Here is a 63,965-nt window from a genome sequence, read left to right as displayed (position 1 = left end):
TCTAGACTAAGCACTGGAACAGGGCCGAGAAGGCAGAGGCAAGCACCCCTCACCTATCCTGAGGCACAGCCCAGTGCTGGGAACCACTCCCACCAAATGCACAAGCTGCCACCCAGCAGCCTCAAAACGGGTCAGTATTAAGGGTTTCAACCCACGGGAGGTCGGCAAGCCTGGTAGTGCCATCCCTGCCTCCACCTCAGAAGGACGGACAAAGCGGGACAGTTCTTACCCTGCCTTTCCGGCCCTTAAACCAAAAACAACAAAAACGAAGCTGTGCAGCTATGGACTCTCAAGCGCGCGTTGTGGGAGCTGAGCTGGAAGGGATCTGGGGTCATGTGGGAGGACACTGAACTTGGCAAAGATGCCCCTTCCACAAAGAGCCAGGATGCCAGGATGGACTGAAGGAAAAGCAGGAGCTTGCTGCCTGCGAGCCGGGACAGGAGAGGCAGAATGCTTGGGCGGCCCCAGCCTCTGCCACCTGTGGAGCTGCCACGGAGAGATTTGTAGCCAGCCCTGAACCCTCTATCCTGGGGCAGCACCCCAAAGCTATGCCAGCGGGGGCTGTGCCCACCTTTTCCTGGACTGTAGCTGTGAGGGCAGGGCCCACTTGTACAGGAGCTGTACATATATATGCTGTGTGTCTGATTTCTAAAACTGGAACTTTTTATACACTGTTTGTCTAAAAATAAAGATGTGTGTTTTTTTGGACTTGTTTTTCCGCCCCTCCGTACCAACTTATAACCATTGGGTCCCTGCTATGGAGGATACCAGTAGCAACCGGGCTTGAATTTTTTCCCTCTCTAGAAAGAGTACGTACCCCTCATCGAGGTGGGGTATTTCCTCCTCAGCGTTGTTGGGGACGGGAGTGTTCCCCACACAGCCTCTCGGGTTCTAGGCTGACCCACTCTGGAAGTTCTTCCTGTCAAACCTCTGCCCATCCCCACCTGGCAGTGCGGGCTTTGGGCTGTGGCATGCCGGGCAGGTACTCATGCAGCTGAGTTGAGTGAGTCAGGGCAGCCTCCGGGAACGCCAGCGGAGGCCGGCGCCCCGCCCGCAGCCCCACCGACCGAGACTTGTGGGAACCTGGGAGGGAGAGTTCCCAGCAGCAAGTCAGGGTTGGACCAGGGGGGTCAACATGATACGGGTTTTAGTGGACCGGCCAGGTTGGTGGTCTGGCCGACGGGAGAGGGCACCTGACAGAACCGGGGATTCCTGGCAACCCCTGCTGTTTAGGGCAGAGACTGGGAAGGCTCCAGCAAACGGGAAACCGCCCAAACCCCGGACCGCTGAGGTTCTGATCTGGAGCTCTGGGTGGGAAGCGCGCTGAAGTCTGGTTGCGTCCAGCCAGCTTTTGTTGTGAGGTTACCACGCGGGCCCGTGGGAGAGCGGAGGCTGGGGCCCGGGTGACCAAGGGGTACGCGGAGGGTGGGCAGCGCCGGGGCCGGGACTAGTCCGCGGAGCCGTGAGACGCGGGCCGACCGAGACCGGGAGGGCGACGTCAGGACCGGGAACCTCGCGAGCGGGAGACCGGCCAGGGGGCGGGGCCTGAGTTCCCGCCCTACGTCCGAGGCCGGGTTCCGGTTCAGTTTCCGGGGGACGGGGCGGGGCGGGGCCCCATTCCGAGCCCGGCGCCCAGAGGCCTGCCCTCGGCGCGCGCCGGAGCCGATTCCGAGAGGGATGGAGGCGGGCGCCGCGGACACGCTCCTCTCCGGGGTTTGCGTGGTCTTCACCCTCGGCATGTTCTCCACCGGCCTGTGAGAGCGCGGCCGGGTCGGGCGAGGGCAGGACCAGGAAGCCAGGAAAGGAGCGAGAGGGGACGGAGACGTGGCTGCAGCCGCGGGCTGCGTCCGGAACCTGGGGTCAAAGTGGAAACGGGTCGAGGGGACCGGGGTACCAGGGCGAGGCAGGTCATTTGACTCGAAGGCCAGGGAGCTGAGGGCGGTAGCGGGGGTCTGCCCGTTGTCAGGGGAGGATGGCAGGCTTTGGGATCTCCCTTCCCCTCTCACCCCTGCCTTCGGGGCGCTATTACAGCTCGGACCTCAGGCATATGTGGATGACCCGGAGAGTTGACAATGTCCAGTTCCTGCCCTTTCTCACCACGGATGTCAAGTGAGAGGGGTGACGGCTGCGGCGGGAAAGACTGTCTGAGGGGAGTGGGGTGGGGACCCTGAAGAAGCCCACATTCAACCCCTCGGCGAATGTCCCTCCCCTCCATCCCGCAGCAACCTGAGCTGGCTGAGCTATGGGACCTTGAAGGGAGATGGGACCCTAATCGTCGTCAACGCCGTGGGCGCTGTGCTCCAGACCCTGTACATCTTGGTGTATCTGCACTACTGCCCTCGGAAGGTAGAGGCCCTCCCTGCACCCACCTCCCTGCTGCTGCCCTGCCTCGCTGGCAGGACAGTGCTTCCTGGAAGACTGAACAAGCTGGCACTGCCACCTTTTCCTAGAAGGCCTCTCCAGCATTGCAGTCCTCCTTCCTCCATGAAGCCAGCCTTCCGAGACTCACACATCGCCCCTTATTCTGGCAAGGCTGGTAGCTCAGTCTACCCCGATGGTGCCTTGCTGCTCCACAAACTGAGGGAAAGGGCTTTTGTCTCCCATAGCTCCTTCAGAACCAGGGCCAGTGGCTGAGAATGAGATGATTAGCTGTTTCCCCATTCAGTCACACAAGCATGTATTAAGCTCCTCTTGTGCATACCAAACTCACAAAAAAGATCTTTCCCTCTCCTAGAAATCTCCAGTGTTGTGGGTGGCTCAGGTCACTGGTGGGAAAAAGGCTGTGACAAGTGCAATACTGGAGGCCCAGACAAAGGCTGGCTCCCCCCTGGCGCATGGGAAAGGCAGGAAGAATTAATTCCGGTGGGGGAGTCAGCGAGGCTCCTGGCACATCCAGAAGCCAGGCTGTTCTCTCCCCTGCAGGGTGCCGAGCTCCTGCAGACTGCAGCCCTGCTGGGGGTCCTTCTCTTGGGTTTTGGTTACTTTTGGCTCCTGGTGCCCAACATTGAGGCCAGGCTTCAGCAGCTGGGCCTCTTCTGCAGTGTCTTCACCATCAGTATGTACCTCTCACCACTGACTGACTTGGTGAGTGGGAGTGAGAGTGTCCCTGGAGGTGGGGGAGATAAGAAGGGTCAGGCTCCCATAGCCAGAGACTGTAGCTTACCCTCCAGAGGAAAGGAAGATTCCAGTCCTGGAAGGAGACAGGGCAATAGAGGTGGGTGAATGGGAGGCAAGAGGGGAAGGTTGGGCAGCAGAAGGCCGGGGAGGATATTTGCCCTATTTTCTGAGGAAATTAGTAGGCAAGGTGGGAGCCTTACTGTGTATCTGGACAAGGAGTGTCTCATCCTTTCCCACAGGCCAGAGTTATTCAGACCAAATCAACCCAACGTCTCTCCTTCTCACTGACCATTGCCACCCTCCTCACCTCTGCCTCCTGGACTCTCTATGGGTTCCGACTCAGAGATCCCTACATCATGGTAAGCAGCACAGGGAGGGGGTGACAGGTGTGCACGGTGGGAAATCAACTCCTCTCCTCATCGAAGCCCTTGTGATTTCAGGTGCCCAACATTCCAGGAATCCTCACTAGCTTCATTCGCCTCTGGCTTTTCTGGAAGTACCCTCAGGAGCAAGACAGGAACTACCAACTCCTACAAACCTGAGGCAGCTCACCTGACCACAGGACACCTTCATGCCAACCTGTTACCAAAGAGGTTCAAACCAACCTGTTTCAACTGTTCCTGCTGACCATTACACGGGTGCCAGGGGTTATGGGAAAAAGAGACAACTTTGAGAATCTGGGGACCAAAGAAAGAGCTTTACTTAGAAGAGTGGGTGGGACCTGGGAGATGAAGCACTTATTTTTTAGAGATTATATTTTTTAATTTGGGGGTTGCGGTGAAATCTTTAGAGTGTGCCTTAAAATAAACTGTTCCCTATCCCTGTCCATCGAGGCTCATTCTCTATGCAGTGATTCTCAACCTGCCGGGTTTGGTGAAGGGTAGAGGTGTACTGTCTGATTGAGTTATTCTTGGGCTGGTAGTCTTAGCTCAGAAAAGGTATCTAAAAGAACCAGAGCATGTGTGAGGGAAAATAATAATAATAAATAAAAGAACCAGAACAACCTAGAAAAGACCTAGGAAGGCCTTAAAAAGGACAGAGCTTGGATGTTATGAAGAACGTAAGTTAGACTTCAAGAAGTACTTCCTGACAGGGTTAAAAGGACCAGAAAAGTAAAACATTCCCATCCTGAGAGATCTTGAGAAGGGGTCTTTGCCTCCTTTGGAGCAAAAAGGAGGAACACCAGCAGAATGCAAAGGTAAAAGCTTGGATGACCTCAGTTAAGGTGGCTTGTCTGCCTCTCACTTGGTACACACATAATCCCCCATTCCCATTCTCCATGCTGAACAGAAAGTGAACTTGCTCTTTAATGGGGGATGGGAGGGAGGGCTGTCGGGTTGTAAAAGGAGTTGGAGGAGTGTCAGAAGCGCATCCCCCTGCGGGATAAGTCGGCTCTGGCCTCCTGGATCTGGCTCTGCAGCTCGCGGGCGGCGTCCTCGCAGTCGTGAAAAGTGGCCACGCGATAACCCACAGTGGCCAGGGCAAAGCAGCCGGCGGACACCAGCAAGTAGGCGGGCAGTGGCCACAGAACCTCCCGGCAGGAAGAAGGCAAATCCAGGGCCCCCAAGGTCAGGGCCGCCCAGGCGGAGCCCAAGAGCGCCAGTGCCCAGAGCCACTGTGCTAACTTCGTCATGGTCGCTGCGGGAAGAGCAAGCAGAGCTCGACAGCTTTCCACCTCGCGACCCCGGCTTCATCTGAGTCCCATCTGTCCTTCTCCCTCAGCAGGACCCTCCATCTCACCTCCCCGAGGGCCGCTCCACCCTCGCTCTCACCCTCCTCGCCCTCTCCATTCAGCCCGCAACCCACACGTACCTCTCGGCCGGCTCTTCCGAGTTCCATGCGGGTCTGACGTCAGCCTTCGGAACCCACCCCCCGCACGCGCTCCGCCTTTGCGCTGCCTTCTGGGAGTTGTAGTCCTCGTGGCGGCGCCTGGAAGGCTTATGGCCAATGTCTTTCCCTCCTCTGAGTTAACGGTGGCTGCTCCGGAAACTGTGACCTGGGTCCCGAGGGCTTCGATGCTGCTTCTCTCCCTCAGGGCCCCGCTCCAAGCTGGCGTGGGCCTTGCAGAAAGCCTGAGGCCATTGTACGCCTGAAATCTGTATAATTTTATTAACCAGTGTCACCTCAATAAATTCAATAAAAAGGAAAAAAGAAAGAAAAAAAAAGCCTGAGGCCACCCTTAAACCTTGCAATATCATTCTTAAACTTCACCTATACATAAAAATTCCTAACCGGTTTGGCTCAGTGGATAGAGCGTCGGCCTGCGGACTTAAGGGTCCCAGGTTCGATTCCGGTCAAGGGCATGTACCTTGGTTGCGGGCACATACCCAGTAGGGAGTGTGCAGGAGGCAGCTCAGCTGATCGATGTTTCTCTCTCATCAATGTTTCTAACTCTATCCCTCTCCCTTCCTCTCTGTAAAAAATCAATAAAATGTATTTTTTTTAAAAATTCCATTCGTTCATTCATTTTTTTTAATATATTTTTTATTGATTTTTTTTTTTACAGAGAGGAAGGGAGAGGGATAGAGAGTTAGAAACATCGATGAGAGGAGAGAGAAACATCAATCAGCTGCCTCCTACACGCCCTCTACCGGGGATGTGCCTGCAACCAACGTACATGCCCTTGACCGGAATCGAACCTGGGACCCTTGAGTCCGCAGGCCGACGCTCTATCCACTGAGCCAAACTGGCTAGGGATCGTTCATTCATTTATTCATTCATTCATTCAAACGTTTCTTGAGCGCCATGATAAACTTTGGAGAAATAGAGAAATCAAGACATACGGCCCCTCCAGGGGTGGAAGGGGCGGGCAAGGAGAGTCAGGCAAAATGGATGCATTGACAAGTAATCATGATGCTTTGAGATAGGTGTTAGAACAAAGGTTGTCTTTTTTTTTGAGAGAGAGAGAGATTTTTTCATTCCACTTATTTATGCATTTAGTGGTTGCTTCCTGTATGTGCCCTGACCAGAGATGAACCCACAACCTTGGCATATGGAGATCATGCTCTAACCAACTGAGCTACCAGGCCAGGGCAAGGTTGTCATATTTTTAAAAAGAAACGCAGGGGAGAAACCAGTATAGCTTGGAGCCAGGGGAAGAAGCGGCCAGGAAGGTGTCTTTAAGGGGAAAAGTGTGGGACAGAGGAATTATGAGAGAAGGTGTATACATCTTTCAGAGAGCATGGGGGATGAATTCCTAATAGGTATATTGAAACTCAAGTAAAAGAAAAGGTCAGGCAGTTATCAACTTTAGGGAAAATAAAGAGCTATAAAAGGAAGGAAAGAGAACTGACACAAGGCCTGCTTGATAAAAAGCAGTAGGAACGGAACTGTGTCTTGGACAGAGTTAGATTTATTGCTGCTGCAAGAAAGAACACACATCAGAAGAACTATGTGGACCGACTCATCAAAGGAAAAACAGGGTCATCACACAGGACATGGCAAAGGTGGAGCTTAAGTAATATTTAAGTAAGGCAGTGTTTTGATAGGTTCAAGGTAAGCACAGATATAACTGAGGGAATCAACAGCAAGCCTGGGCTGAGGGTCCACTTGGAAACTACAAAATTAAGACCATTAATATTAGACAATTATGTAATAGATAACTGCATAATTAAGATACATCTACTGTTGTGTCTAAAACCCCATTACCTGAAGCTTTGCATCTAGGTTGGAATTCAAGGCTGCTTCTTTTTTTTCTTCTTTTTTATTGTCTAAAGTTTTACATAAGTCTCCTTTTCGAAATTGACCCCCCCCCCAGCCATTCCCACCCCGGGCAAGCCCCCACCGCCCCAGTGTGTGTGTCCATTGCTTATGCCAGTGGTCGGCAAACTCATTAGTCAACAGAGCCAAATATCAACAGTACAACGATTGAAATTTCTTTTGAGAGCCAAATTTTTTGAACTTAAACTTCTTCTAACGCCACTTCTTCAAAATAGACTCGCCTAGGCCGTGGTATTTTGTGGAAGAGCCACACTCAAGGGGCCAGAGAGCCGCATGTGGCTCATGAGCCGCAGTTTGCCGACCACTGGGTTATGTTAATATGCATGCATACAAGTCCTTTGGTTGCTCTCTAACCCTTCCTCCCCTGCCATTTGTCTCTGGATCTATTCCTGTTCATCAAATTATGTTGATCATTATATCCCACATATGAGTGAGATCATGTGATATTTATCTTTCTCTTACTGGCTTATTTCATTTAGCATAATGCTCTCCAGTTCCATCCATGCTGTTGCAAATGGTAAAAGTTCCTTCTTTTTTATAGCGGCATAGTATTCCATTGTGTAAGGCTGCTTCTTTATATCAAAGTATTCCACATGGCTCAGACCTCCAGGCAAAAGTGCGATGCTCCATTCTCACTGATTGAAGTGGCGAAGCTTGTGACTATGATTTTAGAGAAGGAAGTTTCTCAGCCCCTTGTCCTTCATATCAGTGAATAAAAGCAGGTTTAGTACAAACACTACATTTGTGCAGAATATCTTCACAGCACAATACTGTAAACACTGAGTGAGGACTAATTTAACTAAAAGTTGGAATATATTTTAATTGAGAGGGTGGGAGTAGGGAACATATTAGGAGAGTCAGGATTAGAGAGAACTGTATGCTCATCTTTCAGCACAGACAGTATATTGATTATATCTAAAATATAAAAAAGAAATAATAATATGAGCATGTTATTTAGAAATATAGAGGCAAGTGCCACATGAAGCAGCCAGTGAACTTGAGAGTAGTTTATGAAGGAGTGTGGACAGGGGTGGGAGAGTGGAGCAGGGACGTTATTTTTCATTAAATGCCTTGTAGAACGTGGTGGCTTCTTAAACTATGCACATTTTCTTTGTTAAGGAAGCATTAAGACAGAATAAGAACATGTTTTTAAACTTGCTGTATGAATTTCAAATCTCCACCCCACCCCCAGTCCCTTCCCCATTCCTGCCTCCCCTACCCCAAATCCTACTCCTTCCTCACTCAAGACCTCCCTGATCACAATGACTTTCAGTGCAGGTCAAGGGCTAGGCATCAACATTGCAGATCCAGAAATTCTATTTCGTTCACCCACAGTAGACCTGGCGGAGAATGTTTGCCACTCCCCATAAAATTTTTTGGGGAAACACAATGAGAAGGGGCTACAGCACATAAAGACAGATAATAAATTATAACGTTGTAATAATAATCAGCAGAAGAATAAGCATTCATCGAGGGGTCATGCTTAATGTTCACAACCTGCTGCCGTAGATGCTTTCATATCCCCATTCTGAGTGAGGAAACCAGGACAGAGAGACAGAAAAGGGTAAGTAACTGCCTGAGGTTATGCACACAGTCAGTAGTAGGGTGTTCCATCAGCTCAAAGCTACGCGCTTAGTAATTTCACCTCCGGGTTATGGCCGGGAACAGGCAGATAGGGATCATAGCAGCGGCTGATGTTCACTGATGGATCGCTCTGTGCCAGGCACTGTAATGAGTACTTTGTGTGCATTATCTCCTTCCATCTCCACAGCCATGGCATGAAGTAGGTGTTCGTATCATCTACATTCACAAATGAGGGAACTGAGGCACACCCCAAACAATCTGACTTCAGAGCCTGCAGTTTGCCACCACAATATAGTTCCTTCCTCCCAAGATCAATGGAACAGAATAAAAAGTGACAAAATAGATCAAACATACACCAGTTTATCAGATGATAGATATGGCATCGAGTGTAAGTGAGGAAAGAGGAATTGCTTAAAAACCATTTGCAACTAGCTTACCATTTGAAAAAGTAAATTAAGTTAGAATTCAACCTCACACCTTATACCAAAATTAATTCCCAGTGTTAAAAAAAAATTAATGTGAAAAGTGAAACCCTATATCTGCCACAAGAAAATGTGGAGACACATTTCTCTAAGGTTTAGCTCAAGCATCTGTCTTGTAGGGTGGTCACCATCTTTCTCCTCTGAGCACCCATTACCTCTCTTATAGATGTTGAGCTATAGGGTTTGTGTGTGTGTGTGTGTGTGTTTAAATATATATATATTTTTTAATATATTTTATTGATATTTTACAGAGAGGAAGGGAGAGGGATAGAGAGCTAGAAACATCGATCAGCTGCCTCCTGCACACCCCCCACTGGGGACGTGCCCGCAACCAAGGTACATGCCCTTGACCGGAATCGAACCCGGGACCCTTCAGTCCGCAGGCCGACGCTCTAGCCACTGAGCCAAGCCGGTTTTGGCTAAATATATATTTTTATTGATTTCAGAGAGGAAAGGAGAGGGAGAGAGAGACAGAGAGAGAATCACGGATCAGCTGCCTCTTGCACGCCCCACACTGGGGATCGAGCCCACAACCCGGGCATGTGCCCTGACTGGGAATCAAACTGTGACCTCCTGGTTCATAGGTCGACGCTCAACCACTGAGCCAGGTCAGCCGGGCAAGCTGTAGGTTTTTTGTTTCCCTGCTCGCTCTGCCCAAGACCATTTATCTCCAGGAACAAGCACAGTGCGGGAACCCCAGCAAGCCTGCTATAAATGTAAGACGAGGGACAGAGGGAAGGACAGTTAGCCTCTGATGGTCTCAGTGAGCTTTCCTGGCCACGGGAAAGGTATCTGCTCCGGAAACTACCCTCTACCAGACACTTGGGTAGCACTGCACAAAAGCCAGCAGACCCGATGGCCTAACTCCCTGTCAGTCTTTCGCAGACTATCACCCTTCCGCTGCCACGGCAGACACAGCGCGTGCGGTGGTGACAGTGTGAGAGCTGGTACAGCGTGGGGGTTAAAATTGGGGCTTTTGGAGCCCAGCTGTCCGAGCTTGGGTCGGGGTCTTTCCTTTACTTAGCTTTGTGATCTTGGGCAAGTAACCTAACTTCTCTGAGCCTCAGTTTTCTCAGCTGTACAATGGAATAATTCTCCGTTTTCTCAGCTGTACAATGGAATAATTAATTGATCCTCCCTCATGGGGTTGCTCTAAGATGAAAGGAGATAATGTAGGGAGGGTACCTAAACCAACTTGTGGCATTTGGAAAGCACATAATGGGTGTTAGTTACTTCTTGTTGTGAATAACTGTCAGTAGTTACAGGTCAGGGCTGAGGACCCACCTTAGCCCCCGGCCTGCCTCCCATCATTCCCAAACCATCTTCTGAGCTAAGTTACTTCTGCAGACGGATAAGCTATTTGTTGGGCTTTTCTGTTCTTGCAAGCTTTGGTTTCGGAGGGAGGCAACTTCCGTTCTAAAGTGCATGGAAGAAGGGGAACGTGCAAAATGACACACAAAACAGAGGACGGGCTGCCTGGAGGGAAGGCTTCACAGAGGCCTGACACCGGAGTTGCACGGAAAGATGAGTAAGAGTTGTTCAGGTGGGGGCATGAGGCATGTGACGCCAAGAGAAAGTCTGAACAAAGGTGCAGAGGCTGAGAACCCATGGCCAATCATCCTCTGTGGCTGTTTCTGGGACAAAGACAACTTCCTGGGGGAGTGGCAGGAGAAGAGGCAGGAAAAGCAGGCCAGGCTATGAAAGACCCCTTAAAAGTACTTGTGTGAGCCCAACTGGTGTGGCTCAGTGGTTGAGCATCGACCTATGAACCAGGAGGTCACGGTTCAATTCCCGGTCAGGGAACATGGCTGGGTTATGGGCTCAATCCCCAGTGCAGGGCGTGCAGGAGGCAGCCTACCAGTGATTCTCTCTCATCGTTGATGTTTCTATCTCTCTCTCCCTGTCCATTCCTTTCTGAAATCAATAAAACTATTTTTTTTTTTTTTAAAAAAAGCATTGTGTTGGCGGGTAGGTTGGTCCCTCAGGTCAGCGGCTCACACCTTAGAGGAGTGGGTGACCCCACATGTGCCTGTGTGTATCAATGTCAGGCAGTAGAGCTTTCTGTGTGCCCACAGGTGCCTAGGTTCTTGGCAAAGCTTTCAAGGGCACAGATTGTGTTGACTCCATCCCTGGCCTTAGGGCACCCACAGTTCCACTGGGGAGACAGGAAGAACACACATATGATTAACAAGAACACGTACAAAATTACACCAGGCTTTAGGAGGAAGCGGTAGGTCAGAGGTCCTGCTGCTGATTGGAGAAGCGGCTGGGTGAGTCAGGGTTCCTAGACAAGGTAAGCTAGAGGCCTCGGGGGACAAGAAGATGGCCTAAGGGAAGAGGGAGGAGGAACAGCCAGCAGCTGAGAGGAACATTTGGATGATTCTGGCGAGTCAGCAATTTGGAATTGAGGCAGGATGGAAGTGGACTTTCAGCAAAGAGCTCAGAGTGTGACAGTGGTGTGTTGCTAATGGGGTTCTTGTTGCTTCTTTTAACAAATATGTATTGAGCACCTACCAGACATCAAGCAGTGTTCTAGTGAACAAAGCAGACAAATTCCCTGCTTCCAATGAAGTGGTGGGAGACAGGCAAGAAATAATCAAATAGACCAGCCCGCAGGCCAGCGTGACTCAGTTGTTGAGCTTCGACCTATCAACCAGGAATTCATGGTTTGATTTCCGGTCAGAGCACAGGCCTGGATTGCTTGCTTGATCCCCAGAAGGCAGCTGATCCATGATTCTCTCTCATCATTGATGTTTCTATCTCTCTCTCCCTCTCTCTTCCTCTGTGAAATCAATAAAATATACATTTTTAAAAGAAAAAGAAACGATCAAGTAAATAGTTAATATAAAAAGAAATGAGAAGTATTATGAAGAAAAATATAGCCAGGCAGAGGATTTAATAGGATGACAGAGTATGCTATGTTATATAGCACAGCCCAAAGGCCCCACTGAGAAGGAGACATTTGCAAGAAAATCTGAATGAAGTGAAGGAGGGAGAAGTGGTGCAGTTCAAGTCCAAAGGCTCCCTGCTGCTGAATTTCCTCTTGCTCTGGGGGGTCAGTCTTTTGTTCAATGTAGGCCTTCAATGGATTCAATAAGGCCCAGTTGCGTGGTGGAGGGCAATATGTTTTGCTCACTAAAAAGCGTCCTTACAGAAACAGCCAGAATAATATTTGACCAAATATCTGGGCACCATGGCCCAGCCAAGTTGAGACATAAAATTAACCATCACATGGAATATGAAGAGCAGTAAGATTAATGTGAGTATTGGAATTGAGAATATCTGTAAAGCACTAAGTACATTGACTGACAAGTGGTAAATGTTCAGTTAAAGGTGTCGTTGTTGGAAAAATAACATTTGTCGCCCTGGCTGGTGTGGCTCAGTTGGTTGAGCATTGTCCCATGCACCAAGAGGTTGCAGGTTCAATCCCCGGTCAGGTCACATGCAAGAAACAACCAATGGTCCTGACGGGTTTGGCTCAGTGGATAGAGCATCGGCCTGTGGACTCAAAGGTCCCAGGTTTGATTCCCGTCAAGGGCATGTACCTTGGTTGCGGGCACATCCCCAGTAGGGGGTGTGTAGGAGGCAGCTGATGGATGTTTCTCTCTCATCGATGTTTCTAACTCTCTGTCCCTCTCCCTTCCTCTCTGTAAAAAAATCAATAAAATATATTTAAAAAAACAACCAATGAATGCATAAATAAGGGGAACAACGAATTGATGGTTCTCTCTCTTTCTCGCTCTAAAAATCAATCAATAAAAAATTTAAAAATAAAATAAAGTGTGTCTGGAGCCTCAGTAGTTGAGGGGAGCTGGACCTCTCTGGATCTTTGGGGGCCTGTATCCAGGGAGCAGTTGCTGAGAACTGTGGGCCCAGGTAGGAGAGTTAGAAGAAAGGGTGCCAGCCTCCCCCTTCACCCACATCCCAGGCAGGACCTGGGGTGGGAAAGCGACTCTCTCCTGACCCCGCACAGGGGAAGCTCTCCATTGGGCCACAGGGCAGGCCTGCAGCAGGTGATGGGGTGCCTAATTCCAGGGCCAACTAGGGGCTCTCTCCCTGCCTCTACAGGAACTCAGCTGAACAGCATTACAGTGCAACCTCTGTTTGGCGGCTTGCTGTCTGCTGTCAGCTGTCCGGTGGTATTTGGGACCTTGGCACTGCCCCCTGAGGAACTTCTAGTCTGCCGGGAGGGGGGCAGAGAAATGTATCTGAAGTGGAGCAATTAAAGTGCCACCAACCTCCTGCATAAGGGTTTGGGCCACTGTGTGTTTAGGAGGCAGCTCTGTGGGTGACCCTAAGTCAAGAAGGACTGTGCACAGGGCGGGCCAGTCTGGAGTTCCCCGGGGGCAGGGACTCCAGTTTCCCACAGTGCCCAGGGCCTGCTGGGCTCACAATGAACTTCAGTGCTCGCTTTTGAACGAAACCTTTCCCCTTTGTATCTGTCTCTGTGTCTCTCAGCATCTCTGTCTCTAATAGTCTCTGGCTCGCTTGTTTCCCAACATCCTTCCCAATCTCCCGGGAGCAGAGCTGGGGGGGACGGGAGGAGGGCAGTGGGAACGAGACTGCGTCCTGTTCTCACCAAGGACAATAAGGGCCGGAAAGGGCTGGCCTGAGTCTTAGCGCCACTACTCTGCCCTGACCCTCCAGCATGCCCTACATGCCAGGGGTTCCCTCATGCCAGTGCCAATCCAAGGGGAGCCAGCCTCTGTGGGGTTGGAGCCTTCTTGCCCTGTCTCGCATTCACACTGCCTTCTTGGTGGTGGTATTGCCTCCTGTTGCAAGGAGCGCCCTATTGGGTCAGTCTCCCCTTCACACCCCCTCCCCCTGTATTATTTACTCCTGTTTCCGGGAGCAGGCGCGGGTGTCGGGGCCACATGTGAGGGAGCAGGAGGCAGGAGGAAACATCTGGCTTCCCTCTGCCCTCCAGGGGCAGGACCACCGCCCCTCTCTCCCAGCCTGCAGCCTCAGGGGGGAGCAGAGCCCTGGGAGTCCAGGGGCTAAGAGGTTAGCACCTTTGCCCTTCTCACCTGCAGGCCTCCTGAAGCCGGAGGCCTCCCGCCCCCTTACTTAATGATGGTGATGGGTGGCTAGGATACCCTCGCCAGGGTTAATTGGTAGGTCAGGTACAGGCAGCCTGCAACTAGGACACCCAGAGATAGCTGGGTGGAGGGCTGAGGTTGGCGCCAACCTGCCTTGTAAATGCATTCCCCGAGGAAGGGGTTATTATTTCTGGGCCACCTGCTGTCCCTGGAGCCTACGCAGTGGGTGCCCTGGTACCTGCTCTCCAGCCCCTCCTCCCCTCCCCTAGCCTGGCCCCTCCCAAGCTCTCATCTTGGGAGGCAAAGTGCCCTCAGGCGGCCAGATACTCCCAGCTGTGTCTATGCTCACCTGGCCTGGGACCTGGCCCTCTGCCCACTGCCCCCACCCAGGCAAGACAAAATCAGTGTTTGACTGAGTGAGACTCAGATGCAACCCAGCCTCCTCGTAGGTGCAGGGCCCACACTGCAACCCCCAACCATGAGCAGGTGTTGCAGCCTAGAGACGCCATTCCCTCAGGGAGGCTCCCGTCTCCAGTGAAGTCTCTGCCAGCAAGGACTCATCCAGGCTTCAGCCCTCCTAAGTGAGCTAGCCTTCTGGGTCCTCCACGGGAGGCGCAGCAGCAACCCTCCCAGCCCTCAGGGTGGGCTCGCAAGGGGGATTGTTGCTAGTCTCCAGGAGATGTGAGCTCATGGCGCCCTCTGCAGGCATTCTGGGTAAACTGCATAGCACTCCCTCAGCCGAGGGACTGGAGAAAGGGTTTGGGATTCCAGCCACAAATGGGAATAAGTGGGTTGGGTGGGCCTCTTATTGGAGGAGGGAGGATGGGGGTGGGGGTTGCTCTAATCCTTGACCAGTTCTGACTCACTTCTTCATCTTCACTGCGTCTTCCTCCCCCATGTACAGGATTTTATGTTCTAGAAGGGCAGGTTCTTTCACCAATCCACTAGTTTTTTTAAAAATATATTTTATTGATTTTTTACAGAGAAGAAGGGAGAGGGATAGAGGGTTAGAAACCTTGATGAGAGAGAAACATCGATCAGCTGCATTCTGCACACCTCCTACCGGGGATATGCCCGCAACCAAGGTACATGCCCTTGATCGGAATCGAACCCAGGACCCCTCAGTCCGCAAGTCGACGCTCTATCCACTGAACCAAACTGGTTAGGCTACCCACTAGCTTTTATTGCCCATTATCAGGCACCGCAGAGAACACAATACTGACCAAGGCACTGTGTACACCTAAATCCCACACCAGCCCGGAGGGAGTGTGCCTCCCTGCCCCACGGACAGGCACTCTGGACAAGGCGCTCCTCGTGGCAGAGCGCAGAGAGCGGAGAACCCACACCTTTCATTTCTATCACCGGGGCTGCAAGGTGGATGGCCTTGTCCCTGTCGGTTTACATACTCTGCTAAAAATTAGGAAGTTCCTAATCTCTTGGCTACTAAACAGAGAAAAACGAAGGCACCAGAACAAAGGTTTTTTGTTAATCCCCACCCGAGGATATTTTTCCATTGATTTTTAGAGAGTGGAAGGAAGAGGGAGAGAAAGATCCATGTGAGAGACACGTCGATTGGTTGCCTCCTGCACACCACCCACGCCCCCCCCCCCCCCCGGGCCGGGGAACCTGCAACCAAGGTGCGTGCCCTTGACCAGAATCGAACCCGCGACCCTTTAGTCGGCAGGCCCATGCTCTACCCACTGAGCAAAACCGGCCAGGGCTATTCCAGTTCTGACAGGGCTCCCTGCACTGCAGCCTTTACCTTCTCTCAGAGGTCAAGACTGCAGACCACTGGTGCACTTTCCCTCCATGATGAGACACAAGCATATGCCACTCCAGTGCCTGGCGAAGTACCGGGCCACTGATGGCACTCTATAAACTTGGTAAAAATGCACCTTGGTGGAAGAAAAGCCTCACCATCCTTCAGGTCTGAAACAGCAGGTAGCCATGTGTCCTAACCTTCTGTACACCCACGTAGGCATTGGCAAAAGAGGGCTGAAGCTTACCACAACTCACAGAGCTACAAACAATCAACTTTATTGGAATTCAGGGTCAGTTCCTCTTTTTGCTCTTGCCAGTGACCTTGGCTGGTGTGAGGACTGGAGTTGTTGCCTGATACAGAGTGGAGGAGATCTTGTTGATGTAGTACAGACCAACCATGGAGAAGATGAAGCTACAGGGCGAAGACAAAAAGGTCCGAGCATCAATGGGCCCGCTGCCAGCCTGGTGCCTCCCAGGACAGACACCAGCATCAGGAAAATAACCCAGGCTCAGGTTTAAGGAAATGGGGAAGGGGAAAAAGGGAGGAGAGAGGAGGAGCGGGTATGGGGAAGGATGGAACCCTCAAAGGAGGGTCCAGGCCCAAAGGACAGGATGCTGTACCCCTTACCCAGCGGTCAGGCACTTACCAGGTGGTAACACAGACTCGATGGATGAGGCCAGATGCAAAAAGAGCCAACAGGAGGCAGAAGAGAACTGGGGAGGCAAGAGACACAAGGCGGTAGAGGTCAGAATGGAAATACCAGCATTCATGTGTCTAGGGGAAGTCCGGGGCCTTCTGAATCTGGGGGAACCTGCGTAGAGGGATATGGCATGACCACAGCAGAAAAATGCAGATGGCCCTCCTGATGCCCAGGACATGGAGGCAGATGCATGCTCAGCACCTGCTCTGCCCCAGCTATCACCTAACGCCCCTATCCTGGCTTCCTTCCAGGGAGAAGGAACAGTGATAAGAGTCTGAAGGGCAAGGCTTGCTCCCTCTTTGGGAAGAGGGTCAAGGCCTTTCAACAGAAGCCAGCTAATGGGGATCAATTCATTAAACTAGCCAATGGTGGACGCTGAGGGCCTCACTCCCTGGACATGGGATGGAGGGCGGAGTGTTTGGACACACACCCATGAGGGCAGGGAAGGGTCTGAGGCTATCTAGAGAAGGACTGGAGAGAAAGTGGGGGTTGGGGGGGGCAGAAAGCAAGGGCAAACCCCACCCGCCTGGTGGGAAGAGCAGGGCAGGCAAAGAGGGGCAAGAACCCTGCCCCACAACAAGGTTTCTTTCAAGTAAACGAAGACAATTCACATGGAAACAAAATCTAACAGGGAGAAGTCCTGGGGCTGCTGGCCGGAAGGAGCTCTCACTTGCAACCGGGCTCGGTGGAGCGCAAGACCTGGAGGAGGGCTTCACACAGGATAGCATTTTCAAAAACACTTACAGTATATATTATTTTTCTGACCACAGTACAGTGGTTTTTAAATCTCCTTAAATAAATCTGCTTATCCTTGGCGGGGGGAGCTCAGTTGATAAGAGCATCCTCCAGATTTGCCAAGGTTTCAGGTTTGGGCATGGTCAGGGCACATACCAGAATCAACCAGTGAATGCATAGGTAAGTGGAACAACAAATCAATGTTTCTCTCTCTCCTCCCCTCTCTCTCTAAAATCAATAAAATCAATACATAAATTTAAAGTAAAATTCATCTGCCTTCCCATCTATGGTCTTGTTCCAACTTTGAAGGTTGTCTTGATTTCTTGGAAACCCACCCATCAAGGATTTATTCTTCTGAGCACTGGCAGGCATTGTCCGATCCATTTCCCTTGTTAAAACACTGATGGTTAGCCCGGCCAGGTGTGGCTCAGTGGTTGAGCATCCATCCATGAACCAAGAGGTCCCGGTTCCAGCACAGTGGGGAGCACGCAGGGGGCAGCCCATGGATAATTCTCTCTCATCGTTATTTCTATCTCTCCCTTCCTCTCTCTGAAATCAATAAAAGCATATATATATATATATATATTTTAAAATATATTTTATTGATTTTTTACAGAGAGGAAGGGAGAGGGATAGAGAGTTAGAAACATCGATGAGAGAGAAACATCGATAAGCTGCCTCCTGCACACCTCCTACTGGGGATGTGCCTGCAACCAAGGTACATGCCCTTGACCGGAATCGAACCTGGGACCTTTCAGTCCGCAGGCTGACGCTCTATCCACTGAGCCTAACCGGTTAGGTCCATATATATATTTTTTTAAGTTGAAGTTCCTTTTTTATTTTTTTAAATTAATTTCAGAGAGGAAGGGAGAGGGAGAGATAGAAACATCACTGATGAGAATCATTGATCAGCTGCTTCCTGCACGACCTCTATTGGGGATCAAGCTGGCTACCCGGGCATGTGCCCTGATGGGGTATTGAACCTCAATGCTGAGCCACACTGGCCAGGCAACTTGGAATTCTTTTAAAAAGAACTGGCACAATCTTTTCATCTTTGATGTACTTTTCAAAGAGTTCACCAAACTATGAACCTGGGGTTTCCTTTCATCAAGAAGTTCTCCTGCAAAACCAAAGTTCTCCTGTAGAAAGGTGTGAGCAGCCATATTTCTCCACCACTAGGTCCACCGGGACCACTGAGGACCAACACAACCAGTGGCTTCATGAGGCAGTGAGGGCAGAGGACAAGCAGCCGGCAGCCAGCCCCAGCGAAGGCATCAGGGAGGGGCGGTGAGAGGGGAACCCCCCTTCTCACCCCTACCCCTACCCCAATGTCTTGGCTGCCCCAGCATCTGTGCTGCGACAGGAAGGGGCAAGGCCCTGCGGGCAATTTTTGAGCATGGGGCATTTTTTTTTTTAATATAATTTTTATTGCTCTCCTACAGAGAGGAAGGGAGGGGGATAGAGAGTCAAAAACATCGATGAGAGAGAAACATCAATCAGCTGCCTCCTGCACACCTCCTACTGGGGATGTACCCACAACCAAGGTACATGCCCTTGACCAGAATTGAACCTGGGACCCTTGAGTCCGCAGGCTGACGCTCTATCCACTGGGCCAAACCGGTTAGGGCAGCATGGGGCATTCTTGGTGTGATCTGGCCTTGACCCCTAATTTGCTTTATGAACTTAATTCTCCATAAATAACTAAATCACATCAAATCTCAATTTCATGAGCAGTAACAAGGATCATTTCAAACAGGGAACCATCTAAAAGTTATTCTAATTTGGTCAGGATTCCTGCTCACATAGAAACTTGGTGTGTCTAATACTTAGGCTCTTCACAATCATCTCAAATAGAATTCACTAGCATTGGGTCAGTCTCACACCAGAACCCCTCAATGAACTTGGTCCTTCCCACTGCTGCTTCTGGTGGGAACAAGGAACGCCCCCTCCCTCCCCGCCATGGATGGATGCAAAACGGGTGCAAACTTGCCTGTTCCCCTCAAACATTCCCTGGGAACTAGCCATAAGGCAACTGAGTTTCTTGCTTTCAGAGGCCTTCTTTTCCAGCTCCAATCCCAGGAGCTAAAGTGCTGGATCCAAAGGTGTGACCTCTCTCCACACAGCCTTACTCACCTACTTCCTTCTCCTAAACAACCATTACCTTCTAAGCACCTGAAAATTCAGGTGGGGGGTGGGGTTTGAAGAGAAGGTTCAAATTCTCAACCCCCAATTTTTACTTACTCTCAGGGAAGATCTTTGCTTGGAATCCTTTGCCAAAGACAAGATTCTCCAGATTGTTAAAGGCCTGGGTTGAGGGAATTAAGGAGTAGGGCTGAGCCGTGTGAGAAATGGGGTGGCACAAGCCTGCGTGGCCCGCCACCCTTCCTACCCTCAAACCCCGCGCCCCGCTCCACCGCATGAGGATACAGTGAGAGAGAAGACGAAAAGGCCGGAGCCAAGCAGGCCCCCCTGGATGGTGAGCCACTCGGTGGAGGCCAACTGGCGGCTGTACATCTGCATCCCAGCGAAGAGCAGCAGGGACAAGAGGGAGGACAGCGCCAGCGACGTGCCGGTCCCCACCACTGCAGGGCAGGAGAGAAGAGACGGCGAGTCCGGCCCGCCCCTCCCTCCAGGAGCCGCAGGCCGACGTGGCAGGTCCCGGAGTTCGAGGGCCCGACCACTTCCACGCACTCCCCGGCTTGCAGCCATGCTCCCCAACGCCCCTCACTGCACCACGACCCCCAGAAATATCTCAGCCCCGGACGCCCGGCACCCTCCGGTCCCGTGCAAATTGACCCGCCCCCTGGAACACAGGACACGTCAGCTCTGCGGGGAGAGGACCAGGAGAGCTGGTTCACCCCAACTCCGACCCCAACTAGTTTGTCCGGGGTATCCCGCTGCCCCAATTACCCATCACGCCCTCCGGTGGGTCCAGTAGATGCCTCTGGCCCAGAAAGACGGGAGATGAACGGGCGCTGCTGCCTGTGCGCATGCGTCAGCTCCCAGCGAGAACTAGCTTTCCCCAAGTCTTCCTCCTGGTCCCTCTCGGTGCCTTACGTGGCGCCCTCTCGCGGCAGGGAGGAAATATTGCGTCAAAGAGCATCTGGCCACCGCCCTAGTCCCCCGCCCTCACCCGCAACTCTGCCTCTAAGGCAAGCTGCACTTAACTCTTTAAATCACTGTGACTATGGCCCGTAACCTGCCCACCTCTGTCTTCTTTGCCATTTATGTCACCTCTAATGCCTGTTCCTCCAACCTCCCTCCTCCATGATCATTGCCTCGACATCTCTGTAGACGCTTTTTAAAAAATTTATTGGGGTCACATTGGCTAATATGATCATATGGGTTTCAAGTGTACATTTCTTTTTTTCTCATTTAAAAAATATGTTTTCATTGATTTTTTAAAAGAAAGATAGAGGAAGGGAGAGGGAGCTAAAAGGAGAAGCATCGATTGGTTGCCTGCCGCACGCAGCCGAATGAGAATCGAATCTTCAACCTGGGTGTATGCACTGACCGGGAAAGGAACCAGGGGCCCTTGGGTGCGTGGGAGGACGCTCAGCCAACTGTGCCACACCGGCCAGGGCGAGTACATTTCTGATACAACATCTGTGTATTGCACTGTGTGCCCAGCACCCAGGTCAAACCATCTTCCGCCACCTCCCATAGGCTCTTGGCCAAACCAGAATCTAGTCCTGCCATCCTGGAGCCCAGCTTTCTCTAAACTGATCCTTCCCTTTATATGAGTGAGATTAGGAGCCCATGGAGAATGCGAACCTAAGAAATGGTTCTCTCCTCAAATACCATTCCGTGCTACCCCACCGCCTCCTGAAAACCACGTGGGGAAAACTACTTCCCACCTCCCACCCCGACTGGCGCTGGTTGAGGCTTGTCCCTGGAGCATGCGCAGTGGTATTTTACCCCCCACCCCTCCCCACACCCCCACCGGGCTCCTGCATTAAGCCCGGGGTTCTCAGCCGCTGCCGGGATCGGGCACCCGGGGGCGGACGGGCAAGGTAGGACCATGGCCGAGGCTGAGGATATGCAGACCTTCACTTCCATCATGGATGCACTGGTCCGCATCAGTGTGAGTTAAGGTGGGGCCGAGGGGGACAGGAGGGGGAGTACAGGGGTTCGGGACAGGCCGGGACCTCGAACAGGTGGGATCCGGCAAGATGCTGGGATGCAGGGGTGGGGGCGGAGAGGGCTGGTGATGGCAGAAAGGACTGGCAGGGTGGGGATGCAGGTATGAGGTGGTAATTCGGGGCAGCCCAGAGGTGGGTGCCGTGAAGGTGTCCATCTGCTGGGGTGTGAGGAACCAGGAGCTGCCGGGGGCAGCGGGTGGGCTGGGGTAGCGGCCCACTGTGCACCGGGGCTGGGGCTGCCGGCAATGGGGCTGCACTGTGCGGACGCGGGGAGTGTGAGCTCGGAAAATTTCCAAGAAAACTGAGGGCGGGTAGGGGCGATGAAGGAGCCACCCCAGGGTGTAGTTCCCAATTTGGACAGCTCCACGAGACCCCACCCCACTGCACCCCCACTCCGGGCTGCCACCCAGCCTCCTGCGGTTGTCATGGCAACTCATGCCCGGCTCTCCCAGGGGCGGTGCCAACCTTGCTCCCCCCACCATCACTTCCTTCCCCCTCCCTCCATGTCCCTCCCTCCTTTGTGTCAGCTGCGCCCCTGACCGGGATGGCTGCGAAGAGGGGGACCAAGGTGAGGTGAGGGGGTGGGGCATAGCGAGGACCCCCGACACTAAGAAAGGGAGGGGTACTTCCGGTGGGGAGGGGGCGAGTAGGGAGGCTGTTTCTCCCTTGCTGGGGCAGGGGTTTGCGGGTAGCCCAGTAGCGTTGGGGGAAGGAGCGGGAGGTCCGGATGGTGGGGGGCAAAGGAGAATGCTTAGTATCGGGGGACCGGAGGAGATGACTGGGGAAGTGAGGATGGTGGATGGAGGCTGGGGAGGCCGCAGGCCAGAGCCGCAGCAGGAATACGGCCGTGGTGAGCAGGAGGATGGAGAGAGAGCTGCGCCTGCAGATAGGGAGGAGTCACGCGTGGGAGGGGGCGTGGGGTGTGCCAGAAAAGGGGGCAGGGGTCCGCACCTAGATGTGGTGTCCTTGAGAGACGTGCCGGGGGCCGGAGCAGAGATGGGGGCGGGGAGCAGGGGGCAATGGCCAGGTGCAGGGGCTGCAGATCTGGCTGGGCAGGGGGAGTGAAGGGGGTGGAGCTTGAGGCTGGCGGAGGTCGGATCTCCAAGCATCCCTCCTCCAGCGTAGGCCTTGAGCTCTGCCTCAGAGAAATAGAGGCAGGAGACAGAGCTGGGAAGGTCTGTGGGCCAAGCCTGGGCTGGGACTGGGGGAAAGCCATACGCAGCTTGTCTTGCCCCTGCCTGAGACCCCTTGGGTCTACAGCTGAGGGGCCTGTCAAGATATCCCATGTCCAAGCTCTGACCTAACCTCCTGGTCCCTCCACAGACGAGCATGAAGAACATGGAGAAGGAACTACTGTGTCCAGTGTGCCAGGAGATGTACAAGCAGCCCCTGGTGCTGCCCTGTACCCACAACGTGTGCCAGGCCTGTGCCCGCGAGGTGCTGGGCCAGCAGGGCTATGTAGGCCATGGCGGGGACCCCAGCTCTGAGCCCACGTCTCCTGCCTCCACCCCTTCCACCCGCAGTCCCCGCCTGTCCCGCAGAACTCTCCCTAAGCCAGAACGCTTGGACCGGCTGCTTAAGTCAGGTGGGCTGGAGCCTGTGGGGTGGGGGTGAGGATGCTGGGATGTCCATCAGGAAGATGGAAGGGGTCATCCTTGGTCAGGGGCATCTGTCTGTCTTTCAGGGGGTGGAGATGTTCTCAGTTAGGCTCAGCCGAGCTATGACACAATAACAAATTACTTTTTTAGCTGAACAGACTTCCCCCACCTCCAGCCAGCTGTAATTTTGACCTCCTACTTCCCCGGCCCATCCATAGGCTTCGGGACGTACCCCGGGCGGAAGCGAGGTGCTTTGCACCCCCAGGTGATCATGTTCCCGTGCCCAGCCTGCCAGGGCGATGTGGAGCTGGGGGAGCGGGGCCTGGCAGGCCTGTTCCGGAACCTGACCCTGGAGCGTGTGGTGGAGCGGTACCGGCAGAGTGTGAGTGTGGGTGGCTCCATCCTGTGCCAGCTGTGCAAGCCCCCACCACTGGAGGCCACCAAGGGCTGCACCGAGTGCCGTGCCACCTTCTGCAACGAGTGCTTCAAGCTCTTCCACCCCTGGGGCACCCAGAAAGCCCAGCATGAGCCCACCCTGCCCACCCTCTCCTTCCGCCCCAAGGTGAGCAGCCCTTGCGGAGCCTGGGAGGGGAGGGGCATGGCAGAACTGGATGGGTAGGGGTGCCTGGCATTGTGAGCCTCCAAAAGGAGGTGGGCAGGGGTTTGCCATCGCCAAAGCTCCTTTTTCTGTAACGACGACAAAAAAGGCACTGGACAAATCTTTGAACATCATGGAGCCTCCATCTTATCTGCTGAAGGAGGCTGATATTACGTCCTGCACTATCCACACCCGCAGGGCTGTTCAGAGGATCACATGAGATAATGTTTGTGAAAGTTATCTGTTCACTGAAGGTCTGTATGCATTTATTCATTGAACAAATGTGTATCAAGCATCTATGTGCCTAGCCCTATTCTCGGCATTGGGATATGACAGAGAACAAGATGGACAAGGTTAATTAGTAACTACAAGGCTAAGATTGTCATCGTTATACTGTTATTACCACACCTCTCCTGAGGAGATGAAGGGAGGAGGATGCTGGTGCCTGGAGGGTGCAGGAAAGGCTCTTTTGGATGCTAGTATGTACCACCAGGTGGCACTGTGGAGTACGCCAGCTGAGCTCCTCTTCACCCCCATCTGGCCAATGGAGGTAGGTCACACCCTTACACAGACCATTGGCTGACTATGCCATTGCCCTTTCTGTCTCTAGGGCCTAATGTGCCCAGACCACAAGGAAGAGGTGACCCACTACTGCAAGACATGCCAACGTCTGGTATGCCAACTCTGCCGAGTGAGGCGCACCCACAGCGGGCACAAGATCACACCGGTGCTCAGCGCCTACCAGGCCCTCAAGGTGAGCTAACCCACTCACATCCTCTCACACCTCCTCTTACTGCTGGCGTCTGCCGAGCCGGGTATGACCCCCACCTCGTTCTTCCCTCTTAGGACAAACTGACCAAGAGCCTGACATACATCCTAGGAAACCAGGACACAGTCCAGACCCAGATCTGTGAGCTGGAGGAGACCCTGAGGCACACTGAGGTGAGGGAGGGCGTAGCGGTGGCCCTGGGCCCTACCTGGGCCTGGACACAGCAAGAGGGCTGGAGAGGCACGGCCCAATCATCTGGTTGCAAGCTCAGGAAGTGTGGGGTCCGTGAATGTCCAGGTTCTGAGGAAACCAGGCTAAGCAGGAGCATCAGTGCCCGAGGCCAGGCTGTCGCCGGAACTACAGCGGGGACAGGACAGGGGGAGCTTGGAAAGTCCCAGGAAAGCAGTTCCGATGCCCTTGGGCTCAGAAACCTGCTGAGGATGGCACGTACCCCTGGAGCTAGGCTAAGGCGATGGCTCTGATACTTTCGTCCAGATGGCATACATCAGCTGGCGTGGGGTGGGCAACAAGTATGGCACAGACGCCACTGGGTGTTAGCACAGCCCAAGTAGGGATCGCTTTTGTTCGGGGGAGTCCTTAGGGACTGTGGTGTGGGCACCAGAGAGGTTAGCACAAATGTCAGGAGCGGAGGCCACGTGGGCATGCGGTGCCTTGGGAACCATACGCCTGGCCCCGTTGAAGTGGGCGGGTGGCATTTCTCCAGATTCTCTGTGGTCCTAGCCGAGGTGCGGGGCCCCAGGAGGCTGGCACAGGCACGACCTTCAAGGAGATAGTAAGTGTTGCTCTCTGGGCAGGTGAGTGGTCAGCAGGCCAAGGAAGAGGTGTCCCAGCTGGTGCGGGGGCTGGGGGCTGTGCTGGAGGAGAAGAGGGTGTCGCTGCTCCAGGCCATAGAGGAATGCCAGCAGGAGCGGCTGGCCCGCCTCAGCGCCCAGCTCCAGGAGCACCGGAGCCTCCTCGATGGCTCGGGTCTGGTGGGCTACGCCCAGGAGGTCCTTAAGGAAACAGACCAGCCTTGCTTTGTGCAAGCAGCCAAGCAGTTACATAACAGGTACCTCAGGGCACAGCTCAGGGACACGGGCTCCCGGGGGGGACGGGGGGGCATCACGAGCGTAGACGGTGTCCAAGACAGTGTCTCAAGTGCCGCCCGATGGAGAGCGAGGCCCTGAGGATTTTCACCACGAGGCCAAACCAATACCCAGCTTGCATGAGGGGCGAGGAAGAGACCCAAAGCAGATGCCAGGGCTCAGGGGCAGGCAGGCAGAATCAAGGAGAAGGGTGGCTGCCCAGATGGCAGTGCCTGACCCTTGGGTGCCCCCATCCCAGGATTGCTCGAGCTACAGAGGCCCTCCAGATGTTCCGGCCAGCTGCCAACTCCTCCTTCCGCCACTGCCAGCTGGACGTGGGGCGAGAGATGAAGCTGCTGACAGAGCTTAACTTTCTTCGAGGTAAGGAGATGGCCAGGCCCCATTCCAGTTAGAGCCTTCCTCCCTTCTCCCCCAGCAGCGGGCCCGGGGGGCAGTGCCCACCGGGGACCTCCCAGCTCACTGCCCGGCCGGCCAGCCCCCCGCCCACCTAGCCCACCGGCCACACCGGCCCACCGCGCTCAGCGCCGCTTCCCCCTCTCTTTGTTTGTAGGCTCTGGCCACCGCGGACTCTGCTCCGGAGCACCCCAGGCAAGTCAGCGGCCCGGGCCCCTGCTCCACCCCGCAGCCCCATGCAGCTTGGCCACCCCTCTTTGCTTCCTTCTCTGTCCTGCCTTAAGCACATCCCGTCCGCCCTGCCCAGGGGCCTGTCTCTCTTCTGCCTTCCTTAGGTGCTTGTCCAGTCCTTGCCCTTTGTCCTTGTGACCCTTGCCCTCTGGACTTTTCTTCTCTTTTCCTTGACCTTTGTCTCCTGCCATCGAGCTTTTGCTTGCCCTCTGTGGTCCCCCACGTTCTGTCTTGCTGACTCTTGTCTCCCTCCCTCCCCCTCTGTCCCCTCCCTCCCCCTCTGTCCCCTCCTTCCTGTTCAGGGCCCTCTTGCCTGGGCCCAGTGGCCTTGCCCTGGGGCTCCTCTTTATTCCTAGAATGAAAGGGTCAGAGAAAGAAGGGTCTCCATCGGGTCCGATGCCCTCGTTTGACAGGGAGGAAACTGAGGCCCGAAAGGGGAGGTAGCTGACCTAAGGCCAGTGCGCAGACAAGACTAGCACCCAGGCCTCCCGCCTGCCCAGCGAGCACCTGCCTCTCTCCTTCTCCCTTGGGCTCTGCCTGCCCAATGCTGATGGGTCTCTCCCCGGGTCCCTCTCACCCACACTCACCCCCCGGCTCCCGCTGCTTTCCCTTTTCCTGCCTCCCTCCATGCCCGGCCAGTGGCCAGCCCCTGACTGACCCAGCTGTCTCTTCCGACAGTGCCCGAGGCTCCGGTCATTGACACCCAGCGCACCTTTGCCTATGACCAGATCTTCCTGTGCTGGCGGCTGCCGCCGCACTCGCCTCCTGCCTGGCACTACACCATTGAGTTCCGGCGCACAGACGTGCCTGCCCAGCCGGGCCCCACCCACTGGCAGCGGCGGGAGGAGGTGAGGGGCACCAGTGCCCTGCTGGAGAACCCGGACACGGGCTCCGTGTACGTGCTGCGTGTCCGTGGCTGCAACAAGGCTGGCTACGGCGAGTACAGCGAGGATGTGCACCTGCACACGCCCCCCGCGCCCGGTGAGTGGGCAGAGGGGTGGGCACAGTGTGGTGCAGGCAGGGCACAGGGTATGCTGGGACCCAGGCACTGGCCGGTGGGGCTGGGTGAGCACTGGAGAGACGGTGTGATGCAGTGGGTCCCACTCTCTAACTCTGGAGCTAGATTTGCTGGGTTCAAATCCCAGCTCTGCCTCTTGCCAGCTGTATGGCTTTGGGCAAGTTATTCACCCTCTCTGAACTTCAGGTTCCTCTTCTGTAGGGGTATTTACAGTACTTACCTCAGAGGGTTATTGTGAGAATTAACTGAATTGATACATGTGAAGTCTCAGAGTTTCCACCTCCAGTCAGGGCTCAATAAATGATAGTAAAATGACTGTCCAGACAACAGTGTGGGCCCCGGGACGGAGGCATAGCAGAGGAGCACACCACCCCCTGGGGCAGACGAGGGAGGGGTTGGCTGTCAGGACCAGCTGTGAGCACCAGAGTGTGGGCTGGACGGTGCAGGCAGATGTGGGAATGTCACCACGTGGAACGTACAGCCGGGAAGGGCTTGGAGGCAGCACTGGGAGTCAGCTGGGTCTGGGACTGGTTCTGTGCCCACTAGTTGTCACTGGACTCTTCGGGGGTCCCATGCCCACTTGGCATCTCCACCTCTTTCTCTCCTATGCCCCTCATGCCAGTTCTCCAGGCCCTGTTCCCAAAGCCCTTGGCAGCGCGTTCCATGTTCTGAAACCGCCCAGTGTCTTGTGCTAACGCCTCACAGTCCCAGTTTGTCCCTGAAGTCCTTCCTTTTGTCTCACCCTCCCCCACTCCAGTCCTTCACTTCTTCCTCGACGGCCGCTGGGGCACAAGCCGCGAGCGGCTGGCCATCAGCAAGGACCAGCGCGCCGTGCGGAGTGTCCCGGGGCTGCCGCTGCTCTTGGCTGCCGAGCGGCTGCTCACTGGCTGCCACCTGAGTGTGGATGTGGTCCTGGGCGACGTGGCCGTGACCCAGGGCCGCAGCTACTGGGCCTGCGCTGTCGACCCCGCCTCCTACCTGGTCAAGGTGGGCGTGGGGCTGGAGAGCAAGCTTCAGGAGAGCTTCCAGGGTGCCGCCGATGTGATCAGCCCCAGGTCAGGCCGCTCTGGCAGGGATGGGGTGGGGGGCCCAGGTGGGGAGCTGGGGACAGGATGGGGTGGCAAGAGGAGCACAGACTTGCTGGGGTGGAGCTGGAGGAGACGTAGGAGGGCGCAGTAAAGTAATGGAAGCCAGGACCGGGGCCTGTGGCCGCGGGAAGTTGGGAGGGATCAGCGGAGGGCTCTGAGGACTGGGTTTTGGAGTGTGTGGCTGGGGAAGGAGAGGAAAGAAGAGGGAACCACCTCCACTTCCTTCCATCTGTCACTCAAGACTAAGACCGTCTCTCCACGCCTCCAGGCCATTCTCCCCGATATCCCATTTCCAACACCCTTTCCCCACACACGCCTTGCTCTTGCATACCTTTTTCAACCATATCTTTTAACACCTTCAAACCCTCTCCTTAAACTTTCCATCTCCAAACCCTCTCATCCCCACACCCTACTTAACACCCTCCTACGCGTGCCTTCCTCCCTGAACCCCTCCTCCCTGAACCCCTCCTCCCTGAACCCCTCCTCCTGAACCCTTCCTCCCTAAACCCTTCCTCCCTGAACCCCTCCTCCCTGAACCCCTCCTCCCTGAACCCTTCCTCCCTGAACCCTTCTCCCTGAACCCCTCCTCCCTGAACCCCTCCTCCTGAACCCCTCCTCCCCGAACCCTTCCTCCCCGAACCCCTCCTCCCCGAACCCCTCCTCCCCGAACCCTTCCTCCCCGAACCCCTCCTCCCCGAACCCTTCCTCCCCGAACCCCTCCTCCCCGAACCCTTCCTCCCTGAACCCCTCCCTGAACCCTTCCTCCCTGAACCCCTCCTCCCTGAACCCTTCCTCCCTGAACCCCTCCTCCCCGAACCCTTCCTCCCCGAACCCCTCCTCCCCGAACCCTTCCTCCCCGAACCCTTCCTCCCCGAACCCCTCCTCCCCGAACCCTTCCTCCCCGAACCCCTCCTCCCCGAACCCTTCCTCCCCGAACCCCTCCTCCCTGAACCCCTCCTCCCTGAACCCCTCCTCCCTGAACCCTTCCTCCCTGAACCCTTCCTCCCTGAACCCCTCCTCCCTGAACCCTTCCTCCTGAACCCCTCCTCCATGAATCCCTCCTCCTGAACCCCTCCTCCCCGAACCCCTCCTCCCCGAACCCTTCCTCCCCGAACCCTTCCTCCCCGAACCCCTCCTCCCCGAACCCCTCCTCCCCGAACCCCTCCTCCCTGAACCCTTCCTCCCTGAACCCCTCCTCCCTGAACCCTTCCTCCCTGAACCCTTCCTCCCTGAACCCCTCCTCCCTGAACCCTTCCTCCTGAACCCCTCCTCCATGAATCCCTCCTCCTGAACCCCTCCTCCCTGAACCCTTCCTCCTGAACCCCTCCTCCATGAACCCCTCCTCCTGAACCCCTCCTCCCTGAACCCCTCCTCCCTGAACCCTTCCTCCCTGAACCCTTCCTCCCTGAACCCCTCCTCCCTGAACCCCTCCTCCGTGAACCCCTCCTCCCTGAACCCTTCCTCCCTGAACCCCTCCTCCCTGAACCCCTCCTCCCCGAACCCTTCCTCCCCGAACCCCTCCTCCCCGAACCCCTCCTCCCCGAACCCTTCCTCCCCGAACCCTTCCTCCCCGAACCCCTCCTCCCCGAACCCTTCCTCCCCGAACCCCTCCTCCCTGAACCCTTCCTCCCTGAACCCCTCCTCCCTGAACCCCTCTTCCCTGAACCCCTCCTCCCTGAACCCTTCCTCCCTGAACCCTTCCTCCCTGAACCCCTCCTCCCTGAACCCTTCCTCCTGAACCCCTCCTCCATGAATCCCTCCTCCTGAACCCCTCCTCCCCGAACCCCTCCTCCCCGAACCCTTCCTCCCTGAACCCTTCCTCCCTGAACCCCTCCTCCATGAACCCCTCCTCCCTGAACCCCTCCTCCCTGAACCCTTCCTCCCTGAACCCCTCCTCCCTGAACCCTTCCTCCCTGAACCCTTCCTCCCTGAACCCCTCCTCCCTGAACCCTTCCTCCTGAACCCCTCCTCCATGAATCCCTCCTCCTGAACCCCTCCTCCCTGAACCCTTCCTCCTGAACCCCTCCTCCATGAACCCCTCCTCCTGAACCCCTCCTCCCTGAACCCCTCCTCCCTGAACCCTTCCTCCCTGAACCCTTCCTCCCTGAACCCCTCCTCCCTGAACCCCTCCTCCGTGAACCCCTCCTCCCTGAACCCTTCCTCCCTGAACCCCTCCTCCCTGAACCCCTCCTCCCTGAACCCTTCCTCCCTGAACCCCTCCTCCCAGCGCTCTTCCCCAGGCCCATTCTTCAGAATGCTCTCTGCCCACTAGCAGCTCGGTCCCCAGCCCACATCCTTCTGACATCTCTCGTCGGGGACACCAATCTACCTCATGGCTCTCCCAACACTTAACCTCCCAACATCCTTTCTCTGCGCTTTCTCTCACCCAGGACTTACTCACAAACTCCTCATTCCTCCAGCTTCTCTAACCCTCAGAACCCTCTCGCAGCAGGATGTCCCCAAACCCTACTTCTCCCTGCCTCCTCCCTGATACGGCCGCACTCTTCAGCTGCTTTGTCAACGCCTTGTCTTTCTCTCGCCCAATGCCTCTCTTGCCAGTGTGATTTCCTTTCCGTGCCCCTTTTCTGCCAAACCACACCCCCACCTACATTCTAACCCCTGTCTCTTCAGCATGGTTTCTCCTCAATGTTCCAGATCCATCCTTTCAACCAACATTCCATCCTTCCAACATCTCAGCCCTCTGGTACCCATCCCCCACTCCGTTCCACCCCCAACACCCTCCTACCCAATGCCCTCTCCTGCAGGTACGACCCAGACAGTGGACACGACAGCGGGGCCGAGGATGCCACGGTGGAGGCGTTGCCACCCTTTGCTTTCCTCACCATCGGCATGGGCAAGATCCTGCTGGGGTCCGGGGCCAGCTCCAGTGCAGGGCTGACTGGGAGGGACGGCCCGGCAGCCGGCTGCACCGTGCCCCTGCCACCCCGCCTGGGCATCTGCCTGGACTACGAGCAGGGCCGGGTTTCCTTCCTGGATGCCGTGTCCTTCCGTGGGCTCCTGGAGTGCCCCCTGGACTGCTCGGGGCCCGTGTGCCCTGCCTTTTGCTTCATTGGGGGGGGTGCTGTACAGCTCCAGGAGCCCGTGGGCACCAAGCCTGAGAGGAAGGTCACCATTGGGGGCTTCGCCAAGCTGGACTGACGTTCTCAGGCCTCCCTCGGCCCTGGCCCTCTAAGCCTCCTGGAGCCGGGTTATCCCTCCGGCAGCTTCCCCCACACTCTTCCCGCCACGTGGTCCTGTCCTTTACCCCGTGTCTGTCTTCCCAGGACCTTCTCTGGACCAAGGGACACTACTCTGCTCACCTCTCCAGCTGCCCGCCATTTCTCCATTGCCTGTTAATCCAGACCCCATCCCACCCAGTTCCTGCTCCATCCTCCGCCCGTGGCATCCAGCCAAGTCATGGAGAGAGCCCTTCCCTCACCCCTGCCCTTTCTCCCCAGCACTCAGGCCAATTGGCAGGGAGGCTCCTGGAACACAGGGCATGACCCCCAGCTCTGCCCTCTGCCCTGCCGAGCTGCCTGCCCCACCGATGCTGACCTACGGCCTTAGAGCGGGCAGGCTCTTTGGCTGACACTGCCTAGCATTCCCTGGGAGGGAAGAGGACCCTGTCCTGTGTTTATGTGGGTCCCCGTGCCCTGCAGCCGCATGCCTCCTACGCCCCTTCTCCCTCTTGCATGCTTTCCTTGTCCCGCACCCATGCCGATGTGCCGAGGCTCCCTTTGGGGCCACACGGTGGTTGGATGTCCCCATTGGGTTGGACCAGGCAAGACCTGGGGCCCACTGCTGCCCCCCTGCGGTAGGGACTGCTAGGCCTGGGTCAAGCAACAGCTGTCATTTTCATGGTTTCTAAACAATAAACTGTGAGGCCAGGCACATCTCTGCCTTTCCTGAGCCCTCCCATTCCTCTTAGCTTCTGTGCTGGGTGTGGCTGCCGGAGGGATCCGGGTGCTCAGCTATTGCTCAGCAGGGCTGCCTAATGGATATGGCCCTAAGGGAAGGAGATCCCCAAGCCAGGCGCTCCCAAGACTCCTGCCCACACAGGGGCCCGGCCCAGGCCTGAGCCCACCGTGGCCGCCAGGGGGCACATGGCTCTGGTGACCTCCTGTGTCCCCTGATGAGGCATGGGACACCAGCTCCCGACCCGGAGGGAATGTGGTTGAGCTCAAAGGGCCAGGGAACCAGAACCACTTCCCCATTCCCAGGGTGCGGGGAGCAGACCCCAGAACCAGTGGGCGGATGGGGGGCCCATGGCCAGGGAGGGGACTGGGCTTGGCGCCAGCCCCGGATCTAACACTTATCATGGCCATGTTGACTCTGTAGCTGTTATCCCATGTTGACTTTGTGGCTGTTATCGCTGCCTGAGGATTTACTTCACACCCCAGTGGCTCAGAATAGAACCGCCTGAGGGCATCGTGCCAAGGGGAGAAGAGGGTGCAGGCTTGCCAGCCCCCAGCCAGGGTGAAACCAGGGGCGAGCCATGGGTGCGCAGGCCGGAGCCCAGCCACTTAGGTTTCGTTTCCTCCTTCCTCTTGTGCCGCCAGCAATGGGGGAGAGGTGACTCAAATTCTTCCACCAGCCACGCCTGACCCAATGTCATCTCTCCACACCCCTGCTGCCCAAATGAACCCTGCTCCTTGCCTTCTTTCCTCCCTGCCTCCTCCCGCAAAGTCCCCTCCAGACCCCCACACACATACATCCTGATCTCCCCTCCTGTCTGAGGGTCACAGATGACAGATCAGCAGTCAGAGCCAGAGCGGAGGAGGCCCACGTTTTATTCAGCCATGTACAAGTTCCCACTCCCACTTGGGGACTTTCGGGGCCAGTCCTGGAGCCACTGCCCCAGGCACATCCCCAGGAGCCAGGATGGGCTTCCCCAGGGCTGAGATGGGTTAGGGACGTGCAGAAGGCTGCGAGCAGCCCGCTGGAACTCCCAGCTCACCAGTCCAGAAAAAGGGGGAGGGGGCACTGGTGGTGAAGACCAAGACCATGACAGAGGCCACTGGCTGGATGCTCAGCAGGCAACGTGCCCCTACAAGTTGGCCGAAGTGGCTGCTGGGTTCGTGTAAGAGAGGCTGCTGCCACCATTGCCTGCAGAAACCTAGGTGGGGGGGAAGGGGTCCAGGCTGAGGGGCAGAAGCTTCCGTGGGAGAAGCCGCCCCCCGGCCCCTGGCTGGCCCCCGGCTGGGACAGTGGTCTGGGAGCCTGACGAGCTCCTGAAGGGTTAATTTGGAGAGAGCACCTGCCAGGCACCAGCAGCAGCCAGGTGACTGTAAACAGGGCCTTTCCTCCTCCCCCTGCTCCCCTGCACTCCCTCCCCTTGGTTCTAGCCAGCCCCCTGGCAGTCCCCTCCTGTCCCCCACTGCCCGCCCCCGTCTCCCTCCACTCTCTGCTCTTCCAGCCCAAGAAGGTGTGTGTGCTCATCTGTGTAAAACTGGGAGAAGGAAGTCCCCGGAGTGGGAAAATGGGGTCAAGAAAAGTCCCCCTCCCCCACCTGGAGTTCCAGCCCCAGGTGACCAAGTAATTATTTACTAGGTCCTGCAGAGAAGGGCCAGGAGAGGGGAGGAGGAGGGGGGGTCCTTGCTTCCCTGAGACTCCCAAGAACCCCACCCAGGCTCACCTGGCTTGGTGAGACTTCAGCCTTGGAATCAGAGACAACCCCCCCCCAACATTCCTCAACCTACCCTCCATTCTTAGGAGAAGAGTGGGGGACCAGTGCTCACTCCTTGTAAGTCCTGTGTGAAGGGTGCCCACCCATCTCACCTCTGGGCATCCCAGCCACAGCCGTGCCCCAGTTCAGCTGACCAGCGAATGCTCTCCTGGAAATGCTGATAGTGGGGACACTCCCTCATGAGGTCCCCTTTCTCCCATGGTCTCCCCAGGCCTTTCCCCTAGAACTCTCCTGACCTCCACCCACCTCCTTGCCAGGCCCTCCACTGCTTACTTCATGTCACTCCTCACCTTTTCTAAGTTCTTTGGATTTTCCAAGTTACCCCTTCAGGCCCCCTTCCCAGCCAAAGCCTCTTCTCCCTGCACCGCGGGGCCCATGCTCACCTCCTCGTAAGGGCTCCGTTTGGAACTGCCAGGGGGCACATAGCGCCCATGGGTGTGGTAGGTGGGGTACTCGCTCATAGGATGGTAGGCATCGCGGGTTGGGAAGATGTCCAGCTGCCCACAGTTCTTCCGGCGGCACTGACACACCGCCTGGGGGAGACAGCAGGTTAGGGGGGGCCGCGGAGTTCCTTCTAGCAGGGGCACTCTGTAGGGCTGAAGACTGAGCACTTACCAGGGCAACCAGATAGATGATGGCCAGCGCAACCAGAACACAGACCAGCACCAGCAGGGCAATGCCCCAGCCGGGCACCCCAGACCCAGGCCGGGAAGAGGAAGGGAATGACACATCATCCACTAAAAGGAAAAGCACTCATCAGGGCAGTTTCCCCAAGGAGGTGACCCTCCCCCTGCTACAGCCCGGGGCGGGGAAGCAGGAATCCGGGGAGAAGCAGGAATCCGGATGCTGGAGAGTGAGCAGCCCTAGAAGCATGGTGCTGGCCTGAGGCAAGGAAAGTGGCCTCACCACTAACTCTTGAGATGACCCAGTTGTATCTCTCTGCTGCTGATTTACGTTGAACAAACAGTGCGCCTACGTTGTCGGCATTGGTGGTGCCCTCTCGGAAGGCCAGAATTGATTCCACCATCACAGATCCTGGCCTGCTCACAGGGAAATGAGCAATTCAGGTGCAGGTCCCAGCTTCTGGGCACTTCCCCCAACCATAAGTGTACCAGTCCTTCCCACAGTCACGACAACATTTACCCATCCCAGACAGAGTCCACACCCAGAACTGTACCTGAACTTCACGCTAGAGGAGCCCAGAAAACTCTCCTGTTTATAAATCTGCAAAAACTGGGGGGAGAGAGGAAGTACTAAGTTTGGTGCCTGGGTTCGAGCAGTTCTGAAGCTGCTGCGAAGGAGCGCGTGGAGGAAGGGCAGTTACTCACCAATTCAGTAACGTTTCTCTGCAGCACCTGGTAATACTTAGTGCTGGGATCTTCCAGGGAAGAGTTAAATGGGAGGTTCAAAATATGAAAGAGCAGGAAGAAGAAGGATATCCTATGATTGGAAGAGGTGAGGGGCACTATGCTACCGTTAGTGCTACTGGCTGTAGTTCTGGTTCTGTGGCTGGCAGGGGTGGTAGGAGTATCAGAGTGGTGGCTGGGAACTGAGGATGGAGTGCCCTTGCCAACTGGGGTGGTGGTAGCCTTGGCAGAAGTGCCCTTGTGTGCTAGAGTGGTAACTAAGCTTGAGGCAGGGCTGGTGGCCGGGGAAGAGGTGGCACCGTGGACTGGACCTGTGGCTGAGCTTGAGGCAGGGCTGGTGGCCGGGGAAGAGGTGGCACCGTGGACTGGAGTGGTGGCCGAGCTTGAGGCAGGGTTGGTGGCCGGGGAAGAGGTGGATCCGTGGACTGGAGTGGTGGCCGAGCCTGAGGCAGGGCTGGTGGCCGGGGAAGAGGTGGCACCGTGGACTGGAGTGGTGGCCGAGCCTGAGGCAGGGTTGGTGGCCGGGGAAGAGGTGGCACCGTGGACTGGAGTGGTGGCCGAGCTTGAGGCAGGGCTGGTGGCCGGGGAAGAGGTGGCACCGTGGACTGGAGTGGTGGCTGAGCTTGAGGCAGGGCTGGTGGCCGGGGAAGAGGTGGCACCGTTTACTGGAGTGGTGGCTGAGCTTGAGGCAGGGCTGGTGGCTGGGGAAGAGGTAGCACCGTGGACTGGAGTGGTGGCTGAGCCTGAGGCAGGGTTGGTGGCTGGGGAAGAGGTGGCACCGTGGACTGGAGTGGTGGCTGAGCTTGAGGCAGGGCTGGTGGCTGGGGAAGAGGTGGCACCGTGGACTGGACCTGTGGCTGAGCTTGAGGCAGGGCTGGTGGCCGGGGAAGAGATGGCACCGTGGACTGGAGTGGTGGCCGAGCTTGAGGCAGGGCTGGTGGCCGGGGAAGAGGTGGCACCATGGACTGGACCTGTGGCCGAGCTTGAGGCAGGGCTGGTGGCCGGGGAAGAGGTGGCACCGTGGACTGGAGTGGTGGCTGAGCCTGAGGCAGGGTTGGTGGCTGGGGAAGAGGTGGCACCGTGGACTGGAGTGGTGGCCGAGCTTGAGGCAGGGCTGGTGGCCGGGGAAGAGGTGGCACCGTGGACTGGAGTGGTGGCCGAGCTTGAGGCAGGGCTGGTGGCCGGGGAAGAGGTGGCACCGTGGACTGGAGTGGTGGCCGAGCTTGAGGCAGGGCTGGTGGCTGGGGAAGAGGTGGCACTGTGGACTGGAGTGGTGGCCGAGCTTGAGGCAGGGCTGTGAGTGGGGAGTGAGCTGCTGGTTGTGCTCACAGAACTTCTGTCAGTGAACCTGGACATTGGGCTGCTTTGGGCAGTCACAGTCTGTGTATTTCCCATGTGGCTTGTGTGGCCAGAGGTTGTAGGAACTGTTTGGGGGGGAGTGGGGGAAGGAATTGTAAGAAATTGAGAATGAGGTTCAGGGGTAAATCAGAACAAGGAGAAAATATATCCTCTAGCATTTGGAGAAATAATGCTAGGAGGATTTGGGGAGCAGGCCCCTGAGTCAGCCCTCCTCCTCCTTCCCAGCTGCAGCCTCCCTCTCTTCCCATACCCCTCTGCTCCTGGTTTAGCCATTCTCCACTCCTAAGATTTACCTCTCCTGCCGCTCCCACTCCCACCCCCACTTCTCTTCAGGAAATTCACCTGCCCCTGGACCCATTCTCCTGGGGGGTCGTCTCTTAGCCTGTCTCCTTTATTCTGGCACAGACTAGGCCACCTGTCTGCAATTTCTGCCTTGTGGGGTACCACCAGCCAGGAAACAAAGCGCACAGAAACGCTGTGCAGGGCAGCCCCTTCCCCACCTTGCGCCCCTCACCTGTAAGCACTGGGACTAGCAGCAGCAGGAAGAAGAAAGGGGCCTGGATGCCTGGTGTCATGGTGGTGGTGACCCGGGTGGGGAGGGGGCAGAACAGATTCAGGCAGGCACTGCGTGTGAGGTGGAGCGGCACAGGTGCCGGCTGTTTTATACTGGTCCTCCCCCCACCCGCCAGAGCAGGTGACAGGTGACAAAACCCCGCCCCTCCTCCGTTCCTTACCTCCTATCTCTTCCTCCTCCTCCCCAACCATTCCGGTCCCCTCAGGTAGGGCACATGGGCTCCAATCATTCAACTCTCTGACAACCTGTTTGTTCTCGAGTTGGCCTCCCTTTTTCACCAACCACTCCCTGGCTCCAGAAGGCGTGTGTTTGTGTGTGTGAAAGTGGGGGAGCCTGGGACCTGGGTCCCCAAGGCCTTAGTTTTAGCTCCAGAGCAACAGCCAAGGTTAGAAAGGTAATAGAGAAAGTGGGCCAGGTTAAGGCTGGGAAGTTCACCCTCAGTCCCCCCCTCCACTTCTCCCCGGGGCCCTTGAAGCCCCACTCTGGGGGCTGGGAAGAAAAGGGGAGGCTTGGTAAGGAGTGGACTAGGTGTTGGTTTTGGACCCCCTCCCCCCACCACTTCCCGGAATAGCCCCACCTTGCTAACCGCTCCCTGTCCGGTTCTGCAGTTCTACCCCGAATTCCACAGCCCCGCCCCTGCCGGACTTTCCAGCAGACTGAGTTCCTTCCTTGGCTTTCTCCCGAAAGGGAAGCGGGGGAAGAAATTTCCACTTAAAGGACGAAACCGCCGAACTCTAGGGTCTTTCCTTCCCAGCCCTCTCCCCGATAGCGGCAGGCCGCCCGCCAGGTGGCCAGGCTCTCCTGCCCTCTAGTGGCCACACGGAGCCCCACGACGCCTGCCCGGGCGCGTTGGGAGGCTGCCCGCGTGGGGGGAGGAGGTTGGACGGCGGCGCTGCCTAACTGGGGGCCGAGAGAGGCAAGGGAGGGCAGCGCCCCAGGGAGAAGTGTCAGTGGCTGGGACAGAGAAGGGGAGGAATGCAATGTGCCATCGACGGAGAGGCTGGGAACTTTAGGAGGGGACTTGGGCGCGGGGGGCGATGTCTGATGGAAGTAGCGCTAAGTGGGTGGGATCCTGAGGTACATGGAAAAGTGGGCGAGGTATGTAAGAAAGTACATCGGAAAAGTGGGGGGCGGTGGGACAGGTCACGTATTTCGGAGTCAGCTAATAGGTAGGACACAGAATGGTATGGGGGGGCCGTGAACTATCTTTTAGGGAGCAGAGTGGTATTTGGAGCAGGTAAGCACATGGTAAAAGTGTCTGAGGTTGCATAACTTTGGAGAACCGAGACAGGTTAAAGGACAGAAATATCTGGGACCAGAGAGGAATTCACAGCGGTACATGGAATTTAGGGTATCTGGCCTCAGCCGGAGGTGCTGTGTTGCGGTCTCTGCCAACGGAAGCAGCTACATCCGCGTTAGGAAAACAATTCCTAGCCCCAAAGAATACAGATTGAAAAATTAACTTTAAACAGACCGGTGCGGCGGGAAACCTGGGACAACAGCTCTCCACCTGGTTGGCGCGGCTTTGTGCGGCGCCCGGCGGGACGTCAGCGCCCCGGCCCGGGTGGGAGGGGCGGGGAAGCCCTGCACCCGCCATCTAGAGAACGCGCGAGTATCTAGGTGGGCGGCCTCAAAACTTCAACCCTCGAGTTGCTAGGCAACAGCCTTTAGTTCAGTTGCTGGGATACGCGTTACCATGGTGACAGCTCCGCGCCGTGCAGTCGGAGTATTTAAAGAGCAAGCGCGCACAACGCCGGCGTCAGAAAGCGGCCTTCCGGGATACCAATGTCGTCCCTTCGGCCTTCTCCCTCTCCCCCCACCTCCCCTTACAATCCCCTTCACCCTCTTCCGGGCGCCAAATCTCTCTGGCCTCCCAGGTGAACTCAACTTCCCAGAGCGCTCCGGGTCCTTGGGCTGGTCCCGCTTTAAGCGGTGGGGAGCGGGATCCCGGGCCCCGGGCGGGCGGGAGGGACGGGACGCGGTGCAGTGTTGTTCTTTCCCCCGCCAATATTGCACTCGTCCCGGCCTCCGGCCCCCCCGGCCCCCCGGCCCCCCGCTCACCCCGAGCGGGGCAGCCCCAGCCCTCCTGGCTCTCGATCCTGACCGATCTATTGACTGGAGTGTCGCTGCTGCCATCGTAAGTAAGTGGGGCTGGGAGGACTTTAACCACCCTCTGACCAGCACCTCATCCTTCACCTACCCCAGCCCCATCCTTCACCTAACCCTCATCCAGCACCTGCCTCACCGTGCCCCAAACTCAGCCAAACTTCCTCTAACTTCCATCCTACCAGCCCTCTTCCTTACCCTTCTCAGGATCCTTTTTCATTGGTCACTACCCCGGAAAATCCCTAAAATAAGCAACTGCACTGGCTTAGAAAACAACTGGAACTTTATGGTAATATGCTATTATCTTTCCTGGGGTTAGCGCCTGAGAAATGCCCCTTGAAAACTTCCCATCTCAACAGTCACCACTCCTCTGGGGCTGAACTCCTGATTGGTGCCAGAGGAGGGTGTGCGTTTGGCTGAGGGGCTGTAGATTAGACCCGGGGCCTCCGGGATGGATCCCAAGGCCAAAGGGTCTAAAATCAGGATTTTGAATGTGGTAGCCACCTCTTCACACTCTTCCAAGGAGCAGCTGCCTCCGGAATGGCTCAAAGTCCTCGGGAACTGTGTCTGAGGAAGGAGAAACGATTCAAGTCAAGGATGTGACTCTCCCATGAGGGCATGAGAGGTCAGGCTGATATGGGTATAGAGCCTCACCATTGCATCGATACTGGAGATTGGACCAAATGATGTTTTCTTGGGAGAAGCAGAACACACCAAGACGCCCCCCTCGCATGGATGTGTCAATGATCACCCCAGAATCCGCCACTAGCTGGGGACCCTCATAGAGCTTCACTCTGTCCAGGATAGGGGTTTCCATTGGTGCCAGGGTACCAGTGGGCACTGTGCCACTATGCTGGGGCCCTGCTCATCCCCAACCCCCCTTAGCTCACCAGGCCTGAGAGAAGGAAGGAAAGGGGAGGGAAGGGGGTGCTTTTCTCAGGCCTGGGGCCCCTGGCTCTTTGTCCAGCCCCCTTTGCATCTCAAAGCACCAGCCACATTCCAAGCGAGGATTGGGTTGCCATGACGATGAACACAATGGGCTGGGGGGTGAAGTCACCCGCTTCCCAGGCTCTGGTCCACCCCTCCCTTATCCCTTGCCCTGGCGCCCCACAGCCCCAGGAACCTTAAAGGGAAACCAACCCAAGTGTCTGGACTCTGGGCTCTTGGCCATTTCCTCTGTCATCCCCACCAACTAGGAAATGCAAAGTCGTGGACAAAGTGCTGAACAAGAGGCCCCAGCTCTGCTTTGAAGAGCTGTGAAGTCTGGGGCTTGGTTTGCACTTCTGTAAATGAGGTCAGATGCCTTGAGGAGGCAGGTTCTGGGCTGTCCCAGTGAAAGGGCTGGATGTGATGTGCCTCTCCACAGACTGGCCTGGGCTTTGAAGGCTCCCAGAGGTGCCCTTGTTTTACTGAGGGGAAATGGAGCACAGAACAGGAAGGACTTGCCCAACATTGCCGATAGTCAGCGGCACTAGAGCCCAGGCTGCCTGATACTAGGAAGCAAGCAGGGCTGAGGCAGCGTGTCTGGGGAAAGAGGAGATGGAGAGAAGTGGTCCCAATCTGGGCCCATGGCACCAAGGCACTGAGTGAAGGGGTCACTGGTGAGTCCCAGCTAAAGGGAAGGACAGGCTGAGCCTGGGGTCCCTCAGGAGGGCTCAGCCTGTCCCCTCACCGAATGTAGCCAACTTGAGGCCGGTGCAGCAGCTGCCAGCGGTAGGAGGTCTTGTCACGCCAGCCCACATTTCGTGGGTCAGTCCACAGCAGTCGTACTTGATCAGGGGTGTGGCCAGTATGCCACAAGGCATTCCGGAGGTGCTCACCTGGGCCAGACACTGATGTCACTGCCTGAAGGGCATTGGCAAAGACAGTGGGTCAACCACAGGAACCAAATGAGAGCAGAGACAACAGGTTGGTAAGTACAGGTGGGAAAGGAAGTCCAGGTGGTCAGGAGAATGTTCTGAAGCCCCGGGGAGCCAACCTCCAGACCCAATGTCTGAGTAAGAGGGTTCACACTCAGGTAGGGGGCAAGGTTTTGGGAAAGGGTCCTGGATTGGGGAATCTGGGCAGCTGTGGGACCTTGAGCTGCAGCCCAGGCTGGGCAACAGCCCGGAAAGGCGTGGCCTGCCAGTAGGTCTGCTCCGTCTGCTTCCACATGACCACGTAGAAGCGGCCACTGTCCTGGTAGCTGAAGAGGAAGCCTGCGTAGTCGTCATCAGTCACTGTGTTCACGTGGAAGGTGCCTTCAAAGTCCACACCGTTGAAGGCTGTATATCCTAGGGGTGGGTGGGTGTGTGGGATCAAGATCAGGGCAGCAAAGCTACTAGTGGCCCATTGTGCACTGGGTTTGGGAAGGGATGCCTGCTGTATGTGTGGCCAGCTTGTCCCCACCCTCTGCCCCTGTCAGATTCCTCTATTTGGAAGGCATTGAACTGGGTATCCCTCACATACCAACTGCCAGGCCAGGGTCACTGTTCATGGTCTGAACGATTTCCATGCCCTGGTGATGGGCAATAAAGAAGAAAGACCTGATCCACGTGCGCTACCCCACCTAGGCCCTGCCTGGGAGTTTGGTCTGACAGCACCCACCCAGCCCACTGCCCTAGTACCTGGTTGAGCACGACCCAGTTTGGATCAATCTGAGCATCCCCTTCAGGGTCCAAGACGACGGTCTGATAGGCCCGAAAATCTGTGAGTGTTACCTCTGCACTTTCAGGGCACACATCCAGGGGGTCGACCACCGCATCATTGTCAAAGTCATCCTCACACACATCGCCAATGCCATTGCCTGGGAAGAGTGGAGCTAGGCACTCAGGAATGCCGTGGCCACTGCCACCAGCTAACACTACCACCTGAAACTTCAGTGATGAGAGAGAATCACTGATTGGCTGCCTCCTTCATTCCCCGCACTGGGGATCAAGCCCGCAGCCTAGGCACGTGCCCTTGACTGGGACTGAACCTGGGACCCTTCAGTTCTGAGGCCGACGCTCTCCACTGAGCCAAACCAGCTAGGGTAGGTCTTGTGTTCTTGACCTCTCTCCCCACTCTGCCCTTTCTAACTCCCCAGCAAGTCTACCACCTCCCCATGAGCAAAGCCCACACCAGTCCAATCCTCTGGGACCCTAGCCTTACCATCTGAGTCCTTCTGATTGGGATTGGGTACCAGGCGACAGTTATCAGGACCAGGAGGCACATAATCTGGGATACCATCGTTGTCATCGTCCCCATCACACTCATCTCCAAGCCCGTCATTGTCTGAGTCCAGCTGGGAACTATTGGGTAGCTGTGGGCAGTTGTCTTTGGTGTCCTGATGTCCATCTCCATCACTGCCCAGAAGAACAGGCACCAAATAAAAGCTCTAAAGTTACCACATCCTTCCCTTGTCTCCTGCTTAAGAGTCTCTCTGAGGTATGAGGTGTACCCTCTGTTCAGCCAGACCCCTACAGTCAGCCAGGTGAGGTGAAGGCCCAGAAGTAGAAATGGAGGACAGACCACAGGAATAACTTCCTGTTCAACAGCAGTGGAGAATTGGGGCTAAACCACAGAATTGAGAATATACTGGAGAAAAGTTAAGTATCCCCTGTAAGGTCTTTTATCTCTTGGCCAAAACCCTACCTGTCTTCATTGGTGTCACAGACATCCCCCACCAGGTCACTGTCTGCATCTGTCTGAGAGAGAGGGAACTGCTCTCACCATCTCCTCTTGATACCTGAAGAGGGTGACCTGACCACTTTCTATCACTTATTGGTCCCCCCACCCCTTCCCTGCCCTCTCCATTCCCCTGTACCTGGGTAGGATTGCTCATTTCAGGGCAGCTGTCACAAGCATCTCCCACGCCATCCTCATCCCTATCTGTCTGTAGGGGGTTGGGGACTTTAGGGCAATTGTCCAGTCCATTGGGGATGCCTAGAAGACATGGGGATAGCAAAGGTTGTCACACTCTCTAGGTTGGTGAAAGGCCTGAGCTTTGTCTCCCATCCAGAGGATAGCTATTCAGGAAATCTGCCTGTATCTTGTCTCACCCTCTTGCCTGCTCTCTCCCTGCCTAACCCTACACCCTACCTTACATTTCCATTCCCATCGGCCGTAGGAAGTCACCCAGGCTGACTTTCATAAGAACACCCTCCCCCAGTTCTCAGACTTCCTAGTCTCTCTGTTTAATTCCCACTGTATCCAAATTCTTACAGGTCTCCCACCCCCTCAGCCCAGGCCTGCACCATCCCCATCCACGTCGTTGTCACAGGCATCCCCTTCCCCATTGCCATCTGTGTCCTTCTGGTCATTGTTGGGAACGTTGGGGCAGTTGTCACAGGCGTCACCAAAGGAATCTGTATCTGAGTTTTGCTGGTCCTTGTTGGGGAAGAGCCGGCAATTGTCCTGGGGTGGGAAGGAAAGAGTCAGGCCTCCCTCAAACCACTGGCCATTTAGCACCCACCATGTCCCTGTACCCTTGTCTACGGTCACCAATCCTGTGATGGTCCACCTGCTTGGTGCAGTCCCACCCACCCAACCTCTAGGTAGTCCACCTTGTCCTGGGCACCAGGCTATGCCTCCCTAATTGGTAGTACTAGAGCCCTTTCTGCAGAGCTGCCAGGGGCCAGAGGTAGGGGGAGCAGGGTTATGGGACCAGGCAACAGAGACGGAGAAAAGTATAGGACTAGGAAGAACAGAATGTCTGGGAGCCACCTCAACGTTCTTGATCCCGTCCCCATCAGCATCATCATCACACTGGTCCCCCACGCCATCATTATCAGCATCTTCCTGCCCAGAGTTAGGTGTCAAAAGGCAGTTGTCCTAAAGGTCAGGGAGGAGATGGATGGACGAGTTCTGGCCTGGCCAGCCTGGGGCGCCCACCCTGCTCACGCGCCCGCTGGCAGCTGCAGCTGCACCTGTTTGCAGTGCTTGTTGTTGTCCATGCAGGGCAGCGCCTGATCTGGGTAGCCATCGATGTCAGTGTCAGGCCCACACACGTTCCCGTTCCCGGCCCAGCCCACGTTACACTGGGGCAACACAAAGGGTGGGAGTTAGCAGTCGGCTGGCTCTCCCAAGCCCACCCTTTTTCCTGCTTCAAGCTCTATTCTCATCACCCAGTTCCTGGGCCCAAGCCAACTTCCCTTTCCCATGAAGGTCCTCATCCCAACCCCTAAACAAGTTCACTAGCCCTATCCCATCCCCAGATTCTGCCTTTTCCTTCTAAGCCTCAGGCCCAGCTCACCGAGCAGGACACTGCACCATTGCGTTCAAAGAGGCAGTGCGCGTGGACATGGCAGGGGCTGTGGGCTGGGCTGTGGCAGGTCCGAGCTGGAAAGCAGCCCTGGCTTTGGTTGCCCAGGAAGCCCAGGCGACAGGGGCCACACTTGAAAGAGCCCTAAGAGTAGGGAAACACAGTCTCAGGAAAGAGGCCAGCCTGCCAGGCACCCAGGACCAGCACTATGCCACCTGAGGGGTGTGGGATGGGCACGCAGCTATATATCAGGTCTATCAATGATCTCAGGTTCTCCTGACAACCTTTCTAAGTAGATAATAGCCCCACTTTTCAAGCAAGGAACGTGAGGCTCAGAAAAGGTAAATAACTTGCTAAAGGTCACCAGGGCAAAAACAGGTCCATGAAGAACACCGACTATGTGTAGTGCCCTGGGGAAAGAGGAGGGGAAGCAGGAAGTGTGAAGAGGGGTTGCACATTCCCACCACCCCAGACACACTCAGAGTATTCAGCTCACCACTGTATTGGTGCAGATGGAGTTTGGGTCACAGCCGCCATTGTTCCCATCATTGCATTCATCAACATCATTGCAGACCTGAAGGGGCAGACTTTGGGTAGAACCAGACCTGTGGTAGGTCTCCTCAGATACAGGAGAGGGCACTGGTGTGGCCTTAACTGTGAGCACTGACCTGAAGCCCAGACCCAAAACCAATGCAAAGCCAGCAGATGGGTCAGTAGCCTAGCCCATTTATCACAAGAGCCCCATGGCCAACCCAGGAACCCCTGGCCTCTGCAAGGCCAAGCTCTCTTGTTCACACTCTACCCAACCTGACCTGTTTGCTGGCTCGGGCATAGTCGATGCCCACACCAGACACTCGTGTGCCTTTGTAGCCTTGAGGACAGGCCTCGCAGTGGAAACCAGGCATAGTATTGATGCAGCTTGAGCCCGGGAAACAAGGGTCAGCATGAGCACACTGGGGATCAGATGAGAAGGAAGAAGAAGTCAGGCCCCTCCTCTGATCCTGGGACCACTGCTCCTGGTGTCCCATCTGCAGCCCTTCTCACCCAACATCATTGTGCTCTGAGCCCCACGTCCAGCCTCCCTCTGGGTTCCCTGCCAGCTAACCATCTCAAACTCCCACTCCCCCAACACCTTCCCTGGGTGGTCCTTCAGTCTTTGCCTCAGGCCTTCTACCTTCCTTCTCACACTTCTTTTCCGGTCTCCAGCCTCTCCTAAACCCCAGGTAACTCTGCTTCAGACCAACATTTCCCCAGCTTCTTGGGCCTCTCCTAACTTCCTCCCCCCGGCTTTCTGTGCCCTTCCCCACCTCATTGATGTCAGTGCAGTGGGTGCCATTGCCCTGCAGGCCAGGGGGGCAGGGCCCACAGCGGTAGCCAGGGTACTCATATACTTCCATGCAGTCCACGCCTCGGAAGCAGGGATTGGGGCTGCAGTGGGAACGCTGCTCGTGGAAGCCTGCAGGGAGGGCACAGTCAGAGCCGCCAAGAGGTCACCATTCAAATCACCGGAATTGGAGGCCCACGCCATGGGGTGGGAAGCACAGTGATTCCACCTGGAGCCCTCCCCTGCTCTCCCACTCACCGCACACCTGACACTCCATGATGGTGTTTCGGATCAGGGACATTTCCTTCACCTGGCAGACACAAGGATGGGGAAGTCAGCTCTCAGCATTGCCACCCACCTCAGAGTCTGCTCCCCTTCGCTGACCGGCTCCAACCTGGTCTCGGATATCATCCCGCAGCTCCACCAGGATCTGGTTGAAGAGGGTGAGTTGGGTGACCAGTGCCTTGGTTTGCTCCCCTGTCAGGGCCCAGGATGCAGAGAGGCTCAGAACTGGGACACCAGCCCTGGTCCCTCTTTGGATAATAAGCCAGCTCCTGCTACTGCTACCCCCACCACCTTTAATTCCACCCCATTCCTGACTGAAGAGGACTTAGTCTCAGGCAGCTGCCAAAGCCTAGGACCTCCTCCGGAACCTCATGCCCTTCCACCTCCTCATGGCCTACTCACCTAGGATGGAGTGAAGAGCGTTGGCCACTAGAGAGAAGAAAACACAATCAGAGGAGAGAGTTGTAAAGAGGGGCCTGGCTGGTGAAGAGGAAGAAGGAAAAGGATGGAAACAAAGGTCTGGAGCCTTGGAATAAGGATATGGAGTGTTAGATGGTGGAGGCCAGAGGTGACAGGCAAGCAACACCAGCTTTTTACACAGGTGAGGGACCCTCTAAGGGAGTTGCCTCAGACAGTCAAAACCCAAATCTCTCTGGTTCCCAGGCATGGTAGTGGCAGAAGGGATCCGAGTGAGGTAACCCAAAGCAGGGCCAGGGCCACAATATATTCCATTTCCTCCCTCCCAAGCTTCTACCTCAAGAGCACTGTCTTTGAAATACGTGGGAGATGTGGGTGTTTTCTCCAGGTAAGAGCCCCTGAACATCCCTGTCAGAGAGACCAGGCAGTTGGGCAATGCTCAGAGAAAGGGCTGGTCGGTGACAGCACCCATGGGAGCTAAAAAAAGACCCAAGACTCTATCTCAGTCAAAACCAAGACCAAGCAATTAGCATCCTCAGAGTTCTATTCTTCTATTGGATCGTTTTTTATTTTTCTGACCTGAATAGGGTGATTTTTTTCCTTTTCTTTTCTTTTTTGGTCCTTTTATCAGAACAGGGAGATTTTTTAACCCACACCTTTTGGTATGGCTTTATTGTTTGGAGATCAGTCAGAGGTGAAGGAGATTTGGGGTAACAGTGCCAGAGCCCCATGAATAGGTGAACCAAAGGAATGAATGTTAAGGGGGAGGTCAAAAGGATATGAGTCACCAAAGACGACAGAATGTGATCGGGGGGTCCAGGATGTCAGCGGATGGAAGTCACTGTGTTACCTGCACTGTGGATGGACTCGTCCCCCTGGAACGGACACTCACTCAAGGCTCCAACCCGGGCCATGGACCCGCCTAGAATCATCTTCATAGATTCCACGAAGCCCTGGGGGGACAGGAGCAGAACAGGGTGGGAGGACCTCCCAACTCCTCGCACTGGTACAAACTGTTTCCACAGAAACTCCAGGGTCCTCCCTTCCCCCTTACCTGCATCCTCAAATAAGCCTTCTGTCCAGTCCTAATCTCCAGCCCATTGACCTCCGCTGGAGGAATGGGGGCCAATGCCGGAAGACCAGCATGCTGATCGCCTAGTCTGCAGTCCACATAGAGCTGCAGAGCAGGGCTGGGGCGGGATGGGCCTCGGAGTCGCAGGAGAGCTGTGTGTGTGCGCCCGTCGGCCAGGCCTGCTTGCTGTAGGTTCACTGCATGGACTTTGCCATCCTCCCGCTGGTACCGCACCAGCACTGCCCAGGAGGGGAGGTCAGTATGGGCACTGTCCCCCATCCCCTGTCTCCCAGTTGAGCCTTGGATCAACTCTTTTGGATGCCACATGTCTAGTCTCTATTATCCCTCACTCAGCCATGCATCTGTCAACACCCTGTACCTATGTTTTTTAAATTGGCTCAAAGACTAGGAGTTGCTTAGTCTTCAGTGGCATCAGATCACTCTATCCCCTGCAAGGTGACAGCTGGTTCTGTACCCACTAAACTATCCCAAGAATGTGAGGGACCTCTCCATACCCCTGCTGCCGGAGTGTCATGCCTTCCCCCTCCCCGCAAGCATCCCAAGTACAACATTCCATCCCGACAAAGACCAACCCTTACCCTATTGTTTGGGTACCTGGCCTTCTGGGGTACCTCCTAAGTACCCCATACCAGGTGGCCCTGGTGCCTGGGCACAGCCGGATAGTCCAGGGTCCCCAGTGGAACCCAATTAAAATTAAGAGGGATATGGAGTGGGGATAAGGGCGAGTGCTCAAGGGGGTCATTGCTGTAGGAAAGGAGATGCCCACCAGTCACCTTTGTTTATCTTGCCCACAACAGAGGCCTCCAGCCATCGTGTGTTGTCTTGGCGAGAGTAGAGGCCAAAGAGGACACCACCCTGTTTAGGAGGCAGGCGGAAGGTGGATAGGAGGTAGATGTCCCCAGCAGTGAGCAGGGCTGTCCGGATCTTCTCTGCCACAGCTACCATCTGCCGGGACTCGCCCACAGTCAGCAGGTCGATCACTGGCCAGGCAGGGATTATCAAGGTCAGAGAATGGGGTTAGAATGATGCTAAATCCTGCCCAAGTCCCTGAGCCCTCAGGGGTGGGGCATCCTTCATCACTCCGCCTACCCCCGACAGTGTTAGTCACCTCAAAATGCAACCCTTGCTGCTATCAGAGGACAAGATATTATTCCTTCCTTCCCTTCAACACTGCCTACTGCCACTCTCTGGGAATCCACAGGCCTGAGGCTCATTTGGAAACAAGAAACAGTGTCCCACAAATCTGAGACCTCTCCACCAGGTGGCGCAAGGGAGTCACTGCTGATTCCAGGCAGGAGTAGCACCTGGTGCCCATAGCACAAAAATTGGCAGTTTCTCTTACACAGCAGGCTTTGGCTCATTCTACACCCCAGTGCCCCTCCTCCCACCCTGGGGGCTCAGCACACTCACTCTGGATGAGAACAGCTGCCCACTGAGGGATCTGACCCTCCCACTGTCTGGCTCTCTCCCTCGAGAATGTAGGACCCAGCTCCTTTGCCTCCTGTGTTCTGGCCAATCTGTGGTTTCCCTTCCAGCCAGTGAAGAATCTGTGCCTGTGTCATCTGCCTCAGCTACCTCTCCCACACCCACAGGCCCATCCCACCCCAGACCTCCGCGAGAGCCCAGACCACTTGGTCCCAACCCCCACCCTGTCCTTGGGCAGCCAGCAGCCTCGGGGATGAAGAAGCCTAGGGGACCACAGTGCACCCACTTTCACGCTGCTCTCCTAGATCCTGGGGTGCCTGGGGATGCTCAGACACCAATCCAGCCAGGCAGCCCTAGCATCCTGCTCCTGGGTCCTCTGCCCTGGCTTCATGCTGACTCTGGCCAGTTCCCACTCACCTATACCATTTCTTCGCTCTGGCTCAATTTCAGGACTCTCCCCTTCTCCCCTTGCCCACATGTTCCCTGCTACTAGGCTGAGGGCAAATGGGGAGGAGGCAGAAGGTCGAAGAGGATGGAGACAGGCTTACCCTGCAGGTCCTGACTGGCAGATGCGAAAGTGCAAAGGAGAAGAAGAGCCAGGGCCCCCCGAAGTTCCTGTGTCTCCATGCCGCTCAGCCGGCTCACTATCCCTGGCGGGCCGGCGGCTGGGAGGGGAAAAGGCTAGGCGGAGAAAGCCGGGGGGGGGGGGGGGGAGGGAGGGGGGCGGAGGGACTGGAAGGGGGAGTTGCAGGGGGGGCAGCAGGCGGGTGAGGGGGGGCTGAAACAAAGAGCTGCCAATCACCCTGGAGGCATCCCCAGCTCCGGGAACCAGGGCACTGGGGAAGGGCCCTGGAGGCCTCCCCGTCTACTGCCACTCCTTCACGGTCCTCTCATCTTGCTTGCTGCCTCCCTCTCTCCTGGCACCTCCTTGTTGGGGGCCACTACCAAATGCTACTGTTTTCTGGAAATCACAGTTAGGGAAGGCAGAAACCCCTGGCAGGGCAGTGCCCGACGGTGGGCATTCTTCCACAGCTGGCATGAAAGGAAGCCAAGGGAGTGGTGGAAACTAGCTCTAGTGCCCAGGGAATGCCCACAGGGCATGAAGTGTGCTGCTCTGACATGGCAAGTGCCATTTATTAGAGTGAAGGTCCGCTGACACGTGCCTGTACCTCCATTTTCCCTCATTCCTAGGAAAACCTGGAAGCTTCCAGTAGGAACTGGAGGGAAAATCTCAAACAGTGGTCAGTGAGGTGGGAGTGAAGAAATCAGGAAAGAGGAAAGGAACATCAGACAGTGTAGACCAGGGAAAGAGGGGCCAGACTGGGAACACCGAGGGTCCTGGCTGACAGGCCATGACCCGGATGAAGGGAAGGGGCGCCTCAGTTCTGTTACCAAGGCAACAGCCCGCGAGCCCCACCTCCCCTCCCCCACCCAGGCCCTAGCTCGGCCTCGTTCCGGCGGCCGCCACCGCCCCTGTTTTGTTTCCATGGCGACAGGCGGCGCGGGGCCGGCTCCAAGCATAACGCGCTGTGGAAAACATGCGCCTCGGGGGATCCCCCCCGCAGCCCCGGCTCAGGGCCGAGGCCTGAGGGGCCCTAGAGCCGTCCAGGTCACGTGGAGATCTGCGAGATCCCCCCCAGGGCCGGCCCAGGTGCTCGAGACCCCTTTCTCCCGGGCCTGCCACTCCTTCGGGGGTTCGGGGATTCCCCTCGGCCGAGGCTTCCCGACTCTCCGAGGCGCGCCAGGTCGAGAGCCCTTCCCCCAACTTTGGGAGCCGCCTCTACATTAGGCGGCGGCCGCCTTCCCCAGAGGCCCTCAGCTCCACCCCCGCCGCCCGGGCCACGAGAAGCCGCACCTCCCGCGGAGCCTCCCTCAGCCCTCGGCCTCCAGCGACCCGAGCGGCGGCGGCGAGGGGCGGGCCGGAGCGCGGGGGAGGTGCTTCCGGGACAGAGGGCGGGCAAGATGGCGGCGCCCATGGAGCTGTTCTGCTGGTCGGGGGGCTGGGGGCTGCCTTCAGTGGACCTGGACAGCCTGGCGGTACTGGTGAGGGGTGGTGCTGGCGCCCTGTGCTGCGCCCTGGAGGACTAGGGAGGGGGCCCTAACTAGCCGATCATCCGAATTTTGCCAGGGCTCCTCAGCACGAGCGAAGTGGGAGAAACTGAGGCAATCGAAGCGCGTGCCAGTCCGATATGGGCTCCGTGCCCTGTGCCTTAGCAGCCTAGGTTTTGTGTAGCCATAAAGAGAGGCCTGGCCGGGGACTCAGGAAATGGGTTTTAGTCCTCGCTCATCCATTGGCCGGCTGTGTGACCTTGGGGCGATCACTTCTCTCTGGGCGGTTTCTTCATACCCATCTTGACTGAAGCTGAACGGCCTCCGGGTTCGCAGGCTTGGTATTCCTATCTTCTCAGCCTCTCTTCTTCCTCCCTTTCCTCCTCTTCCTCACTAAACAGCATTTATTGCGCTTATTGTTTATTGAACCAAAAGGCCCACAGCCAGGCTCTGTAGAAAGAGCTTTGGAGTCAGACTGGTTCATTTCACTCATTCACTCCTTCATTTAATAAGCATGTATGAGGCCTCTTCCCAGTACCAAACATTGGCATGCAAAATAAGTAAGACTTGGTTCCCCCGCCTTGGGGTTGTTTATAGAAAGGCAGACATGTCTGCAAATAAGTGTAATGAAATGTTCAGGTGCTAAGGTATAAGTAAGAACAGGCCACAGAGGTTGCCTAAAAGGGGCATGGTCGGCCCTAGCCGGTTTGGCTCAGTAGTCAGAGCGTGGACCTGCGGACTGAAGGGTCTCGGGTTCAGTTGGGGAGGCAACCAGTCGATGTCTCTCTCCCATCGATGTTTCTCTCTCTCTCCCTCCCTTCCACTCTCTCTAAAAATCAATGGGGGGAAATATCCTTGGGTGAAGATGAACAACAAAAAAGTGCATGGTCAGTTTTTCCAAGAAAAGGGATATACTGGTTAGAACACACTTCTGAGGATGAGTGTTCCCGAGGTAGATTGTAGGAGGAGATGAAAGGATTTTCCTAGCTGACTGGTAATCATGGATATATCCATAATCTCTGAGCCCTGTGTTGCCCATTGTGAAGTAATGTCCTCCTGTGTGTGTATGTGTGTGTGTGTGAAGTACTAAACATAGATCATAGCATAAAAGGTATTCAATACATGTTTTCTCTTCTTGATTCCCCTGTGGGGGCCATGTCCCTGGCCTCTCTGCCTTCTGCTTCCTTCCCTGCAGACCTATGCCAGATTTACTGGTGCCCCACTCAAGGTGCACAAGATCACCAACCCCTGGCGGAGCCCTTCAGGTACCCAGTGTCCCTGGGCGGGGGTGGGGGTGGGGGTGGGGGGGTGAGGAAGGGTGTGTACAAGGGGAGAAGCAGGAGATAGACAGGAATGTGGTCCAAATACGGATGATAGGCAGCTAAGGGTCTGGTGGGCGTACTTCTTTCTCAATGTCAGGAACTCTGCCTGCCCTTCGGACCAGTCACGGAGAGGTCATCTCAGCACCACACAAGATCATCACCCACCTTCGAAAAGAGGTAGGTGGCTTGGCGAGGGGAACTGCTAGTGAGAAACGTTCAGTCGATTGAGTGCAACACGCATTTATTGAGCCCCAGGTATATGCGAGGCTAGATGCAGGGGACCCAGAGCTTCAAGGAACAGTGTGATTGGGGGCGGCGGCGGGGGGGGGGGGACACACAGTGTTGGTATGATACAGCAAGTAGGCCAGAGATTACACTGGGGCACTTTGGGGGCATCTGGAGGCACAGTGCCTTCTGCCTGCTGGGCGGAGAGAGAGATGAACAGGCTGATGACACAAGGAAGGGAAAAGAGACTGGAAGAGAGCAGTTGGCTCAGGTGAGACCCTCGAAAGTGAGACCAGAGAGGGACTTCTACGGGCCATCGCCCGTTTTTCAGGGAGTAGGTCAGGCGGGATATGGGACTCAGGATGGACAAGGGTTAGAGCCAGGGTGGGGAAGTTGGAAGAGTATTACAAGAATGGGGAAGCCCAAGCTATGTTCCTCACTCTCTCCTGGACCAAGTGACCTGTGGCAAGTCGCTTAATGTGTCAGGGCCCTCGCTCCTTATTTGTTTTTTTATCTTTATTGTTGAAAGGATTACATATGTCCCCTTTTTTCTCCCATTGACCCCTTATAGCCTGCCCTGCCCCAGGCCTCCACCACCCTACTGTCTGTGTCCATGGGTTATACATATATACATACATGTTCTTTGGTTAATCTCTTCCCACCCACCCCCGCCTTCCCTCTGAGACTCGACAGTCTGTTCCATGCTAAGCTCCTTATTTGTAAAACCAGGGGGCAAAGCCAGGATGCTTTCCAAGGGTTCTTTTAGTTTTCATGGTCCGATTAAAAAAGGGAACACACGCCCTAGCCGGTTTGGCTCTGGATAGAGCGTTGGCCTGTGGACTGAAAGGTCCCAGGTTCGATTCCGGTCAAGGGCACATGCCCGAGTTGTGGGCTTAATCCCCAGTGTTGGGCATGCAGGAGGCAGCCGATCAGTGAGTCTCTCATCATTGATGTTTCTATCTCTCTCCCTCTCCCTTCCTCTCTGAAATCAATAAAAATATATTTAAAAAAGGCGGGGGGGGGGAAGGAATACAGAAGTGGGACCCTCTTCTCCATTTCTTTTTTTTTTTTTTTTTTAATATATTTTATTGGTTTATTACAGAGAGGAAGGGAGAGGGATAGAGAGTTAGAAACATCGATGAGAGAGAAACATCGATCAGCTGCCTCCTGCACACCCGCTACTGGGGATGTGCCCGCAACTAAGGTACATGCCCTTGACTGGAATCGAACCTGGGACCCTTCAGTCCGCAGGCCGATGCTCTATCCACTGAGCCAAACCGGTCAGGGCTTCTTCTCCATTTCTACTTTCCCAAATATTAAGGAGCTGGGGAATTAGTGGAGGCTTTAGAAGCATGTAGAGAGGGGATCCAGATAAAAGCCAAAGTTCCTGGCAGGGACTGCGCCACAGCCATGTTGCCTTATGTGTGAGCACACCTTTTCCAGTTTTCAGAGGTTTCTCATAATAGCCACATTGAGAGAAAGAGATCAGCACCCCCATTCCACAGGGAAGAAAGTGAGGCTCAGAGAGATTTAAGGATCATGCTCAAAAGGTTATTCGGGGACAGAGTTTACTCAAAATGTGGAGGGGGTTGCTAAGCAACAGACACTGGAGCCTAGGAAGATGAGGCAGCCTGAGACCTGGGGGTACGGTTGGAATGTGTGTGTGGTGGTGGCGGCGCCTGGGCCATGGAATGAAATAGAGGAAATAGCCAAGAGCTGGGCATTGAGAGAAGCAGCCAGGGGGCCCTGGGCCCATGGGTCCAGGAGCATGAGGATGGCGTTCCCTAGTTCCTGAGGCATGGATGGAGGCCCAGCCTGCCTCTGAGCTCACTCTGTTAGCTCTGCGGTGCCTGGACTGCAGAAGGTACTGTTAGAAAGTTGCTGTCAGCAGGCATGTTGCCACCTTTCCGTGGAAACTCTGGGAGCTGCTCCTGGTTTGCGGCTGGGCCTTCTTTCCTTCCCCAGTGGGCACGAGATCTTGACGGCCAGCAGACTCCAAGGCCCAGGCTGTCCGCCAACAGTAACAGGCTACTGGCTGTGCCCAGGCCACGGGGCCTCAGCAGGAAAAACTCCTTACTCTACCTCTGCTACACTCAGAGGCCGGTGAGGGTGGTACAGACAGGATGCTCCTGAGAAGGGCCCTGCAGTCCCCCAGCACCAACTCATGGAAGGCATTTCCTCCACAGAAGTACAATGCTGATTATGATCTGTCTGCCCGGCAAGGGGCAGACACCTTAGCCTTCATGTCTCTGCTGGAGGAGAAGCTGCTCCCAGTGCTGGTGAGTGTGCCCAGACCTCCCAGGGTGTCTGGCCAGTGGGGGAGGGGCCAGGGACACACACCCAAACCCCTCAACCTCACCCCTCCAGCCTTGGAGCAGCATGGGGATCAGAAGCCCACCCTGAGTCTGGCAGGTGCACTGGCTCAGACCTACCTCGCTCTTCCTATGTTTCCATCCAGATCCATACTTTTTGGATAGACGCCAAGAACTATGTGGAGGTGACTCGGAAGTGGTATGCAGAGGCTATGCCCTTTCCCCTCAACTTCTTCCTGCCTGGCCGCATGCAGCGGCAGCACATAGAGCGGCTACAGCTGCTGTGCGGGGAGCATAGGCCTGAGAATGAGGAAGAACTGGAGAAGGAGGTACCGCTGGAATAGGGTGCTGTTGTATGAGAGAAGCCCCAAGGCTAATGCCAGGTGTGGGACTGCCTAGGAGGGGACGTGGAACAGTGCCCGCAGCCTCAGGCCTCCTGTGTCCTCCCTGCAGCTGTACCAAGAGGCTCGGGAGTGCCTGACCCTCCTCTCCCAGCGCCTGGGCTCTCAGAAATTCTTCTTTGGAGATGCGTGAGTCTGACTCCAGGGGAGTGAGAGGTGGCTTGGAAGAAGATGCGGGTTTTGATGTAGCTGCAGGGGCTTGGGTGGGCTCAGCTTTGGACGAGGGGTCAGCGGGACAGACAGCGGGGCTTGGAGTTGCCTCAGTGGTATAGGAGGGTGGGAGGGCCGCCAGGCACAGGAGGAGCCTGCAGGGCAGTGGGGCACTCAATGTGCCCTTTATGCAGCCCTGGGCTAGAGTCCCATTCAGGGCCAGGCTGGCGCCACCTAGGGGCCGTCGCCACACGAGACCCAGAAAGGTGTGTCCTCTCCTACCCTAGTGGTCCCTGCTGTCCAGAGCCACCTCCCAGGGCAACTCTTCCTCTGACTCCATCCCTACCCCCTCTGCCAAAGTCGTCCTCCTCCATCACACCCCTCTCTCTCTGCCTCAGCCCTGCCTCCCTGGATGCCTTTGTCTTTAGCTACCTGGCCCTGCTGCTGCAGGTAAAGCTGCCCAGTGGGAAACTGCAGGCCCACCTTCGGGGACTGCATAACCTCTGTGTCTACTGCACCCACATCCTCGGCCTCTACTTCCCCTGGGATGGAGGTAAGGGGCAGATGGATGCGGGGTGGGTGCTGGCCCTGGGGAGCGTGGGCAGGGATCCAGGAACGAGCCTCCCTGCCCACCTTCCTTCCTTATCCCTCAGCTGAGGTGCCACCTCCACGCCAGACACCAGTGGGCCCAGAGACCGAGGAGGAGCCGTTCCGGCGCCGGACCCAGATCCTGTCTGTGCTGGCGGGGCTGGCAGCCATGGTGGGCTATGCCTTGCTCAGTGGCATTGTCTCTGTCCAGCGGGCAACACCTGCCCGGACCCCAGGCGCGGGGACCCTGGGCGTGGCCGAGGAAGATGAGGAGGAATGATTTGTCCTCATGCTCCCAGGACTGATTTTTCTACTCTCATGCATTCCAGAGGTCCCTGTGTCTCCCCGTTGTCGGTACAGCCAGAAATGGGGTGTCCCCCTGAGAATAAACCTGCTCACACTTACTGGGATCAGACATTCTGTCCTGTAAGGGGCCATCTGGGTCCTTGCCTTCACTGGTGCTTGGCTTCTTAGCTGCTTGGCCCTGATGCTGACATGGCTCCCGCAAGGACCCAGTCCTGCATCTCCAGGAAAGACAAACAGTCCTCAGTTCTGGGTCCAGCCTTCCTAGTCTCTTCCTTTTCTTGCCCTCCCTCCCCGCATCTTGTGTTTGTACAGACAGTGAGCTCACCCTGGGCCTGGGCCCAGTTTCCACAGGCAGCCAGCACAGAGAACACACTCACACAAGCTTGTGGGGGGAGCACTGGGGCTTCCCGATCCTTTCCTGAGGAGCCTCCAGCCCCTGGCACCAGCTAGAGGGGAGAGTGAGTTACCCAAACCACTGCTCCTGGGCTTACGTCACTTAAACTCACCCAGGCCCTTGCTGTACCCTGTTAGCCACAGACAGCATGTGAGCTGACTCGGTCCCTTTAATGCCCATGTTGAGCCCAAGCCTCTGCTTGGGTATCTGCTCCATCACTGGCGACGCCACAAATAGGTGTGAATGGAGTAGGCTGGTGAGACAGTCTCCAGGAAGCCCAGGGCAGGATCCTTGATGGTGAGAGGCACATCCTTAGAGGAGCTACGGAGGGAGGAGGAGAGCTGAGGTATGATCCTGCCAAACCCACCGACTGCCCTCAGCCCAGTGCCCGGGCCCCGCTGCTGCTCTCACCGGTTTAGCACCACCACAACTGCAGCGCCGTCGGGCCGCGTCAGTGCCACTGCTTCCAAGTCGGTCTTCTCACTAGCAACCAGCCCCACTCTCTGGGAGCCCTCAGGGATGAACTTGCTGAAGTGGGAACAAGCGTCAGGGGCCCCGCCCAGCCCCTCTGACCCCGAGGGTAGTTCCCGGCAACTCGTAACCCAAGGACTCACCCCCCACATCCCTCGCTAAGGCTCTGCCCCAATTCTCCAGGTCTTGAGCCATGCCGCTGGCATGCCCTCCTTCCTGCCTCCCAGCTCCAGCATCGGCAGCTGGGTTGCCTGTGTTTGATGCTGTCAAGTCACTTCCTGCCCAGATGGTGCAAGAGGGACAGGTGTGCCTCTCCCAAGGTTCCCACCCTAAACACCTTCCTGCTCCTCATGTGGGGTGACGTAAGCCCAGTACAGGAAATACTAGGCCTGGTGTGGAGTGGGGGTGCCTGCCCACCACTCACCTGAAGTGGCCAAGGTGGTAGAACATGGGCTGTTTGTAAAACGTGTCCTTGGCGATGTCCACAATGATGGGACTGTCTACAAAGTTGCGCACCCAATTGGGTCCCCCTTCAGGGTTCAGGGCGAGGTTCCAGTCAGTCCAGCCAACCACATGGTAGAGGAGGTTCTAGGGCAGGAACAGGGCGGAGACAAAGGCTCGACACTGGGTCTCAGATAATGTAGTTAATGCGGTAGGTGGGCTCCGGGGCCTCCGCCCTGTGAGAGGAGGGCTCGATGGCCTTGTCATCTAAGGAGAGAGCCTGAGGATGAAGACTTCACAAGAGAAGCTGGGAAATTGGGCAGCTCGAACTGCTCAAGGCCCAAGCATTTGGAAGGAGGGTGATGGGATGTACAGATCTGAAGGGGATCGTGATATCCCAAAATGTGCCCCCAGGAGCAAGCCAGCCGGGGAAAAGTTGGAGCGGAGGGCCGATCATCAGTCTTTGGTGAGAGGAGGAAGGGGCCGGGGGGCCTGCTTTGTGAAAAGGGAGACAGGTGGCTCACCGTGATGATGCTGTGGCTGTACTGCATCCCTCGATCCCAGGAGCCCAGCCGCACACTCTGCTCCCAGAACTTGGAGCCCACACAGGCCTCTGAGGCAAAGAGCATGGTGTCAGGGAACAGGCGGTGTGTCTCCCCCAGGGTGGCTTTTGCTGGAGCCAGAAAGTCCAGGTACCAATGAACAGCGATGCCGTGAACATACTTAGCTGCCTTTGGGTCTGCCAGCACCTGTACAGGGAAGGGGAGGAATACTGGGGAAAGGGAGCCACTGAACCTGGCCCTGCCTGTTCAGAGGGTTCTGGGAGACACTAGGGGACCAGAGAAATGGGCCGTGGGATGAACACAACTAGAGGGGGTTGCAGTAAGAACCATGGGGTCCTGGGGATCCAAAAGGGGGCACTACCACCCCAGCACTCCAGGGGTATACCACCTGGGCACCTGGCTCCAGCCCAGGGTGCTCTAAGAATCAAAAGTTGGGGCAGGCCCGGCCAGCATGACTCAGTGGTTGAACGTCAACCTATGAACCAGGTCATGGTTCTATTCCCGGTCAGGGCACATGCCCGGGTTGCGGGCTCAATCCCCAGTGGGGGGCGTGCAGGAGGCAGCCAATCAATGATTCTCTCTCACCATTGATGTTTCTATCTCTGTCTCTTCCTCTCTGGAATCAGTAAAAATACCTTTAAAAAAAGAGTTGGGGCAGGGAAGGCACTCTATTTGAAAGCTAGTCACTGGATCCTGGATTTGAGGGTCACTGGGGTACCCATGGAGGTCCTGGGCCTTACCACCTGGGCCCAGTGGGGCAACAGCAAGCGCTGGTCATCCAGCATGAGCAGACGGACACCTCGGTGAGTACTGTTGGCCAGGGTGGGACCCAGGTCACGGGCAATGAAGTCTCGCTGGTGTTCAGGGGTGAAGCCCAGGCACTGGAAGGGGTACCCGCTAAAGAGCCCCGCAGAAGGCTCGTTTTCAGCTGTCACTGCCCAGAAATGTAACTTGTGCTCCGCATAGGCATCCAGGAACCTGACAGAGGAAGGGTATGTGTGACTATGGCCGAGAAAGGGGACCAAGAACCTGAGGACCAGGAGGCTGACGGGGTGGGGAAAACTGGGGGGCCAAGTCAGAAAGGCCCAGAAGATGGGAAGGTGAGGTGAAGAGAGTCATATGTAGGGGAAACCAGGTTGGGACATAGACCAGGCTTCTCCCTTACTTGACAAAGTATCTGGCCCAAGTCTGGTGGTAGAGGTCCCCCGGCTGACCCTTGAGTGACCCCCTCCCATTCACTGCCCCATTGGTCTTGAGCCAAGTGGGTGATGTCCAAGGACTGGCGAAGAGTGAGACAGGGCGCTGGGACATCTCTAGGGCTTGGTGGATCAGGGGTATCTAGAAACAAAGGTAGTGAGGAGACAACCGGAGTTAGAACAGACTGGCCCAACCAGTGCATCAGGCCTAGCCATTAGCCCCCGCCCTCCCACCCCCAGGACAAAGCAGAGAATAGGGGCCAGGTTCTGTCTCTCTATACTTCTTAGCCTGAAGCTTTTCAAATCCCGGGCATCAATGCTACTAGGGCCTGAGGAAGCCAGAGTGCCCACCTTGAGCTTGACATCTTCCTCTGGGAGGCTGAAGTTGTGCAACTGGAAGTCATCAGGGGTGTCAGCATAGGTATAGATGCGGATGGAGAAGTCACAACTGGCCATGGGTACCCGAATGATGTTGTATTCAATTCCTGCAGTAAAAGACCAAGATCTGGGAGTCCGAGTCAACAGGAGAATGTAGGACCTGGCCTATCACTTGCCAGTCCTAGGCTCCTGGGTTAGGGCCTGTGGAGCCAGGCACCTGGGTGAAACACAGGCCTGAGCCTGAGAACCCCCAAGCACTCGGTGGAAGACGGGTAGGACAATCTTGTTTATTTGGGCATTAAGAGAAAGCCCAAATGTCAGGGATGGATGGAAGTCAGGGTCAAAGGAAATGTCAAGGTCAGTTGCACTGTCATCTTGCCCCCCTCCTCCTCACCTTCTTCAGAGAAGTATGATTTGAGTAGCAAATTCCGGGCAGGGGGTGACAGGGCAAGGATATTGAGAGCAGAAGCATCTGTCATGGCCCCTCCAAATCCCTTTATTTTCTGGAACTTCTGCTCTGGCTGCAGGGTCAATAACAGCCCTAAGAACACATGCAGGGAATGAAGGGTGTCAGTGCACAGGGAGAAACCCCAGGAGGACCCCAGCCTGGCTTAGAGGTAAAGGGTGTAGTGGTTACCTGCGCCTGTTTGGTTGGCCTGGATGGTCCCCAGACTCAGCTCCATTCGGCGCCCGCTGCGTGTGCTCTCATAGCGTGTGAATGTGCCAGGGGCAGGCAGGGTCAGGGGATCAAGAGAGTCACAGTACGTGGCATTGCAGACACAGACCACCGAGCTATAGCCAAAGTTTTTAGGGTTGCAGGGGCGGGCACCTGGGTGGGAGAGAGAGGCAAGGGCTGAAGGATGAAGCTGGGAGAAGCCACACTGTTCAGGAGAGACTGAACACCGGTTCCTAAAATCCTCTCGCACCCTGGCCGGCATCGCTCAACAGTTAGAGCATCGGCCCCTGCATGGAAGGGTCTCAGGTTCGACTCCTGGTCAAGGGCACTTACCTGGGTTACGGGTTCGATCCCTGACCCAAGTTGGGATGCGAGAGGAAGGCAACCAATCGATGTGTTTCACACGGATGTTTCTCTTTCTCCCTCCCTCTCTCTCCCTTCCACTCTCTAAAAAAAAAAAAAATTTAAATTAAATAAAAAAAAATAAAAATCAATGGAGCCCTGACCAGTTTGGCTCAGTGGATAGAGCGTCGGCCTGCGGACTAAAGGGTCCCAGGTTCGATTCCGGTCAAGGGCATGTAATTTGGTTGCGGGCACATCCCCAGTAGGGAGTGTGCAGGAGGCAGTTGAATCGATGTTTCTCTCTCATCGGTGTTTCTACCTCTCTATCCCTCTACCTTCCTCTCTGTAAAAAATCAATAAAATATATTTTTTAAAAAATCAATGGAAAAAATAATCATTGGGTGAGGATTAAAATCCCCTTGTTGTACCTCCACCCAAAAGTATTTGTTGAGCATCTACCAAAGTCCACCACCAGTTTGCCAGAAAATTACCAAAGAAGAGAGTGTTGGGTCTACCTTCCTCCTCCTTGATTTACTCACCTGATGCCCAAGAAACTGCCTGAAGTAGAAGCAATCCCCTGAGTCCGGCAGCCATGATGCCTACCCTGCCCGGGGCCTTGGGACATTCCTGAGAACAGAATGAGGAGTGGCTGGAAGGCAAGCCCCTCTCCACCCCTCAACTGCTCTCCTGGGCAGTGCTCAGCTACCCATGGGCACCCTCAGACTAGTCTCCCACCTCTAAGAGGGATGGAATAGGCCCTCTGCTTGTGCCAGCCCTCCCTCCAAGCCCTCTGTTAGTGAGGCTCTGCCCGCCCCGACCAGGACCCTCCTCCTCCCCTCTTTCCACCCATTTGTTCCTCGTCCTGTCCCTCCATAGAAATGCCATGATGGCCTGAGTTCGAGGAGCGTCTGTCATTCATTGAATTCCTGAACCTGATGGCCAGGATTCCAGAAGCAGACAAGATCAATTGGGAGCCCTGGCCCACTCACCTCTCCGGAAGGACTTGCAAGCTCCATCACCAGGTGAGAAGACTGCAGGGTTCAGAGCCTCGGAGGGGACAGAAAGTCCACTAAATAAAAGTGGAGCTGCAGGTACTTGGGTAGCTACAGACACGGGATTAGCCTTGGGGATTAATTCCGGCATCATGGAGTGGATGTGTCATGTGATGACTACGGGAGAGTCACATGACACAGGAAGTGAGGCAACTTCAACCATACTTGTAAAGGGCGACCGGTTTCCTCCAGGTTGTTGGTGATTACACACCCCGTGACGTTCTAGAAGGCATGTGTGGATGTCAGCTTAGGGAAGAATCGAAATTAAAGATCTGCGAGGATTGGGCAGAGGCTCCAGAATCCCAGAGGATGGGAACCATAGTAGTCACATTGCTTTCTTGAGAAAAAATGTTAAAGTGATACTAATAAAGTTGATGCTAATGAAAGAGGTTCACTGTGCAAGATAGTGTGGCCAAGATACTGAGAGATGGTGAAGGCAGACTCTGTCCTATAGAGGCTGGGAAGCAGGGAGTCAGACACTCACACAGATAGTTACATGTGAAGACACACGAGTAACAAGGGACACTCCATGGTAAGGAGTTATCCTGGAAGGCTTCCCGGAGGAGAACGGGCAGGGATCATTAGCCAGAGAAGTGCAGGGAGGGTGGGCAGAGGAATCGCATGCCTGAAGGGAGGGAGCCCTCCACACGGCGCCTGGCTGCATCTACAGGTACGGGTTGTATGAACGGCTACTCCTTTCTCACAGGACGGGAGGCTGGTAACGCAGTTCGGAAACTGGAAAGTGCTGTACAAGCTGTATCCTTAGTGGACATGAGAAGGAGGTTCTCCGCGATGCTGCAACCACATCACACCTGGACCACAGTGATGTAGGTCAGGTCATACACACAATTATGACCTGACAAACGCCAGCCTCCGAGCCTATTTCCTAACTACAATGGAGGCCACCGCACCATCTTTCAGGGCTATTACTGGAACCAGTGAAATAAGCCTGTGCCTCGCGCACAGGAGATGCTTGCTGACCGCTTGTTTGCTATGTCTTTTTAAAATGATCTCAGTGAAGTCTTTCCAGACATACCAGGCAAAACGGGTCTTTTCTTGTTCTGAGTCCTATAGCACTTCAGTCTAGTTTCAGTGAGACCAGCTGGGTTTGAAACTTGGCTCCACCATTTACCGGCTGTTTGATCTTCAATACATGACATGAGCCTCTGTTTCTCATCTATAAAAGGGGAGTGACCGCTCCTACCTCATAAAATTGTTGTGAGGTTTCAGGACCATAATGCATGTGTACAGCACGCTGCTGTGCACCAAGTATTGGAATAAGTTAAGTCCTTAGAGGGGTCAGTGGGAATGTCTTACTCATTCCTTTACTGACACAGAATGGGTACATGCCAAATTGTTGAACCAAAATGAACCATCATCACGATGTCAGTATTTGCCCCATCCAGACTTCCTGTTTTTCCAGGAAATGTTGTGTAGGGCTCATTCTTGGGAAGAAGACAGGTGATACCTGCGCCTTTCTTCCCTCTAGTTCATTCATTCCACAAATATTTGTCACACGTACTGTATTTGCCCGTCTGCTCCCCTGTCTCACTCTGTAGTAAGTGTTTATGAGGCTTTTATTTCTTCTTTTTATCCTTCAGTTTTAAAATCTTCCAGAGTTGATACCACCTTATTTTTTTCTTAATTTTATTCATTGATTGTGTGTGTGTGTGTGTGTGTGAGAGAGAGAAAGAGAGAGAGAGAGAGAGAGAGAGAGAGAGAGAGAGAGAGAGAGAGAGAGAGAGAAATCGATGTGGGAGCAACAAGAGACACAAGACACGACACGTTGGTTGGTTGGTTGGTTGCCTCCCAAACGTGCCCCAGTCGGGGCCAGGATTTGAACCTGCAACCTAGGCCCCTGCCCTTGACTGGAAATCAAACCTGGGACCCTTCGGGTGTAAAGGCTGATGCACTAAGCCCTGAGCCACACTGGCCAGGGCTTCCCTTGGACTTTTATATTTTATTTTCTAAATAAAATTGGTTACAATAAGGGCTAATGTTTACTGAGTACTTATTCTAGGGTACGTTGTGTGCATTAGACCTTTACCTCACTCACTTCATTCTCGCAAGACATATTATTATTTTCCCATTTTAAAGATGAGAAACCTAAAACTCTAAAAGGTCATTAAATTGCCCAAAACCGCCCTAGCTGGTTTGGCT

General features: G+C 55.6%; 9 protein-coding genes across 29 annotated transcripts in view; 4 read left to right on the top strand and 5 right to left on the bottom strand.

The window, feature by feature from the left end:
• EFNA1 (ephrin A1) overlaps nt 1–708 on the top strand; it is an 8,157-nt gene extending 7,449 nt beyond the window's left edge. For all 5 annotated transcript variants that reach the window (XM_080647973.1, XM_080647970.1, XM_080647969.1 and 2 more), the window contains one exon: nt 1–708. This exon is cut by the window's left edge and continues 127 nt beyond it. The gene's annotated coding sequence lies outside the window, so the exon portion shown is untranslated.
• Nucleotides 709–1,155: 447 nt separating this feature from the next.
• Nucleotides 1,156–3,943, top strand: SLC50A1 (solute carrier family 50 member 1). Of its 8 annotated transcripts, none has more exons than XM_080647981.1 (6): nt 1,156–1,291; nt 2,032–2,109; nt 2,223–2,346; nt 2,923–3,084; nt 3,357–3,476; nt 3,558–3,943. In XM_080647981.1, the coding sequence occupies exons 2-6, from the start codon at nt 2,048–2,050 to the stop codon at nt 3,657–3,659; spliced, it is 570 nt and encodes a 189-aa protein (XP_080504107.1). In that variant the 5' UTR covers nt 1,156–1,291; nt 2,032–2,047; the 3' UTR covers nt 3,660–3,943. The 8 variants fall into 8 exon arrangements, with proteins under 8 accessions (XP_080504107.1, XP_080504109.1, XP_080504104.1 ...); XM_080647983.1 differs by lacking the exon at nt 1,156–1,291 and adding an exon at nt 1,585–1,907; XM_080647978.1 differs by lacking the exon at nt 1,156–1,291 and adding an exon at nt 1,623–1,754.
• Nucleotides 3,944–4,406: 463 nt separating this feature from the next.
• DPM3 (dolichyl-phosphate mannosyltransferase subunit 3, regulatory) lies at nt 4,407–4,976 on the bottom strand. The gene is made up of 2 exons (XM_080647986.1): nt 4,930–4,976; nt 4,407–4,755 (listed from the first exon to the last, which is right to left on the bottom strand). The coding sequence occupies exon 2, from the start codon at nt 4,748–4,750 to the stop codon at nt 4,478–4,480; it is 273 nt and encodes a 90-aa protein (XP_080504112.1). The 5' UTR covers nt 4,751–4,755; nt 4,930–4,976; the 3' UTR covers nt 4,407–4,477.
• A 10,978-nt stretch (nt 4,977–15,954) lies between these two features.
• On the bottom strand, nt 15,955–20,206 carry KRTCAP2 (keratinocyte associated protein 2). The gene is made up of 5 exons (XM_080649305.1): nt 20,050–20,206; nt 19,567–19,721; nt 19,381–19,444; nt 16,351–16,417; nt 15,955–16,115 (listed from the first exon to the last, which is right to left on the bottom strand). The coding sequence occupies exons 1-5, from the start codon at nt 20,129–20,131 to the stop codon at nt 15,995–15,997; spliced, it is 489 nt and encodes a 162-aa protein (XP_080505431.1). The 5' UTR covers nt 20,132–20,206; the 3' UTR covers nt 15,955–15,994.
• Nucleotides 20,207–21,074: 868 nt separating this feature from the next.
• Nucleotides 21,075–31,984, top strand: TRIM46 (tripartite motif containing 46). 5 transcript variants are annotated; one of them, XM_080648095.1, is made up of 10 exons: nt 21,075–21,223; nt 22,605–22,866; nt 23,098–23,441; nt 24,088–24,231; nt 24,324–24,419; nt 25,062–25,315; nt 25,591–25,712; nt 26,655–26,957; nt 27,752–28,049; nt 30,848–31,984. In XM_080648095.1, exons 1-10 carry the CDS (start codon nt 21,161–21,163, stop codon nt 31,239–31,241), a joined length of 2,280 nt encoding a protein of 759 aa, XP_080504221.1. In that variant the 5' UTR covers nt 21,075–21,160; the 3' UTR covers nt 31,242–31,984. The 5 variants fall into 5 exon arrangements, with proteins under 5 accessions (XP_080504221.1, XP_080504224.1, XP_080504223.1 ...); XM_080648097.1 differs by lacking the exon at nt 21,075–21,223 and adding an exon at nt 21,747–21,849; XM_080648096.1 differs by lacking the exon at nt 21,075–21,223 and adding an exon at nt 22,024–22,131.
• Nucleotides 31,985–32,843: 859 nt separating this feature from the next.
• Nucleotides 32,844–36,553, bottom strand: MUC1 (mucin 1, cell surface associated). Its single transcript, XM_080649299.1, has 6 exons — nt 35,097–36,553; nt 34,946–35,001; nt 34,675–34,808; nt 34,384–34,505; nt 34,152–34,301; nt 32,844–33,198 (listed from the first exon to the last, which is right to left on the bottom strand). Exons 1-6 carry the CDS (start codon nt 36,528–36,530, stop codon nt 33,130–33,132), a joined length of 1,965 nt encoding a protein of 654 aa, XP_080505425.1. The 5' UTR covers nt 36,531–36,553; the 3' UTR covers nt 32,844–33,129.
• On the bottom strand, nt 36,433–50,364 carry THBS3 (thrombospondin 3). Of its 3 annotated transcripts, XM_080649297.1 has the most exons (24): nt 49,488–49,664; nt 48,288–48,494; nt 47,476–47,732; nt 47,272–47,374; nt 46,407–46,433; nt 46,114–46,196; nt 45,978–46,029; nt 45,703–45,851; nt 45,208–45,348; nt 44,892–44,969; nt 44,387–44,539; nt 44,061–44,171; nt 43,858–43,965; nt 43,389–43,548; nt 42,959–43,077; nt 42,787–42,839; nt 42,304–42,497; nt 41,781–41,959; nt 41,623–41,671; nt 41,251–41,447; nt 40,847–41,019; nt 39,829–39,968; nt 39,679–39,741; nt 36,433–36,559 (listed from the first exon to the last, which is right to left on the bottom strand). In XM_080649297.1, the coding sequence occupies exons 1-23, from the start codon at nt 49,564–49,566 to the stop codon at nt 39,683–39,685; spliced, it is 2,871 nt and encodes a 956-aa protein (XP_080505423.1). In that variant the 5' UTR covers nt 49,567–49,664; the 3' UTR covers nt 36,433–36,559; nt 39,679–39,682. The 3 variants fall into 3 exon arrangements, with proteins under 3 accessions (XP_080505423.1, XP_080505422.1, XP_080505424.1); XM_080649296.1 differs by lacking the exon at nt 36,433–36,559 and having other exon boundaries at nt 39,442–39,741; nt 49,488–50,364; XM_080649298.1 differs by lacking the exons at nt 36,433–36,559; nt 39,679–39,741; nt 39,829–39,968; nt 40,847–41,019; nt 41,623–41,671 and having other exon boundaries at nt 41,277–41,447.
• A 499-nt stretch (nt 50,365–50,863) lies between these two features.
• Nucleotides 50,864–56,440, top strand: MTX1 (metaxin 1). 4 transcript variants are annotated; one of them, XM_080649303.1, is made up of 8 exons: nt 50,864–50,982; nt 52,184–52,253; nt 52,408–52,487; nt 54,722–54,814; nt 54,994–55,176; nt 55,301–55,377; nt 55,827–55,951; nt 56,052–56,440. In XM_080649303.1, exons 1-8 carry the CDS (start codon nt 50,902–50,904, stop codon nt 56,264–56,266), a joined length of 924 nt encoding a protein of 307 aa, XP_080505429.1. In that variant the 5' UTR covers nt 50,864–50,901; the 3' UTR covers nt 56,267–56,440. The 4 variants fall into 4 exon arrangements, with proteins under 4 accessions (XP_080505429.1, XP_080505427.1, XP_080505428.1 ...); XM_080649301.1 differs by having other exon boundaries at nt 55,797–55,951; XM_080649302.1 differs by having other exon boundaries at nt 50,867–50,976; nt 55,797–55,951; nt 56,052–56,406.
• Nucleotides 56,441–56,837: 397 nt separating this feature from the next.
• On the bottom strand, nt 56,838–61,924 carry GBA1 (glucosylceramidase beta 1). Its single transcript, XM_080649300.1, has 11 exons — nt 61,743–61,924; nt 61,293–61,380; nt 60,373–60,564; nt 60,130–60,276; nt 59,709–59,842; nt 59,327–59,499; nt 58,902–59,139; nt 58,123–58,347; nt 57,582–57,745; nt 57,098–57,214; nt 56,838–57,007 (listed from the first exon to the last, which is right to left on the bottom strand). The coding sequence occupies exons 1-11, from the start codon at nt 61,767–61,769 to the stop codon at nt 56,902–56,904; spliced, it is 1,611 nt and encodes a 536-aa protein (XP_080505426.1). The 5' UTR covers nt 61,770–61,924; the 3' UTR covers nt 56,838–56,901.
• Nucleotides 61,925–63,965: the final 2,041 nt, after the last annotated feature.

Source organism: Plecotus auritus, assembly GCF_963455305.1.
Source record: "Plecotus auritus genome assembly, chromosome: 12".
NCBI classification, from domain to species: domain Eukaryota; kingdom Metazoa; phylum Chordata; class Mammalia; order Chiroptera; family Vespertilionidae; genus Plecotus; species Plecotus auritus.
This window is presented reverse-complemented; position numbering and strand designations above follow the sequence as displayed.

What these genes read in the sequence shown, in the direction of transcription:
- SLC50A1 (XM_080647978.1), top strand. Translation starts at nt 1,678, where the DNA reads ATGGAGGCGGGCGCCGCGGACACGCTCCTCTCCGGGGTTTGCGTGGTC. An exon ending in GGCATGTTCTCCACCGGCCT is followed by an intron (nt 1,755 to 2,031) that starts GTGAGAGCGCGG and finishes GCGCTATTACAG; the next exon opens with CTCGGACCTCAGGCATATGT. An exon ending in TTTCTCACCACGGATGTCAA is followed by an intron (nt 2,110 to 2,222) that starts GTGAGAGGGGTG and finishes TCCATCCCGCAG; the next exon opens with CAACCTGAGCTGGCTGAGCT.
- DPM3 (XM_080647986.1), bottom strand. Translation starts at nt 4,750, where the DNA reads ATGACGAAGTTAGCACAGTGGCTCTGGGCACTGGCGCTCTTGGGCTCC.
- KRTCAP2 (XM_080649305.1), bottom strand. Translation starts at nt 20,131, where the DNA reads ATGCGCACAGGCAGCAGCGCCCGTTCATCTCCCGTCTTTCTGGGCCAG. An exon ending in TTTTCGTCTTCTCTCTCACT is followed by an intron (nt 19,445 to 19,566) that starts GTATCCTCATGC and finishes CCCTCAACCCAG; the next exon opens with GCCTTTAACAATCTGGAGAA. An exon ending in AGCAAAGATCTTCCCTGAGA is followed by an intron (nt 16,418 to 19,380) that starts GTAAGTAAAAAT and finishes TTGCCTCCCCAG; the next exon opens with TTCTCTTCTGCCTCCTGTTG.
- TRIM46 (XM_080648095.1), top strand. Translation starts at nt 21,161, where the DNA reads ATGGCCGAGGCTGAGGATATGCAGACCTTCACTTCCATCATGGATGCA. An exon ending in GCGCCTACCAGGCCCTCAAG is followed by an intron (nt 24,232 to 24,323) that starts GTGAGCTAACCC and finishes CTTCCCTCTTAG; the next exon opens with GACAAACTGACCAAGAGCCT. An exon ending in AGACCCTGAGGCACACTGAG is followed by an intron (nt 24,420 to 25,061) that starts GTGAGGGAGGGC and finishes CTCTCTGGGCAG; the next exon opens with GTGAGTGGTCAGCAGGCCAA.
- MUC1 (XM_080649299.1), bottom strand. Translation starts at nt 36,530, where the DNA reads ATGGGAAATACACAGACTGTGACTGCCCAAAGCAGCCCAATGTCCAGG. An exon ending in TCCTCTAGCGTGAAGTTCAG is followed by an intron (nt 34,809 to 34,945) that starts GTACAGTTCTGG and finishes CCCTGTGAGCAG; the next exon opens with GCCAGGATCTGTGATGGTGG. An exon ending in TCATCTATCTGGTTGCCCTG is followed by an intron (nt 34,302 to 34,383) that starts GTAAGTGCTCAG and finishes TGTCTCCCCCAG; the next exon opens with GCGGTGTGTCAGTGCCGCCG.
- THBS3 (XM_080649296.1), bottom strand. Translation starts at nt 49,566, where the DNA reads ATGGAGACACAGGAACTTCGGGGGGCCCTGGCTCTTCTTCTCCTTTGC. An exon ending in ATGCCCGAGCCAGCAAACAG is followed by an intron (nt 44,970 to 45,207) that starts GTCAGGTTGGGT and finishes CTGCCCCTTCAG; the next exon opens with GTCTGCAATGATGTTGATGA. An exon ending in CAATCAGAAGGACTCAGATG is followed by an intron (nt 41,960 to 42,303) that starts GTAAGGCTAGGG and finishes CACTCTTCCCAG; the next exon opens with GCAATGGCATTGGCGATGTG.
- MTX1 (XM_080649301.1), top strand. Translation starts at nt 50,902, where the DNA reads ATGGCGGCGCCCATGGAGCTGTTCTGCTGGTCGGGGGGCTGGGGGCTG. An exon ending in TGGACAGCCTGGCGGTACTG is followed by an intron (nt 50,983 to 52,183) that starts GTGAGGGGTGGT and finishes CCTTCCCTGCAG; the next exon opens with ACCTATGCCAGATTTACTGG. An exon ending in TCACCCACCTTCGAAAAGAG is followed by an intron (nt 52,488 to 54,721) that starts GTAGGTGGCTTG and finishes TTTCCTCCACAG; the next exon opens with AAGTACAATGCTGATTATGA.
- GBA1 (XM_080649300.1), bottom strand. Translation starts at nt 61,769, where the DNA reads ATGGAGCTTGCAAGTCCTTCCGGAGAG. An exon ending in TGGGCCAGATACTTTGTCAA is followed by an intron (nt 59,140 to 59,326) that starts GTAAGGGAGAAG and finishes TTCCTCTGTCAG; the next exon opens with GTTCCTGGATGCCTATGCGG. An exon ending in ACAGCCACAGCATCATCACG is followed by an intron (nt 57,746 to 58,122) that starts GTGAGCCACCTG and finishes TTCCTGCCCTAG; the next exon opens with AACCTCCTCTACCATGTGGT.